Source organism: Leuresthes tenuis, unplaced genomic scaffold, assembly GCF_036924035.1.
Source record: "Leuresthes tenuis unplaced genomic scaffold, fLeuTen1.0.hap1 SCAF_78, whole genome shotgun sequence".
Taxonomy (NCBI): Eukaryota; Metazoa; Chordata; class Actinopteri; order Atheriniformes; family Atherinopsidae; genus Leuresthes; species Leuresthes tenuis.
In genome coordinates this window covers 123383-193079 of record NW_027325432.1, presented here as the reverse complement: position 1 = coordinate 193079, position 69697 = coordinate 123383, and the positions used below count along the sequence as shown (strand labels likewise).

At 42.7% G+C, this 69697-nt stretch overlaps 3 non-coding genes across 3 annotated transcripts; 1 reads left to right on the top strand and 2 right to left on the bottom strand.

Annotated features, from left to right (window-relative positions):
* Positions 1 to 17130: 17130 nt before the first annotated feature.
* Positions 17131 to 17321, top strand: LOC140286236 (U2 spliceosomal RNA). Its single transcript, XR_011911090.1, has one exon. It is a non-coding gene; the product is annotated as a U2 spliceosomal RNA (small nuclear RNA).
* Positions 17322 to 19955: 2634 nt separating this feature from the next.
* On the bottom strand, positions 19956 to 20139 carry LOC140286227 (U2 spliceosomal RNA). The gene has a single exon (XR_011911089.1). It is a non-coding gene; the product is annotated as a U2 spliceosomal RNA (small nuclear RNA).
* A 308-nt stretch (positions 20140 to 20447) lies between these two features.
* Positions 20448 to 20561, bottom strand: LOC140286239 (U5 spliceosomal RNA). Its single transcript, XR_011911091.1, has one exon. It is a non-coding gene; the product is annotated as a U5 spliceosomal RNA (small nuclear RNA).
* Between the last annotated feature and the right edge of the window lie 49136 nt (positions 20562 to 69697).

Here is a 69697-nt window from a genome sequence, read left to right as displayed (position 1 = left end):
TAGAGTAGTCAGAAAGTGCCGAGAATTTATTTATGAGTGTGATCGTGTGAGTGAGAGACGTCTCTGAGTTCTGAAGGAAAAATAATACATCATCAGCATAAAGACTTATTTTATGCTCAATATTTTGGGGTTGGATGCCTTTAATATTTCTATCTTGTCTGATAGCAGCTGCTAAAGGTTTGATGAAAATAGCAAAAAGTGAGGGAGAAAGTGAGCAACCCTGTCTTGTACCTCTCTGCAGACTGAAGCTTGGAGAAGTTTGATCATTTGTCCTGACACTTGCATTTGGGGAGCTATATAATATCCTTATCCAGTTGATGAAGTGTGACCCAAACCCAAATTTGTTTTATGCTGCGAATAAAAATTTCCAGTTCCCTCCATTAAATGCTTTTTCTGCATCTAGAGAGTCGATTGTGGTTTCCAAGTTGTTGATGGTAGAATAGTCTATGAGATTAACGATGCGGTTTGTGAACGAACTGTTGTGCCTACTGCTCTTCAGCCTTTCAAATGAAAGGTAGAATTTAAAACGTGACAAATGAACGAAGACCCAAGGAGTTGAGTCGTAAACTAATCAATACTGTTTCCTGTGCGAGGACCCGTCAGTCGAGGAGTTGAGTCATGAACGAATCAATACTGTTTCCTGTCCTGCTGACTGAGCTTATGAAGCTGCCGCCTGCCATGTGGTGAGGAAGGGTACTGCATGAAAATGAACGAATCACTCACTGAGACAACTCGTTACTCCCGAGTCATATAAAAAATTTGTTCATATCGAACGAATCGCTCACGAACGACACTTCACTATCTATTTGACGAGTTATGCATGAATTCGGATTTTGCAATAAAATTAATTCCTTCTCTCAAACCAAGTTCAAACTGCTTTGTCCTTCATATTAATCTATTTCTAATCTAGTTTCAACAATAAACAACCCCACATCATATTTGCTCTTCGCCCAAAGATCATTGGGCACTTCAGCCAACATGGGTATCGAAGACAAATCTTTTTCAGATTAAAAACATGCTTCAAAATGTGATTCTGTGGTAGGAATTAATTCCACAGTTCTTTGACAATGCATTGTACTCAAAAATGTTTTTTTGTATGCTGACAATCGTTCAGAAAACATCAAATTTGGATCAGCAGGTGAAACGGTCCAATCCGTTTCTTTCTGACATGTAGCAACAAACTCTCCCACACCTTGTCAATGCCAGTGTGTAGGTTTGGCCAAGGAAATGTGAGGGCGAGTACCACAAACATTAAAAAAATCGAATTGCTCTGGAGTGAGCGACACAGCCAATAAAGTAGGCGCACATATTTTTTCACTTCTTCTCATAGTCATTGTCAGGCCCCAAAGAAATGTGTGATGTTCAGTGCAAATCAGCAGGTTGCATGAAATCAGAAAGGGGTGAAACTAACGCTTTTGCTTCTTCCACTAGTTGTTGTGAAAAAGGAGAGCTGGGAAGTTTCCACTCATAAGCATATGTAAGTGCAGATGAATCAAACTGCACTGCTGTAAAAACTTTGTCAGGCTGTAACATAACGTTAACACCCTCTGGTGTAGAAGTTAAAATAATGCCTAATTTACACATGAGATCACAGCCCATCAGGTTAATGGGACACAACTCTGATAACAAAAATGAGTGTTTGAAGGAGAGCCCATCGGGAGTGACACACGCAATGGGCGATGTCATTTTCTCCTTCACAACCTGGCCTGATGCAGACATAGAGTAAACGTGGTTTCCACTTAACTTTGGAGGACAATCAACCTCCCCTGACGTCACTACTGATGAACATAAGTTCCTATATTCTGAGAGAAATATCTTTGCTCTAGGACGGAACTAGCATGCAAAACTTTACTACGTGAATCACAGTCGGCAAGCGTTTCTTCACTACACAGAGCAGGAAAAATGTGTGAGTGTGTTTGTGCTATCACCCATTAGTGGAGGCTCCGCTGCCGCGTGACGTCCAGAACCTGCCTCCCACCCTCAGTCAGCCTTTTGCCCAATTTCATCACTTTTCAGCTGTGGACACAGCCACAGTAAAAACAAATATTCGGATCATAGCTCTGGCGTGGCCCATTTCGACCTCCTCTCCCACACGTCCACGTCTTCAACTTCGGCCTCGTCCTCTGTTTACACCAACTGCGTAATACATGGTCATGGCTGCCAAATGCAGCTCCTTTTCACACTTGTCCCTTTTGGTTGTCTTACGCGTCTCAACTTGGTTATGAGCATGGCGAGCATATCGGCGAACCTCAGCCAAACGAGGACCCTCACACCATCCCACGTAAATGTTCTTTACTTCAGTGGCGACATCTGGCATGAGGCCTTTAATTATTGCATTGCATGCAATACTCTCCCATGGCCCTGATTCATTACCCAAATCCCTTGGTCTCTGATGACCGCTGTGCTTGCTGACTTCCTCAAGGATGCGGTGTACAAAATCATCAGTCCCTTCACCGGGTTTCTGTTTGCAGGTGTAAATGTGGGACATATTGATTTTGGTTGGAAATTGAGTGGTGATGGCTTGACACAGTCTTTGGATGGCTGCTTCATATTGAGCGTTATCATTATGTCCTCGTTCACTGTTGGTAGGTCGCAAATCCAGTTGTAGCATACTGGCCTCTATTTTGCAGAGGTCGTCAGTTTGAACTTTTTTGCCAATATGCGACGCAATTCAACCCCGGTCGGGCAGAATTGTGCGCAGAAATCTCGCAACTCGTCAGCAAAATGGGGTCCAGAAATCTCTGGATCTGGTAAGCATTGTTATGCTTCCATGATGTCAGTCTCAGTCCAGGGTCGATAAACCAGTAATGGTCCAGTGGGAACTGCAACTTTAACCATAGGCATGGTTTGAATCTGGTTTTGTTTTTTCTCACGTTTAGATCTCTGAAGTCCAGATTGTGGGTAAAGGATTTTTGTCACTTGCGTTAAAAGTTCTTGGGCAGGTACGCTGGAGAACCAAACGTCTTCCTTTTCCTCATCATCAGACCTATGTAACTGATGTTGTGAGAATGATGGAATTTCTTCCCGAGGGAGGATGGAAGAAGTCCCTTCTTCCCGAGAGCCAGAGGCTTGTGGCAGGGCTGGCTGTTGTTGTTGCAGGCGTCGTGGAGGGCAGGAGTCCAGGTCTGGATCCGGCACAGCGAGAGCGCTCAGGGTGGGGTAAAGAGGTGCAGAAGGAGAAAAAGTGTTATCAGTGGAATATGGTGGTGGTTTAAAAGAAGATTCAGTCTTAATCAGAGCTGAATTATGTTTTCGTCCACATACTAAATTATTATCATCATTCCGTCATGGCATTTGTTTAACATTTTCCTTTCTTTCTCTTAATACACTTTATTTTTTCCAACATTCTATACCTTTCTTACTTCTTATTTAAACTTAATTTTCTTTTTTTTGCTTCATCTCTTTCTCATATTTGCAAAACTTTTCTTCTAATTTTCTTATTTCTAACATACTAAAAGAACCTTCAGGTGGAAAACCTCTGGACCATATTTCTTTTTCATTTCAACATGCTTAGGTCCCCCGGTAGGGTCAAAAGTCTGAGACCTACTGTTTCCCATTCTCAGACTTGGAATGGGGAAATATATTCCTTCACTCAAAGGACGTCTCCAATGAGGACCTTTAATCTGTACTCACACTTCTTCGGAGTACTTCACACTTCTTCGGACTGCTTCAAAAGTTTCACTTACCCATGAAATCTCTGTCTCACTAATGACACAACCGGGAAACCCTCTTTTATTCAAATAAAAACTAAAAAGCAGTCCTATCGTCTCAGACTATCATATTTAAAAAATGATCCGAGCGCTGGTATTCAGGAAAAGGACCTGCCAGTCCTCTCTCTCAGAAAAGGCCTTGGAGGTATGAGGCTGGAACAGCTACTTCAGTCCAGGCTGGCCATGCACTGCGGTCCGGTCCAGAGACACCAGTCGAGGGATCCTGTTCGTGACGCCAAAATTGTGGACATTGAAGGGCATGTTGAAGGTGTGAATGTCCGACCATAGTTGGTAAAAAGCCGGTAAGAAAAGGTTAAAATACCCGACTCTACACAATCAATAGCGGGAGCGGAGTTGTTCGGCTAAAAGAAGGTGTGAAAGTCCGACCATGGTTTGTAAAAAGCGGGTAAGAAAAGGTTCGAATGCCAAAATATACACCATCAAAAGCGGAAGCCGAGGTGTTCGGCTGCAAGTAGGTGTGAATGTCAGATCATAATTTGCAAAAAGCTGATGAGAAAGGTGTGAATGACCAACAAAAGTTGCTGAAAAATGTGATTCTGTGGTAGGAATTAATTCCACAGTTCTTTGACAATGCATTGTACTCAAAAATGTTTTTTTGTATGCTGACAATCGTTCAGAAAACATCAAATTTGGATCAGCAGGTGAAACGGTCCAATCTGTTTCTTTCTGACATGTAGCAACAAACTCTCCCACACCTTGTCAATGCCAGTGTGTAGGTTTGGCCAAGGAAATGTGAGGGCGAGCACCACAAACATTAAAAAAATCGAATTGCTCTGGAGTGAGCGACACAGCCAATAAAGGAGGCGCACATATTTTTTCACTACTGTTTCCCATTCTCAGACTTGGAATGGGGAAATATATTCCTTCACTCAAAGGACGTCTCCAATGACGGTGTGAATGACCGACAATAATTGCTGAAAAATGTGTTAGAAAAGGTAAGAATGCCAGACCATTCATCATCAAAAGCGGGAGTAGAGGTGTTCCGCTGTAAGATGGTGCGAATGTCCGACCATAGTTGGTAAAAAGCGGGTAAAAAAAGGTTCGAATGCCCGAATATATACCATCAAAAGCGGAAGCGGAGGTGTTCGGCTGCAAGAAGGTGTGAACGTCCGACCAAAGTTTGTAAAAAGCAGGTAAGAAAAGGTGCGAATGCCCGAACATACACCATCAAAAGAGGGAGCGGAGGTGTTCCGCTGTAAGATGGTGCGAATGTCCGACCATAGTTGGTAAAAAGCGGGTAAGAAAAGGTTCGAATGCCCGAATATATACCATCAAAAGCGGAAGCGGAGGTGTTCGGCTGCAAGAAGGTGTGAATGTCCGACCAAAGTTTGTAAAAAGCAGTTAAGAAAAGGTTCGAATATCCAACCAAACAATCAAAAGTGGGAGCAGAGCTGTTCGACTGCAAGTAGGTGTGAATGTCCACCCATAATTCCTGAAAAATGGGTAAGAAAAGGTATGAATGCCCAACTATACATCATCAAAAGCAGAAGTGGATGTGTTCGGCCACAAGAAGGTTTGAATGTCCGACCATAGTTTGTAAAAGGCGGGTAAGAAAAGGTTCGAATGCCCGAACATACACAATCAAAAGAGGGAGCGGAGGTGTTTCGCTGTAAGAAGGTGTGAATGTCCGACCATAGTTGGTAAAAAGCGGGTAAGAAAAGGTTAAATTACCCGACTCTACACAATCAATAGCAGGAGCGGAGTTGTTCGGCTAAAAGAAGGTGTGAAAGTCCGACCATGGTTTGTAAAAAGCGGGTAAGAAAAGGTTCGAATGCCAAAATATACACCATCAAAAGCGGAAGCCGAGGTGTTCGGCTGCAAGTAGGTGTGAATGTCAGATCATAATTTGCAAAAAGCTGATGAGAAAGGTGTGAATGACCGACAATAATTGCTGAAAAATGTGTTAGAAAAGGTAAGAATGCCGGACAATTCATCATCAAAAGCGGGAGAAGAGGTGTTCGGCTGCAAGAAGCTGTGAATGTCCAGCCATAATTACCTAAAAACGGGTAAGAAAAGGTAGTATTGCCAGACCATAAATGATCAAAACAGGGAGCGGAGGTGTTCCGCCGAAAGAAGGTGTGAATGTCCGACCATAATTGGTAAAAAGCGGGTAAGAAAAGGTTAAAATACCCGACTGTACACAATCAATAGCGGGAGCGGAGTTGTTTGGCTACTAAAAGGTGTGAAAGTCCGACCATGGTTTGTAAAAAGCGGGTACGAAAAGGTGCGAATGTCCGACAATATATGATCAAAAGAGAGAGCGGAGGTTTTCGGATACAAGAAGGTTTGAATGTCCCACCATAGTTTGTAAAAAGCGGGTAAGAAAAGGTTCGAAAGCCCGACTATACACCATCAAAAGCGGGAGCAGAGGTGTTCCGCTGTAAGACGGTGTGAATGTCCGACCATAGTTGGTAAAAAGCGGGTAAGAAAAGGTTAAAATACCCGACTGTACAAAATCAATAGCGGGAGCGGAGTTGTTTGGCTACAAGAAGGTGTGAAAGTCACACCATGGTTTGTAAAAACCGGGAAGAAAAGGCTCGAAAGCCCGACTATACACAATCAAAAAGAAGGTTTGAATGTCCATCAATAATTGCTTTAAAACAAGAAAGTAAATTTTCGAATATCAAACCGTACATGATCATAAGCGGGAGAGGAGGTGTTCCGCTGTAAGACGGTGTGAATGTCCGACCATAGTTGGTAAAAAGCGGGTAAGAAAAGGTTAAAATACCCGACTGTACACAATCAATAGCGGGAGCGGAGTTGTTCGGCTACTAAAAGGTGTGAAAGTCCGACCCTGGTTTGTAAAAGCGGGTAAGAAAAGGTTCGAATGCCCGAACATACACCATCAAAAGAGGGAGCGGAGGTGTTCCGCTGTAAGACGGTGTGAATGTCCGATCATAGTTGGTAAAAAGCGGGTAAGAAAAGGTTAAAATACCCGACTGTACACAATCAAAAGAGGGAGCGGAGTTGTTCAGCTAAGAGAAGGTGTGAAAGTCCGACCATGGTTTGTAAAAAGCGGGTAAGAAAAGGTTCGTATGCCCGAATATACACTATCAAAACCGGAAGCGTAGGTGTTCGGCTGCAAGAAGGTGTGAACGTCCGACCAAAGTTTGTAAAAAAGCAGTTAAGAAAAGGTTCGAATATCTAACCAAACATAATCAAAAGCGGGAGCAGAGCTGTTTGACTGCAAGTAGGTGTGACTGTCAGAGAATAATTTGCAAAAAGCTGATGAGAAAGGGTGAGAAATCCCGACTATACACCATCAAATGCGGTAGCGGAGTTGTTCGACTGTGAGTAGGTGTGATTCTCCAACCATAATTGCTGAAAAATGTGTTAGAAAAGGTAAGAATGCCGGTCCATACATCATCAAAAGCGGGAGAGGTGGTGTTCGGCTGCAAGTAGGTGTGAATGTCCATTAATAATTGCTTTAAAACATGAAAGAAAATTTTCGAATATCAAACCTTACATGATCATTAGCGGGAGAGGAGGTGTTCAGCTGCAAGAAGATGTGAATATCCACCCATAATTACTGAAAAATGGGTAGGAAAAGATGCGAATGTCCAACCATAAATCATCAAAAGCAGGAGTGGAGTTGTTCAGCTACAAGAAGGTATGAAAGTCCAACCATGGTTTGTAAAAAGCGGGTAAGAGAAGGTTCGAATACTGAAAAATGTGTTAGAAAAGGTAAGAATGCCGGACCATATATCATCAAAAGCGGGAGAGGTTGTGTTCGGCTGCAAGAAGGTGTGAATGTCCAGCCATAATTACTCACAAACGGGTAAGAAAAGGTACTATTGCCAGACCATATATGATCAAAACAGGGAGCGGAGGTGGTTCAGCTGCAAGAAGGTTTGAATGTCCGACTAAAGTTTGTAAAAAGCGGGTAAGACAAGGTGTGAATGCCCGACAATGTATGATCAAAAGAGGTGCGGAGGTTTACAGCTGCAAGAAGGTCTGAATATCCACCCATAATTACTGAAAAATGGGTAAGAAAAGGTGCGAAAGCCCAACCGCACATGATCATAAGTGGATGAGAAGGTGTTCGACTGCAAGTAGGTGTGAATGTAAGATCATAATTTGTAAAAAGCGGGTAAGAAAAGGTAAGAATGCCCAACCATAAATTATCAAAAGTGGCAGCAGAGTTTCGGCTGGTATTTATCAATGTCTAGATAGATTTCAACAAAAAACAACGTTGTACTTTGCAGTAAAAGAAAGTGCAAATCAAAAGTTTTAGGAATCCGAGAATAAGCTTATTTTCATGAGTTCTGCACGATTTCGGATTTTATGTATAAAATGAATTTCTTCACGCAAACTAAGTTAACACTGCTTTGTCCTTCATATGTACCCATTTCTACATATATTTCAAGCATAAACTTCCTCATATTACCCTGAATGAGAAAGAGCCACACTTGTGATTAAGCCATACCTCCCTTTTGAGGAGTTCTGCATGATTTGGGATTTTATCTATAAAATTAATTCCTTCACTCAAACTATGTTAAAACGGCTTTTACCTTCATATTTATCAATGTCTCGATAGATTTAAACAAAAAAACCACGTTGTACTTTTCAATAAAAGAAAGAGCCAATCAAAAGTTTTAGGAATCCGAGAATAAGCTTATTTTCATGAGTTCTGCACGATTTCGGATTTTATGTATAAAATGAATTCATTCACTCAAACCAAGTTAAAACTGCTTTTTCCTTCATATTTATCAATGTCTAGATCGACTTCAACAAAGAACAACATTGTATTTTGCAGTAGAAGAAAGAGCAAAACTGAAGGATCAGGAATCCGAGAATAAGCTTCTTTTCATACGTTCTGCATGATTTGGGATTTTATGTATAAAATGAATTCCTTCACTCAAACTAAGTTAACACTGCTTTGTCCTTCATATGTACCCATTTCTACATATATTTCAAGCATAAACTTCCTCATACTACCCTGAATGAGAAAGAACCACACTTGTGATTAAGCCATACGCCCCTTTTGAGGAGTTCTGCATGATTTGGGATTTTATCTATAAAATCAATTCCTTCACTCAAACTATGTTAAAACGGCTTTTACCTTCATATTTATCAATGTCTCGATAGATTTAAACAAAAAAACAACGTTGTTTAAATATTTCTAGACATGGTAAATATGAAGGACAAATCAGTTTTAACATAGTTTGAGTGAAGTAATGCATTTTATAAGCAAAATCCCAAATCATGCAGAACTCACGAAATGCTTTTTCTCACTTTTCACTGCTTTTTACAAACTTTGGTCGGACGTTCACACCTTCTTGCATCCGAACACCTCCGCTTCCGCTTTTGATGATGTATATTCGGGCATTCGAACCTTTTTTTACCCGCTTTTTACAAACCATTGTCGGACTTTCACACCTTCTTGCAGCCGAACACCACCTCTCCCGCTTTTAATGATGTATGGTCCAGTATTCTTACCTTTTCTAACACATTTTTCAGCAATTATGGTCGGACATTCACACCTACTCACAGCTGGACACCTCCGCTCTCGCTTTTGATTATACAATGAAGGGACATCGCTCCTTGTCTTACCAGCTTTTTACAAACTTTAGTCGAACATTCACACCTTCTTGCAGCTGAACACCTCCGCTCCCGCTTTTGATGATGTATAGTCGGGCTTTCGAGCCTTTTCTTACCCGGTTTTTACAAATTATGGTTGGACATTCAGACCTTGCAGCCGAACACCTCCGCTCTCTCTTTTGATCATACATTGTTGGGCATTCGCACCTTGTCTTACCCGCTTTTTACAAACTATAGTCAGACATTCACACCTTGCAGCTGAACCTCCGCTCCCTGTTTTGATCATGTATGGTCTGGTAATACTACCTTTTCTTCCCCCGTTTGTGAGTAATTATGGCTGGACATTCACACCTACTTGCAGTCGAACAGCTCTGCTCCCGCTTTTGATTATGTTTGGTTGGATATTCGAACCTTTTCTTAACTGCTTTTTACAAACCATGGTCGGACTTTCACACCTTCTTGTAGCCGAACAACTCCGCTCCCGCTATTGATTGTGTACAGTCGGGTATTTTAACCTTTTCTTACCCGCTTTTTACCAACTATGGTCGGACATTCACACCGTCTTACAGCGGAACACCTCCGCTCCCGCTTTTTATGGTGTATAGTCGGGCATTCGAACCTTTTCTTACCCGCTATTTACAAACTATGGTAGGACATACAAACCTTCGTGTATCCGAAAACCTCCGCTCTCTCTTTTGATCATACATTGTCGGACATTCGCACCTTTTCTTACCCGCTTTTTACAAACCATGGTCGGACTGTCACACCTTCTTGTAGCCGAACACATCCGCTCCCGCTATTGATTGTGTACAGTCGGGTATTTTAACCTTTTCTTACCCGCTTTTTACCAAGTATGGTTGGACATTCACACTTTCGTACAGCGGAACACCTCCGCTCCCTCTTTTGATGGTGTATGTTCGGGCATTCAAACCTTTTCTTACCCGCTTTTTCCAAACTATGGTCGGCTATTCACAGCTTCCTCTCCACCATACTTGTATGGTGGGATATTCACACCCACTTGCATCCGAAAACCTCCGCCCCAAATTTTGTTGATATTTAGTCGGACATTCGCACCTTACCCGCTTCTGGCAAACTATGGCCTTCTTGCAGCCAAACAACTCTGATCTCGCTTTTGATGATGTAAGGTTGGGCATTCAGACCTTGCTTCACCTGCTTTTCACCAAATATAGTCGGACATTCACACCTTCTTGCAGCCGAACACTTCCGCTCCACCTTTTAGTGTTCTATCACACCTTTTTTTTCACCGCATTTTATACATTATGGTTGGAAATTTTCAACCACTTTCATCCGAAGACCTCTCCTCCCGCTTTTGTTAATATATTTGAACTTTACTTTGACATTCAAACCTTCTTGCAGCTGAACCACCTCCGCTCCCTGTTTTGATCATATATGGTCTGGCAATACTACCTTTTCTTACCCGTTTGTGAGTAATTATGGCTGGACATTCACACCTACTCACAGCCGAACAACTCCGCTCCCGCATTTGATGGTGTATAGTCGGGCATTCTCACCCTTTCTCATCAGCTTTTTGCAAATTATGATCTGACATTCACACCTACTTGCAGTCGAACAGCTCTGCTCCCGCTTTTGATTATGTTTGGTTGGATATTCGAACCTTTTCTTAACTTCTTTTTACATATTTTGGTTGGACGTTCACACCTTCTTGTTGCCGAACACTTCCACTCCTGCTTTTGATGATGTATGGTTGGGCATTCACACCTTTTTTTGCCCATTTTTCAGGAATTATGGGTGGACATTCACACCTTGCAGCTGAACACCTCCTATCCCACTTATGATCATGTGCGGTTTGATTTTCGAAAAGTTTCTTTCATGTTTTCTAGCAATTATTGATGGACATGTAGACCTTCTTGCAGCTGAACACCTCCGCTCCCGCTTTTGATCATACATTGTCAGGCATTCGCACCTTGTCTTACCCACTTTTTACAAACTTTAGTCGAACAGTCACACCTTTTTGCAGCCGAACACCACCTCTACCGCTTTTGATGATGTATGGTCCAGCATTCTTACCTTTTCTAACACATTCTTCAGCAATTATGGTCGGACATTCACACCTACTCAGAGCCGAACACCTCCGCTCCCGCATTTGATGGTCTATAGTCGGGCATTCTACAGCGGAAAAGACTCATTCTTATGTTTGGTTAGATATTCGAACCTTTTCTTAACTGCTTTTTACAAACTTTGGTCGGACGTTCACAATATCTTGCAGCCGAACACCTCCGCTTCCGCTTTTGATGGTGTATATTCGGGCATACGAACCTTTTCTTACCCGCTTTTTACAAACCAAGGTCGGACTTTCACACCTTCTCTTAGCTGAACAACTCCGCTCCCTCTTTTGATGGTGTACAGTCGGGTAATTTAACCTTTTCTTACCCGCTTTTTACCATCTATGGTCGGACATTCACACCGTCTTACAGCGGAACACCTCCGCTCCCTCTTTTGATGATGTATGGTTAGGCAATCGCACCTTTTCTTACCCATTTTTCAGTAATTATGGGTAGACATTCACACCTTCTTGCAGCTGAACACCTCCTCTCCTGCTTATGATCATGTGCAGTTTGATATTTGAAAATTTTCTTTCATGTTTTCTAGCAATTATTGATGGACATTCAGACCGTCTTGAAGTTGAACACCTCCGCTCCCACTTTTGATGGTGTATAGTCGGGCTTTCGAGCCTTTTCTTCCCCGGTTTTTACAAATTATGGTTGGACATTCAGACCTTCTTGCAGCCGAAAACCTCCACTCCCTCTTTTGATCATACATTGTCGGGCATTCGCACCTTTTCTTACCCGCTTTTTACAAACCATGGTCGGACTTTCACACCTTCTTGTAGCGGAACAACTCCGCTCCCGCTATTGATTGTGTACAGTCGGGTATTTTAACCTTTTCTTACCCGCTTTTTACCAACTATTGTTGGACATTCACACCGTCTTACAGCGGAACACCTCCGCTCCCTCTTTTGATGGTGTATGTTCGGGCACTCGAACCTTTTCTTACCCGCTTTTTACAAACTATGGTCAGACATTCAAACCTTCTTGTAGCCGAACACATCCACTCCTGCTTTTGATGATGGGTATTCAAACCTACTTGTTGCCCGCTTTTTATTAATTATGGGTGGACATACACACCTTGTCGCAGCCAAACACCTCCGCTCCCTGTTTTGATCATGTATGATTGGACATTCGCACCTTTTCTCACCCGCTTTTTACTATGGTCGGCCATTCACAGCTTCCTCTCCACCATACTTGTATGGTGGAATATTCACACCCACTTGCATCCGAAGACCTCCGCCCCCACTTTTGTTGATATTTAGCCGGTCATTCGCAGCTTACCCGCTTTTGGCAAACTATGGCCTTCTTGCAGCCAAACACCTCTGATCTCGTTTTTGATGATGTAAGGTTGGGCATTCAGACCTTGCTTCACCTGCTTTTCACCAAATATAGTCGAACAGTCACACCTTCTTGCAGCCGAACACTTCTGCTCCACCTTTTAGTGTTCTATGGGGTATTCACACCTTTTTTTTCATCGCATTTTATTGATTATGGTTGGAAATTCTCACCCACTCTTATCCGAAGACCTCTCCTCCTGCTTTTGTTAATATATAGTCGAGCATTCAAACCTTTTCTTACCCGCTTTTTACAAATTATGGTTGAACATTCACACCTACTTGCAGCCGAACACCTCCGCTCCCGCTTTTGATGGTGTATAGTCGGGCTTTCGAGCCTTTTCTTCCCCGGTTTTTACAAATTATGGTTGTACATTCAGACCTTGCAGCCGAAAACCTCCGCTCCCTCATTTGATCATACATTGTCAGGCATTCGCACCTTGTCTTACCCGCTTTTTATAAACTTTAGTCAGATATTCACACCTTGCAGCTGAACCACCTCCGCTCCCTGTTTTGATAATGTATGGTCTGGCAATACTACCTTTTCTTACCGGTTTGTGAGTAATTATGGCTGTATATTCACACCTACTTGCAGCCGAACACCACTTTTCCCGCTTTTGATGATGTATGGTCCGGCATTCTAGTCTTTTCTAACACATTTTTCAGCAATTATGGTTTGACATTCACACCTACTCACAGCCGAACACTTCCGCTCCCGCATTTGATGGTGTATAGCCGGGCATTCTCACCCTTTCTCATCAGCTTTTTGCAAATTATGATCTGACATTCACACCTACTTGCAGTCGAACAGCTCTGCTCCCGCTTTTGATTATGTTTGGTTGGATATTCGAAACTTTTCTTCACTGCTTTTTACAAACTTTGGTCGGACGTTCACACCTTCTTGTAGCCGAACACATCCACTCCTGCTTTTGATGATGGGTATTCAAACCTACTTGTTGCCCGCTTTTCATTAATTATGGGTGGACATACACACCTTGTCGCAGCCAAACACCTCCGCTCCCTGTTAGGATCATGTATGGTTGGGCATTCGTACCTTTTCTTACCCATTTTGCAGTAATTATGGGTGGACATTCACACCTTCTTGCATTTGAACACCTCCTCTCCCGCTTATGATCATGTGCGGTTTGATATTCGAAAATTCTCTTCCATGTTTTCTAGCAATTATTGATGGACATTCAGACCTTCTTGCAACTGAACACCTCCGCTCCAGCTGTTGATGGTGTATAGTCGGGCTTTCGAGCCTTTTCTTCCCAGATTTTTACAAAATATGGATGGACATTCAGACCTTGTTTCAGCCGAAAACCTCCTCTCCCTCTTTTGATCATACATTGTCGGGCATTCACACCTTTTCTTACCCGCTTTTTACAAACCATGGTCGGACTTTCACACCTTTTAGTAGCGGAACAACTCTGCTCCCGCTATTGATTGTGTACAATCGGGTATTTTAACCTTTTCTTACCTGCTTTTTGCCAACTATGGTCGGACATTCACACCTTCTTACAGCTGAACACCTCCGCTCCCTCCTTTGATGGTGTATGTTCGGGCATTCGAACCTTTTCTTACCCGCTTTTTACAAACTATGGTCAGACATTCACACCTTCTTGCAGCCGAACACTTCCGCTCTACCTTTTAGTGTTCTATGGGGTATTCACACCTTTTTTTTCACCGCATTTTATAGATTATGGTTGTAAATTCTCACCCACTCTTATCCGAAGACCTCTCCTCCTGCTTTGGTTAATATATAGTCGGGCATTCGAACCTTTTCTTACCCGCTTTTTACAAATTATGGTCGAACATTCACACCTACTTGCAGCCGAACACCTCCGCTCCCGCTTTTGATGGTGTATAGTCGGGCTTTCGAGCCTTTTCTTCCCCGGTTTTTACAAATTATGGTTGGACATTCAGACCTTGCAGCCGAAAACCTCCGCTCCCTCTTTTGATCATACATTGTCATGCATTCGCACCTACTTGCAGCCGAATAGTTCCGCTCCACCTTTTAGTGATGTATGGTTGGCATTTGCACCTTTTCTTACCCTTTCTTACCCTACTGATTGCTTAAGATGAAGTTGTTTTTTCTCAAACTACAACATTTTTTTAATTGTTGAAACTTGATTTGAAGTGGATAAATAAGGAGGACAAACAGTTTTAAGTCAGGCTGATAGAAGGAATTAATTTTATAGCAAAATCTGTATTTCGTCATATGTCGAGAGATGCTTATTGCTGAAGAAGTTCTTTCTCATTCTAGAAAGTACAACGTTGTTTATCGTTGAAACTTGATTAGACATGAATAAATATGAAGTACAAAGCAGTCTTAACTTGGTTAGAGTTAAGGAATTCGTTTTATAGGAGAATCCGAATTCGTGCATAACTCGTAAAATAGAGCTTATTTTCGGATTCCTGAAGAATGAGTCTGGTTCTTTCTCATAATACAAAGTTTGTTGTTTATTGTTGAAACTTCATCAGAAGTGAAGAAATAAATGAATGCCTATCAACAAATGTGGGATCTAAACTCTAGTGCTTCCTCTAAAATAATTTCCTTTCTCAATTCAGAAATGTGTGTGTGTAAGTCACAACACCCGTGACACCAAAACGGCTTTCTTTTCTCTCTTTTCTCTACACTCTGCACTGTGAGCACACACACCAAATCAGAAAGGCTTTTTTCTCTCTTTTCTACATTATGGACTGTGGGGACACAAAACCGCTCTCTCTTTTTTTTTTTGATTGTGTGCCAGGGCGTTGTCTCACGTATTAGATTATGCTTACGATACGAATGGGTTTATCAGTCACATCAGAATCCATACATACTGATCCTCCCCTAATAAAATGGTCGGATCTTATCAAACACACTTTGTTTCTTGTGACAATCAAGTCAGCGAAACAGCGTATACACGTCAAGACACTGAATCAAGTTTGCCACAAGAACTCATAAGTTTGGCAGTATTGCTCTGCCGTCAGCAATCATACACCCATTTTATTTTCGTGAGACATGTGCAGGCACCTGTTCATCTACTGTTCTATCACTATGAATTAGTTTATCTATTATCAATAAGGATACTTCTACAACTACTCTATCAAAGTATGTCCAGACTTCTTATGTTGTCAGTTGCTATATATGAATAAGTGGGTAGCTACTGACAAGCATTAAGCATGTCACACAGCCCAAACATATAACATTTCAGGACACACCACACAGTTAACAACCACAGTGAAGTGTCAAAGCCCAAACATGTAACATTCAACAGGACACTTACACAACACATTCAAATCAAACAGTCAGACAACATACAAGAACATATACCCCAGCCGGCATTGCTCCCTGCCTATTTTCCTACAGCTCACTATGTGTGCGCACACCTTTATTCACAAACTCTTCAACTTATACTCTTTTACCAAAGCTGCTACAGCTCGATTGGCCGAATACCGAATAATCCTAATTCGGTGAATTTGACATCTGCCTTACATGTAACAGATTAGCGGTTTAGCAGTTTTAATTTAGTTTGAGTGAAGGAATTCATTTTATAGCAAAATCCGAAATCGTGAAGAACTCATGAAAGTAAGCTTATTCTCGGATTCCTGAAACTTTAGATTTGCTATTTCTTTTCCTGCAAAGTACAACGTTGTTTTTTTTGTTTAAATCTTTCAAGACATGGTAAATATGAAGGACAAAGCAGTTTTAACATAGTTTGAGTGAAGGAATTCATTTTATTGATAAAATCCCAAGAGTCTGCTGAGAAAAGAGAGTGAATGCGAAGTAGACTTTAACACGGCTCTGGGAGCGAGCCGAGTGCGGGCTAACCGGGAGAATTGCTTGAAAGAAACGCGACACCGAATGAGCGGTCAGAACAAAGCCTCAATACGGTTTTCCCGTGGTGTTTTTGTTGCTGCCTTGTCTTTTGCACAGAGTAAAAGACAAGGCAGCCATCGAATAGGGCCCGATTGTTCCTACTTGGTCAGCCGAGGAGCAAGGGGGGGGGGCAAGCGTCTCAACCAAGCAAAGCTCACCATGGGGAAGGTGGCTATGACAACTAGCCTGCACTAATGCACGAGCAGCACTAATGAGTTGTTTCTATTTTTGGCAGGCTTTACCTTTGCGGGTGAAGCCCTTTCTGTCTGTGCAAAAGAAATCTTGTTACTGTGCAGAGTGACTTCTCTGAGTAGAGTCGCCTTACTTGTTGCGACTGTGCCGATGTTCGAAGCTGGAGTGCAAAGTTGTTGCTTGAATGGTGCTTGCTGGAGCGTGCGGGAGAGCAAAGTTATACCATTTAAAATGGCTGAAGAGTGCTCAGTGCAGCAGGTGGGCGGAGGTGCAAAGTGACACTCTGGCCACCTATGGCCATAAAAAGAACAGGGGTGTTAGCGGACAAGTGCGCATTGTGCCAGGAAGGGCCCTCGGACGTGAACCAGTGCATAGTTGTCGCTTCTCGGCCTTTTGGCTAAGATCAAGTGTAGTATCTGTTCTTATCAGTTTAATATCTGATATGTCCTCTATACGAGGACTAAATATTAAATGGATTTTTAGCAATAGGAGTTGAAAAATTAGCTTGCTCCGTTCACTCCAAGCATTGACCCCGTACTGCAGTGCCGCTGGGAACGGTGCGCTCTTCTCTACTCTTGTGAAAAAGCAAACAGCGGTGCAGGATGCAAGTTTCAGGGAGCCCAAGATGAAACTTTCTTTTAGTCTGCTGAGAAAAGAGAGTGAATGCGAAGTAGACTTTAACACGGCTCTGGGAGCGAGCCGAGTGCGGGCTAACCGGGAGAATTGCTTGAAAGAAAAGCCATACCAAATGAGCGGTCAGAACAAAGCCTCAATACAGTGTTCCCGTTGTGTTTTTGTTGCTGCCGCTGTTTGCTTTTTCACAAGAGCGCACCTGTTGAGGGGGGTTCTGGGGGGGCCTGGGTGATGGTGGGTCTCAGGCCTGGGCTGCTGCGACTGGTGTGACCGGGTGGTTTGTTTGTTTGTTTTTTGTTGTTGTTTGTTTGTTTTTTGTAGAGGTCCTCCGGAGTGGGGTTGGGTTGAGTGGGGTGGGGCGGGATGGGTACCTTCTGGGGGTACAGTAGCTCCCAGAATATGGTCGCTGCAGGCCCCGAGCCTGGTGGACATCAGGCCCTCCTGTCCTGTGTTGGCTCCCTGGTAGCGGGGATGCCTATTGCAGCCAGTCCCTGGCTGCCCCCAGTGTATATCCCCATACCCCTCTCCCTTCTGGCTCCTGTACACAGCACACTCTCACACATGAAGGGTATTGGGGGCGTGTGTGTTCGGTGGGGTGTAGTGGACTCTGCAGTAGTTGCACTCTGCAGTTCCCACCCCTGTTTTAATTACACCTTAGACATTACTACTTATCAAACACACTCACACACACACATTAGGTCTTGGGGGGTGGTTACACTGAGTGGCATCTGGTGGGCGGGGCTCTTTGGGTATGTAGGCTTCCCAGAGGGCCACGCTCCCAGTTCTACAAGTTTGGCTGCCCCTCAATTTTAATTGCTCACTATTAGAAAATATTGAAGAGCCAGAAGGGTGAGGGGAGGGGTCTTCTTCGCACACCCCTGCTTCCTGGTTGCTGCTCGGGGTGGGAGGGGCCAGGAGGATTAATTAATTGTTCTGCTGGTTTGGGGTCTGTGGTGGCTGGGGGGCTGCTGGCCCCCTGGTGTGCCCGCTGCACTACACCCCAGCGGAGTCGAGGGAGGGAGGACGTGTGGATGTATGGGACATGAAAGTGTGTGTGGTAATGATTGGGCCTGGATCTTGGACTTGCTGTCGCCTGGCCTGCCTGTGCTTCTCCCGATGGGGGGGGCGGCGTGGCCTCTCTCCGCTGCTCGCGACTTCACCCACCTGTGGGCACGTCTTGACTCCCAGGGCACTTGGCCAGGGGTGCTGGGGCAGGCGCTGACCCACTGTGTGGCTGTCTGGGGCGCTTGGCCCTCCTGGGTATTGGGTGGGGCCTCTGCCGGGGGGTTTGGGGGCGCTCGGGCTCCTGGGGCCCGGATCCAGTGCACGGCCCATGTCTGGGCGGCTGGGGCCTGGCGACGTCGGTGGGCTGTTGCCCCTGGCTCCCGGAGGGCCTCTGCCCTATGCTTATGGGGGCTCTTTCCGGGGGCTTCCTCTGCAGTCTTCTGGGTGGATGCGTGGTTGCCCCTGCGGTGGGCTTCCTGGGTTCTGTGCTCTGTGGGGGCTGCTGGTGGCCCGGGTCTTGTGGCCCTCTCTGCCTGCTTCTGATTGCTTGGGGGGGCTGTGGATTGTGGCCCTGTATGCTTATACACTCATAACTAAGCACGGTTATCATGTAGGTCCTGTGCCATGGGTGTTGCATGTTCTCACACACACACAACCACATTCATTAGTCCAGTAGCATGGTCGCTAAGCAGTTGATGTATTATCATGTCGTCTCAGGTCATCTATATCCACAGCTGTGTTGTATGCGATGTATGTTCTGTTTTTCTCTTCTTTCCTCTTCTTCTTTCCTTGTCCCCCGGTCCGGTTCAGTTCTATTACATGTCATATATTGTAAACAGAAATAAATAAATGGGCATCAAGGGGAGCTTTACATTTATAAAACTTCCCTTGGCAAAGCAAATCTGTTTGGCATCAAAGGTATTCAGACTACAATTCTGCTGCCATAATGCTGAACACGATAAGGGGAAAAAAAAGTAAAGAAGACAGTTCTGCCGAAAGCCAGGGACTAGACCTGTTCTAAGTTCTGTACTTTTTAAAAGGGAGCCAACACAGGACAGGAGGGCCTGATGTCCACCAGGCTCGGGGCCTGCAGCGACCATATTCTGGGAGCTACTGTACCCCCAGAAGGTACCCATCCCGCCCCACCCCACTAAACCCAACCCCACTCCGGAGGACCTCTACAAAAAACAAACAAACAACAACAAAAAACAAACAAACAAACCACCCGGTCACACCAGTCGCAGCAGCCCGGGCCTGAGACCCACCATCACCCAGGCCCCCCCAGGCCCCCCCTCAACAGGTGCGCTCTTGTGAAAAAGCAAACAGCGGCAGCAACAAAAACACAACGGGAACACCGTATTGAGGCTTTGTTCTGACCGCTCATTTGGTATGGCGTTTCTTTCAAGCAATTCTCCCGGTTAGCCCACACTCGGCTCGCTCCCAGAGCTGTGTTAAAGTCTACTTCGCATTCACTCTCTTTTCTCAGCAGACTAAAAGAAAGTTTCATCTTGGGCTCCCTGAAACTTCCATCCTGCACCGCTGTTTGCTTTTTCACAAGAGCAGAGAAGAGCGCACCGTTCCCAGCGGCACTGCAGTACTGGGTCGATGCTTGGAGTGAACGGAGCAAGCTTCTTTTTCAACTCCTATTCTTAAAAATCCATTTAATATGTAGTCCTCGTATAGAGGACATATTAAACTGATAAGAACAGATACTACACTTGATCTTAGCCAAAAGGCCGAGAAGCGATAACTGTCCACTGTTTCAGGTCCGAGGGCCCTTGCTGGCACAATGCGCACTTGTAGCAGTGTTCTTTTTATGGCCATAGGTGGCCAGAGTGTCACGTTGCACCTCCGCCCACCCGCTGCACTGAGCACTCTTCAGCCCTTTTAAATGGTATAACTTTGCACTCCCGCATGCTCCAGCAAGCACCATTCAAGCAACAACTTTGCACTCCAGCTTCGAACATCGGCACAATCGCAACAAGTAAGGCGACTCTACTCAGAGAAGTCACTCTGCACAGTAACAAGATTTCTTTTGCACAGACAGAAAGGGCTTCACCCGCAAAGGTAAAGCCTGCCAAAAATAGAAACAACTCATTAGTGCTGCTCTCCACGAAAGTCTTTAGTAAAAGGCGAAAGACTTGTATGTTATGAAGAGAAACCAGAGTACGATTATCCGTCACTGCGGGAGCAGGGCATCAGGCTAGTTGCCATAGCCACCTTCCCCATGGTGAGCGTTGCTTGGTTGAAACGCTTGCCCCTGTGCAATCGACAAGGCAGCAACAAAAACACCACGGGAACACCGTATTGAGGCTTTGTTCTGACCGCTCATTTGGTGTCGCGTTTCTTTCAAGCAATTCTCCCGGTTAGCCCACACTCGGCTCGCTCCCAGAGCCGTGTTAAAGTCTACTTCGCATTCACTCTCTTTTCTCAGCAGACTCTTGGGATTTTATCTATAAAATGAATTCCTTCACTCAAACTATGTTAAAACTGCTTTGTCCTTCATATTTACCATGTCTAGAAAGATTTAAACAAAAAAAAAACAACGTTGTACTTTGCAGTAAAAGAAAGAGCAAATCTAAAGTTTCAGGAATCCGAGAATAAGCTTACTTTCATGAGTTCTTCACGATTTCGGATTTTGCTATAAAATGAATTCCTTCACTCAAACTAAATTAAAACTGCTAAACCGCTAATCTGTTACATGTAAGGCAGATGTCAAATTCACCGAAATAGGATCTAAGGGTATTCGGCCAATCGAGCTGTAGCAGCTTTGGTAAAAGAGTATAAGTTGAAGAGTTTGTGAATAAAGGTGTGCGCACACATAGTGAGCTGTAGGAAAATAGGCAGGGAGCAATGCCGGCTGGGGTATATGTTCTTGTATGTTGTCTGACTGTTTGATTTGAATGTGTTGTGTAAGTGTCCTGTTGAATGTTACATGTTTGGGCTTTGACTGTGTGGTTGTTAACTGTGTGGTGTGTCCTGAAATGTTATATGTTTGGGCTGTGTGACATGCTTAATGCTTGTCAGTAGCTACCCACTTATTCATATATAGCAACTGACAACATAAGAAGTCTGGACATACTTTGATAGTAGTTGTAGAAGTATCCTTATTGATAATAGATAAACTAATTCATAGTGATAGAACAGTAGATGAACAGGTGCCTGCACATGTCTCACGAAAATAAAATGGGTGTATGATTGCTGACGGCAGAGCAATACTGCCAAACTTATGAGTTCTTGTGGCAAACTTGATTCAGTGTCTTGACGTGTATACGCTGTTTCGCTGACTTAATTGTCACAAGAAACAAAGTGTGTTTGATAAGATCCGACCATTTTATTACGGGAGGATCAGTATGTATGGATTCTGATGTGACTGATAAACCCATTCGTATCGTAAGCATAATCTAATACGTGAGACAACGCCCTGGCACACAATCAAAAAAAAAAAGAGAGAGCGGTTTTGTGTCCCCACAGTCCATAATGTAGAAAAGAGAGAAAAAAGCCTTTCTGATTTGGTGTGTGTGCTCACAGTGCAGAGTGTAGAGAAAAGAGAGAAAAGAAAGCCGTTTTGGTGTCACGGGTGTTGTGACTTACACACACACATTTCTGAATTGAGAAAGGAAATTATTTTAGAGGAAGCACTAGAGTTTAGATCCCACATTTGTTGATAGGCATTCATTTATTTCTTCACTTCTGATGAAGTTTCAACAATAAACAACAAACTTTGTATTATGAGAAAGAACCAGACTCATTCTTCAGGAATCCGAAAATAAGCTCTATTTTACGAGTTATGCACGAATTCGGATTCTCCTATAAAACGAATTCCTTAACTCTAACCAAGTTAAGACTGCTTTGTCCTTCATATTTATTCATGTCTAATCAAGTTTCAACGATAAACAACGTTGTACTTTGTACTTCTTCAGCAATAAGCATCTCTCGACATATGACGAAATACAGATTTTGCTATAAAATTAATTCCTTCTATCAGCCTGACTTAAAACTGTTTGTCCTCCTTATTTATCCACTTCAAATCAAGTTTCAACAATTAAAAAAATGTTGTAGTTTGAGAAAAAACAACTTAATCTTAAGCAATCAGTAGGGTAAGAAAGGGTAAGAAAAGGTGCAAATGCCAACCATACATCACTAAAAGGTGGAGCGGAAGTATTCGGCTGCAAGTAGGTGCGAATGCCTGACAATGTATGATCAAAAGAGGGAGCGGAGGTTTTCGGCTGCAAGGTCTGAATGTCCAACGATAATTTGTAAAAACCGGGGAAGAAAAGGCTCGAAAGCCCGACTATACACCATCAAAAGCGGGAGCGGAGGTGTTCCGCTGCAAGTAGGTGTGAATGTTCGACCATAATTTGTAAAAAGCGGGTAAGAAAAGGTTCGAATGCCCGACTATATATTAACCAAAGCAGGAGGAGAGGTCTTCGGATAAGAGTGGGTGAGAATTTACAACCATAATCTATAAAATGCGGTGAAAAAAAAGGTGTGAATACCCCATAGAACACTAAAAGGTAGAGCGGAAGTGTTCGGCTGCAAGAAGGTGTGAATGTCTGACCATAGTTTGTAAAAAGCGGGAAAGAAAAGGTTCGAATGCCCGAACATACACCATCAAAGGAGGGAGCGGAGGTGTTCCGCTGTAAGAAGGTGTGAATGTCCGACCATAGTTGGCAAAAAGCAGGTAAGAAAAGGTTAAAATACCCAATTGTACACAATCAATAGCGGGAGCAGAGTTGTTCCGCTACTAAAAGGTGTGAAAGTCCGACCATGGTTTGTAAAAAGCGGGTAAGAAAAGGTGCGAATGCCCGACAATGTATGATCAAAAGAGGGAGCGGAGTTTTTCGGCTGAAACAAGGTCTGAATGTCCATCCATATTTTGTAAAAATCTGGGAAGAAAAGGCTCGAAAGCCCGACTATACACCATCAACAGCTGGAGCGGAGGTGTTCAGCTGCAAGAAGGTCTGAATGTCCATCAATAATTGCTAGAAAACATGGAAGAGAATTTTCGAATATCAAACCGCACATGATCATAAGCGGGAGAGGAGGTGTTCAAATGCAAGAAGGTGTGAATGTCCACCCATAATTACTGCAAAATGGGTAAGAAAAGGTACGAATGCCCAACCATACATGATCCTAACAGGGAGCGGAGGTGCTTGGCTGCGACAAGGTGTGTATGTCCACCCATAATTAATGAAAAGCGGGCAACAAGTAGGTTTGAATACCCATCATCAAAAGCAGGAGTGGATGTGTTCGGCTACAAGAAGGTTTGAATGTCTGACCATAGTTTGTAAAAAGCGGGTAAGAAAAGGTTCGAATGCCCGAACATACACCATCAAAGGAGGGAGCGGAGGTGTTCCGCTGTAAGAAGGTGTGAATGTCCAACCATAATTGGCAAAAAGCAGGTAAGAAAAGGTTAAAATACCCTATTGTACACAATCAATAGCGGGAGCAGAGTTGTTCCGCTACTAAAAGGTGTGAAAGTCCGACCATGAATTGTAAAAAGCAGGTAAGAAAAGGTGCGAATGCCCGACAATGTATGATCAAAAGAGGGAGCGGAGGTTTTCGGCTGAAAGAAGGTCTGAATGTCCATCCATAATTTGTAAAAATCGGGGAAGAAAAGGCTCGAAAGCCCGACTATACACCATCAACAGCTGGAGCGGAGGTGTTCAGCTGCAAGAAGGTCTGAATGTCCATCAATAATTGCTAGAAAACAGGGAAGAGAATTTTCGAATATCAAACCGCACATGATCATAAGCGGGAGAGGAGGTGTTAAAATGCAAAAAGGTGTGAATGTCCACCCATAATTACTGCAAAATGGGTAAGAAAAGGTACGAATGCCCAACCATACATCATCAAAAGCAGGAGTGGATGTGTTCGGCTACAAGAAGGTTTTAATGTCCGACCATAGTTTGTAAAAAGCGGGTAAGAAAAGGTTCGAGTGCCCGAATATACACCATCAAAAGAGGGAGCGGAGGTGTTCCGCTGTAAGACGGTGTGAATGTCCAACAATAGTTGGTAAAAAGCGGGTAAGAAAAGGTTCGTATGCCCGAATATACACCATCAAAAGCGGAAGCGGAGGTGTTCGGCTGCAAGATATTGTGAACGTCCGACCAAAGTTTGTAAAAAGCAGTTAAGAAAAGGTTCGAATATCTAACCAAACATAAGAATGAGTCTTTTCCGCTTTAGAATGCCCGACTATAGACCATCAAATGCGGGAGCGGAGGTGTTCGGCTCTGAGTAGGTGTGAATGTCCGACCATAATTGCTGAAGAATGTGTTAGAAAAGGTAAGAATGCTGGACCATACATCATCAAAAGCGGTAGACGTGGTGTTCGGCTTCAAAAAGGTGTGACTGTTCGACTAAAGTTTGTAAAAAGTGGGTAAGACAAGGTTGCTAATGCCTGACAATGTATGATCAAAAGCGGGAGCGGAGGTGTTCAGCTGCAAGAAGGTCTACATGTCCATCAATAATTGCTAGAAAACATGAAAATCATGAACATCGAAAATCATACCGCACATGATCATAAGTGGGATAGGAGGTGTTCAGCTGCAAGGTGTGAATGTCCACCCATAATTCCTGAAAAATGGGCAAAAAAAAGGTGTGAATGCCCAACCATACATCATCAAAAGCAGGAGTGGAAGTGTTCAGCTACAAGAAGGTGTGAACGTCCAACCAAAATATGTAAAAAGAAGTTAAGAAAAGGTTCGAATATCCAACCAAACATAATCAAAAGCGGGAGCAGAGCTGTTCGACTGCAAGTAGGTATGAATGTCAGAACATAATTTGCAAAAAGCTGATGAGAAAGGGTGAGAATGCCCGACTATACATCATCAAATGCGGGAGCGGAGTTGTTCGGCTGTGAGTAGGTGTGAATCTCCGACCATAATTGCTGAAAAATGTGTTAGAAAAGGTAAAAATGCCGGTCCAAACATCATCAAAAGCGAGAGAGGTTGTGTTCGGCTGCAAGTAGGTGTGAATGTCCAGCCATAATTACTCACAAACGGGTAAGAAAAGGTAGTATTGCCAGACCATATATGATCAAAACAGGGAGCGGAGGTGGTTCAGCTGCAAGAAGGTTTGAATGTCAAACTAAAGTTAAAATATATTAACAAAAGCGGGAGGAGAGGTCTTCGGATGAAAGTGGTTGAAAATTTCCAACCATAATGTATAAAATGCGGTGAAAAAAAAGGTGTGATAGAACACTAAAAGGTGGAGCGGAAGTGTTCGGCTGCAAGAAGGTGTGAATGTCCGACTATATTTGGTGAAAAGCAGGTGAAGCAAGGTCTGAATGCCCAACCTTACATCATCAAAAGCGAGATCAGAGTTGTTTGGCTGCAAGAAGGCCATAGTTTGCCAAAAGCGGGTAAGGTGCGAATGTCCGACCAAATATCAACAAAATTTGGGGCGGAGGTTTTCGGATGCAAGTGGGTGTGAATATCCCACCATACAAGTATGGTGGAGAGGAAGCTGTGAATAGCCGACCATAGTTTGGAAAAAGCGGGTAAGAAAAGGTGCGAATGTCCGACAATGTATGATCAAAAGAGAGAGCGGAGGTTTTCGGATACACGAAGGTTTGAATGTCCTACCATAGTTTGTAAATAGCGGGTAAGAAAAGGTTTGAATGCCCGACTATACACCATCAAAAGAGGGAGCGGAGGTGTTCCGCTGTACGAAGATGTGAATGTCCGACCATACTTGGTAAAAAGCGGGTAAGAAAAGGTTAAAATACCCGACTGTACACAATCAATAGCGGGAGCGGAGTTGTTCGGCTACAAGAAGGTGTGAAAGTCCGACCATGGTTTGTAAAAAGCAGTTAAGAAAAGGTTCGAATATCCAACCAAACATAATCAAAAGCGGGAGCAGAGCTGTTCGACTGCAAGTAGGTGTGAATGTCCAGCCATAATTACTCACAAACGGGGGAAGAAAAGGTAGTATTGCCAGACCATACATGATCAAAACAGGGAGCGGAGGTTCAGCTGCAAGGTGTGAATGTCTGACTATAGTTTGTAAAAAGCGGGTAAGACAAGGTGCGAATGCCCAACAATGTATGATCAAAAGAGAGAGCGGAGGTGTTCGGCTGCAAGGTCTGAATGTCCAACCATAATTTGTAAAAACCGGGTAAGAAAAGGCTCGAAAGCCCGACTATACATCATCAAAAGCGGGAGCGGAGGTCTTCAGCTGCAAGAAGGTGTGAATGTTCGACTAAAATTTGTAAAAAGCTGGTAAGACAAGGAGCGATGTCCTGACATTGTATGATCAAAAGCGGGAGCGGAGGTGTCCAGCTGTGAGTAGGTGTGAATGTCCGACCATAATTGCTGAAAAATGTGTTAGAAAAGGTAAGAATACTGGACCATACATCATCAAAATTGGGAGAGGTGGTGTTCGGCTGCAAGAAGGTGTGAAAGTCTGACAATGGTTTGTAAAAAGCGGGTAAAAAAAGGTTCAAATGCCCGAATATACATCATCAAAAGCGGAAGCGGAGGTGTTCGGATGCAAGAAGGTGTGAACGTCCGACCAAAGTTTGTAAAAAGCAGTGAAAAGCGAGAAAAAGCATTTCGTGAGTTCTGCATGATTTGGGATTTTGCTTATAAAATGCATTACTTCACTCAAACTATGTTAAAACTGATTTGTCCTTCATATTTACCATGTCTAGAAATATTTAAACAAAGCACAGACAGAAAGGGCTTCATTCGCAAAGGTAAAGCCTGCCAAAAATAGAAACAACTCATTAGTGCTGCTCAACGTTGTACTTTGCAGTAAAAGAAAGAGCAAATCTAAAGTTTCAGGAATCCGAGAATAAGCTTGCTTTCATGAGTTCTGCACGATTTCGAATTTTGCTATAAAATGAATTGCTTTGCTCAAACCAAGTTAAAACTGCTTTGTCCTTCCATATTCATCAATGTCTAGATCGACTTCAACAAAGAAAAACATTGGACTTTGCAGTAGAAGAAGTTGAAATCCATCTACACATTGATAATTATGAAGGACAAAGCAGTTCCCACTTGCCCATAAGAAAATAAGCTTATTCTCGGATTCCTGATCCTTCAGTGTTGCTCTTTCTTCTACTGCAAAATACAATGTTGTTCTTTGTTGAAGTCGATCTAGACATTGATAAATATGAAGGAAAAAGCAGTTTTAACTTGGTTTGAGTGAATGAATTCATTTTATACATAAAATCCGAAATCGTGCAGAACTCATGAAAATAAGCTTATTCTCGGATTCCTAAAACTTTTGATTGGCTCTTTCTTTTACTGCAAAGTACAACGTTGTTTTTTTGTTTAAATCTATCGAGACATTGATAAATATGAAGGTAAAAGCCGTTTTAACATAGTTTGAGTGAAGGAATTGATTTTATAGATAAAATCCCAAATCATGCAGAACTCCTCAAAAGGGGCGTATGGCTTAATCACAAGTGTGGTTCTTTCTCATTCAGGGTAGTATGAGGAAGTTTATGCTTGAAATATATGTAGAAATGGGTACATATGAAGGACAAAGCAGTGTTAACTTAGTTTGAGTGAAGGAATTCATTTTATACATAAAATCCCAAATCATGCAGAACGTATGAAAAGAAGCTTATTCTCGGATTCCTGATCCTTCAGTTTTGCTCTTTCTTCTACTGCAAAATACAATGTTGTTCTTTGTTGAAGTCGATCTAGACATTGATAAATATGAAGGAAAAAGCAGTTTTAACTTGGTTTGAGTGAATGAATTCATTTTATACATAAAATCCGAAATCGTGCAGAACTCATGAAAATAAGCTTATTCTCGGATTCCTAAAACTTTTGATTTGCTCTTTCTTTTATTGCAAAGTACAACGTTGTTTTTTTGTTTAAATCTATCGAGACATTGATAAATATGAAGGTAAAAGCCGTTTTAACATAGTTTGAGTGAAGGAATTAATTTTATAGATAAAATCCCAAATCATGCAGAACTCCTCAAAAGGGAGGTATGGCTTAATCACAAGTGTGGCTCTTTCTCATTCAGGGTAATATGAGGAAGTTTATGCTTGAAATATATGTAGAAATGGGTACATATGAAGGACAAAGCAATGTTAACTTAGTTTGCGTGAAGAAATTCATTTTATACATAAAATCCGAAATCGTGCAGAACTCATGAAAATAAGCTTATTCTCGGATTCCTAAAACTTTTGACTTGCACTTTCTTTTACTGCAAAGTACAACGTTGTTTTTTGTTGAAATCTATCTAGACATTGATAAATACCAGCCGAAACTCTGCTGCCGCTTATGATAATTTATGGTTGGGCATTCTTACCTTTTCTTACCCGCTTTTTACAAATTATGATCTTACATTCACACCTACTTGCAGTCGAACACCTTCTCATCCACTTATGATCATGTGCGGTTGGGCTTTCGCACCTTTTCTTACCCATTTTTCAGTAATTATGGGTGGACATTCAGACCTTCTTGCAGCCGAAAACCTCCGCTCCTCTTTTGATCATACATTGTCGGGCATTCACACCTTGTCTTACCCGCTTTTTACAAACTTTAGTCGGACTTTCAAACCTTCTTGCAGCTGAACCACCTCCGCTCCCTGTTTTGATCATATATGGTCTGGCAATAGTACCTTTTCTTACCCGTTTGTGAGTAATTATGGCTGGACATTCACACCTTCTTGCAGCCGAACACAACCTCTCCCGCTTTTGATGATATATGGTCCGGCATTCTTACCTTTTCTAACACATTTTTCAGCAATTATGGTCGGACATTCACACCTACTCACAGACGAACACCTCCGCTCCCACATTTGATAGTGTATAGTCGGGCATTCTCACCCTTTCTCATCAGCTTTTTGCAAATTATGATCTGACATTCACACCTACTTGCAGTCGAAAAGCTCTGCTCCCGCTTTTGATTATGTTTGGTTGGATATTCGAACCTTTTCTTAACTGCTTTTTACATATTTTGGTTGGACGTTCACACCTTCTTGTAGCCGAACACTTCCACTCCTGCTTTTGATGATGTATGGTTGGGCATTCACACCTTTTTTTTGCCCATTTTTCAGGAATTATGGGTGGACATTCACACCTTGCAGCTGAACACCTCCTATCCCACTTATGATCATGTGCGGTTTGATTTTCGAAAAGTTTCTTTCATGTTTTCTAGCAATTATTGATGGACATTTAGACCTTCTTGCAGCTGAACACCACCTCTCCCGATTTTGATTATGTATGGACCGGCATTTTTACCTTTTCTAACACATTTTTCAGCAATTATGGTTGGAGATTCACACCTACTCACAGCCGAACAACTCCGCTCCCGCATTTGATGGTGTATAGTCGGGCATTCTCACCCTTTCTCATCAGCTTTTTGCAAATTATGATCTGACATTCACACCTACTTGCAGTTGAACAGCTCTGCTCCCGCTTTTGATTATGTATGGTTGGATATTCGAACCTTTTCTTAACTGCTTTTTACAAACTTTGGTTGGACGTTCACACCTTCTTGTAGCCGAACACATGTACTCCTGCTTTTGATGATGTATGGTTGGGCATTCGCACCTTTTTTTTTACCCATTTTTCAGGTATTATGGGTGGACATTCACACCTTTTTGCAGCTGAACACCTCCTCTCCCACTTATGATCATGTGTGGTTTGATTTTCGAAAATTTTCTTTCATGTTTTCTAGCAATTATTGATGGACATTTAGACCTTCTTGCAGCTGAACACCACCTCTCCCGATTTTGATTATGTATGGACCGGCATTTTTACCTTTTCTAACACATTTTTCAGCAATTATGGTTGGAGATTCACACCTACTAACAGCCGAACAACTCCGCTACCGCATTTGATGGTGTATAGTCAGGCATTCTCACCCTTTCTCATCAGCTTTTTGCAAATTATGATCTGACATTCACACCTACTTGCAGTCGAACAGCTCTGCTCCCGCTTTTGATTATGTTTAGTTAGATATTCGAACCTTTTCTTAACTGCTTTTTACAAACTTTGGTCGGACGTTCACAATATCTTGCAGCCGAACACCTCCGCTTCCGCTTTTGATGGTGTATATTCGGGCATACGAACCTTTTCTTACCCGCTTTTTACAAACCAAGGTCGGACTTTCACACCTTCTCTTAGCTGAACAACTCCGCTCCCTCTTTTGATTGTGTACAGTCGTGTAATTTAACCTTTTCTTACCCGCTTTTTACCATCTATGTTCGGACATTCACACCGTCTTACAGCGGAACACCTCCGCTCCCTCTTTTGATGATGTATGGTTAGGCATTCGCACCTTTTCTTACCCATTTTTCAGTAATTATGGGTAGACATTCACACCTTCTTGCAGCTGAACACCTCCTCTCCCGCTTATGATCATGTGCAGTTTGATATTCGAAAATTTTCTTTCATGTTTTCTAGCAATTATTGATGGACATTCAGACCGTCTTGCAGCTGAACACCTCCGCTCCCACTTTTGATGGTGTATAGTCGGGCTTTCGAGCCTTTTCTTCCCCGGTTTTTACAAATTATGGTTGGACATTCAGACCTTCTTGCAGCCGAAAACCTCCACTCCCTCTTTTGATCATACATTGTCGGGCATTCGCACCTTTTCTTACCCGCTTTTTACAAACCATGGTCGGACTTTCACACCGTTTAGTAGCCGAACAACTCCGCTCCCGCTATTGATTGTGTACAGTCGGGTATTTTAACCTTTTCTTACCCGCTTTTTACCAACTATGGTTGGAAATTCACACCTTCTTACAGCAGAACACCTCCGCTCCCTGTTTTGATTATGTATGGTTTGACATTCGCACCTTCTCTCACCCGCCTTTTACTATGGTCGGCCATTCACAGCTTCCTCTCCACCATACTTGTATGGTGGGATATTCACACCCACCTGCATCCGAAGACCTCCGCCCCCACTTTTGTTGATATTTAGTCGGTCATTCGCACCTTACCCGCTTTTGGCAAACTATGGCCTTCTTGCAGCCCAACACCTCTGATCTCGCTTTTGATGATGTAAGGTTGGGCATTCAGACCTTGCTTCACCTGCTTTTCACCAAATATAGTCGGACATTCACACCCACTTGCATCCGAAGACCTCCGCCCCAAATTTTGTTGATATTTAGTCGGACATTCGCACCTTACCCGCTTTTGGCAAACTATGGCCTTCTTGCAGCCAAACACCTCTGATCTCGCTTTTGATGATGTAAGGTTGGGCATTCAGACCTTGCTTCACCTGCTTTTCACCAAATATAGTCGGACATTCACACCTTCTTGCAGCCGAACACTTCCGCTCCACCTTTTAGTGTTCTATCACACCTTTTTTTCACCGCATTTTATACATTATGGTTGGAAATTTTCAACCACTCTCATCCGAAGACCTCTCCTCCCGCTTTTGTTAATATATTTGAACTTTAGTCGGACATTCAAACCTTCTTGCAGCTGAACCACCTCCGCTCCCTGTTTTGATCATATATGGTCTGGCAATACTACCTTTTCTTACCCGTTTGTGAGTAATTATGGCTGGACATTCACACCTACTTGCAGCCGAACACAACCTCTCTCGCTTTTGATAATGTATGGACCGGCATTCTTACCTTTTCTAACACATTTTTCAGCAATTATGGTCGGAGATTCACACCTACTCACAGCCGAACAACTCCGCTCCCGCATTTGATGGTGTATAGTCGGGCATTCTCACCCTTTCTCATCAGCTTTTTGCAAATTATGATCTGACATTCACACCTACTTGCAGTCGAACAGCTCTGCTCCCGCTTTTGATTATGTATGGTTGGATATTCGAACCTTTTCTTAACTGCTTTTTACAAACTTTGGTTGGACGTTCACACCTTCTTGTAGCCGAACACATGCACTCCTGCTTTTGATGATGTATGGTTGGGCATTCGCACCTTTTTTTTACCCATTTTTCAGGTATTATGGGTGGACATTCACACCTTCATGCAGCTGAACACCTCCTCTCCCACTTATGATCTTGTGTGGTTTGATTTTCGAAAATTTTCTTTCATGTTTTCTAGCAATTATTGATGGACATTTAGACCTTCTTGCAGCTGAACACCACCTCTCCCGATTTTGATTATGTATGGACCGGCATTTTTACCTTTTCTAACACATTTTTCAGCAATTATGGTTGGAGATTCACACCTACTAACAGCCGAACAACTCCGCTACCGCATTTGATGGTGTATAGTCGGGCATTCTCACCCTTTCTCATCAGCTTTTTGCAAATTATGATCTGACATTCACACCTACTTGCAGTCGAACAGCTCTGCTCCCGCTTTTGATTATGTATGGTTGGATATTCGAACCTTTTCTTAACTGCTTTTTACAAACTTTGGTCGGACGTTCACACCTTCTTGTAGCCGCACACATGCACTCCTGCTTTTGATGATGTATGGTTGGGCATTCGCACCTTTTTTTTACCCATTTGTCAGGTATTATGGGTGGACATTCACACCTTCTTGCAGCTGAACACCTCCTCTCCCACTTATGATCATGTGTGGTTTGATTTTCGAAAATTTTCTTTCATGTTTTCTAGCAATTATTGATGGACATTTAGACCTTCTTGCAGCTGAACACCACCTCTCCCGATTTTGATTATGTATGGACCGGCATTTTTACCTTTTCTAACACATTTTTCAGCAATTATGGTTGGAGATTCACACCTACTCACAGCCGAACAACTCCGCTACCGCATTTGATGGTGTATAGTCGGGCATTCTCACCCTTTCTCATCAGCTTTTTGCAAATTATGATCTGACATTCACACCTACTTCCAGTCGAACAGCTCTGCTCCCGCTTTTGATTATGTTTAGTTAGATATTCGAACCTTTTCTTAACTGCTTTTTACAAACTTTGGTCGGACGTTCACAATATCTTGCAGCCGAACACCTCCGCTTCCGCTTTTGATGGTGTATATTCGGGCATACGAACCTTTTCTTACCCGCTTTTTACAAACCAAGGTCGGACTTTCACACCTTCTCTTAGCTGAACAACTCCGCTCCCTCTTTTGATTGTGTACAGTCGTGTAATTTAACCTTTTCTTACCCGCTTTTTACCATCTATGTTCGGACATTCACACCGTCTTACAGCGGAACACCTCCGCTCCCTCTTTTGATGATGTATGGTTAGGCATTCGCACCTTTTCTTACCCATTTTTCAGTAATTATGGGTAGACATTCACACCTTCTTGCAGCTGAACACCTCCTCTCCCGCTTATGATCATGTGCAGTTTGATATTCGAAAATTTTCTTTCATGTTTTCTAGCAATTATTGATGGACATTCAGACCATCTTGCAGCTGAACACCTCCGCTCCCACTTTTGATGGTGTATAGTCGGGCTTTCGAGCCTTTTCTTCCCCGGTTTTTACAAATTATAGTTGGACATTCAGACCTTCTTGCAGCCGAAAACCTCCACTCCCTCTTTTGATCATACATTGTCGGGCATTCGCACCTTTTCTTACCCGCTTTTACAAACCATGGTCGGAATTTCACACCTTTTAGTAGCCGAACAACTCCGCTCCCGCTATTGATTGTGTACAGTCGGGTATTTTAACCTTTTCTTACCCGCTTTTTACCAACTATGGTTGGACATTCACACCTTCTTACAGCAGAACACCTCCGCTCCCTGTTTTGATTATGTATGGTTTGACTTTCGCACCTTCTCTCACCCGCCTTTTACTATGGTCGGCCATTCACAGCTTCCTCTCCACCATACTTGTATGGTGGGATATTCACACCCACCTGCATCCGAAGACCTCCGCCCCCACTTTTGTTGATATTTAGTCGGTCATTCACACCTTACCCGCTTTTGGCAAACTATGGCCTTCTTGCAGCCCAACACCTCTGATCTCGCTTTTGATGATGTAAGGTTGGGCATTCAGACCTTGCTTCACCTGCTTTTCACCAAATATAGTCGGACATTCACACCCACTTGCATCCGAAGACCTCCGCCCCAAATTTTGTTATTATTTAGTCGGACATTCGCACCTTACCCGCTTTTGGCAAACTATGGCCTTCTTGCAGCCAAACACCTCTGATCTCGCTTTTGATGATGTAAGGTTGGGCATTCAGACCTTGCTTCACCTGCTTTTCACCAAATATAGTCGGACATTCACACCTTCTTGCAGCCGAACACTTCCGCTTTTAGTGTTCTATGAGGCATTCACATATTTTCTTTCACCGTATTTTATAGATTATGGTTGGAAATTCTCACCCACTCTCATCCGAAGACCTCTCCTCCCGCTTTTGTTAATATATAGTCGGGCCGACCAAAGTTTGTAAAAAGCAGTGAAGAAAAGTTTCGAATATCCAACCAAACATAATCAAAAGCGGGAGCAGAGCTGTTCGACTGCAAGTAGGTGTGAATGTCAGATCATGATTTGCAAAAAGCTGATGAGAAAGGGTGAGAATGCCCGGCTATACACCATCAAATGCGGGAGCGGAAGTGTTCGGCTGTGAGTAGGTGTGAATGTCAAACCATAATTGCTGAAAAATGTGTTAGAAAAGACTAGAATGCAGGACCATACATCATCAAAAGCGGGAAAAGTGGTGTTCGGCTGCAAGTAGGTGTGAATATACAGCCATAATTACTCACAAACCGGTAAGAAAAGGTAGTATTGCCAGACCATACATTATCAAAACAGGGAGCGGAGGTGGTTCAGCTGCAAGGTGTGAATATCTGACTAAAGTTTATAAAAAGCGGGTAAGACAAGGTGCGAATGCCTGACAATGTATGATCAAATGAGGGAGCGGAGGTTTTCGGCTGCAAGGTCTGAATGTACAACCATAATTTGTAAAAACCGGGGAAGAAAAGGCTCGAAAGCCCGACTATACACCATCAAAAGCGGGAGCGGAGGTGTTCGGCTGCAAGTAGGTGTGAATGTTCAACCATAATTTGTAAAAAGCGGGTAAGAAAAGGTTTGAATGCTCGACTATATATTAACAAAAGCAGGAGGAGAGGTCTTCGGATAAGAGTGGGTGAGAATTTCCAACCATAATCAATAAAATGCGATGAAAAAAAAGGTGTGAATACCCCATAGAACACTAAAAGGTGGAGCAGAAGTGTTCGGCTGCAAGAAGGTGTGACTGTTCGACTATATTTGGTGAAAAGCAGGTGAAGCAAGGTCTGAATGCCCAACCTTACATCATCAAAAACGAGATCAGAGGTGTTTGGCTGCAAGAAGGCCATAGTTTGCCAAAAGCGGGTAAGCTGCGAATGACCGGCTAAATATCAACAAAAGTGGGGGCGGAGGTCTTCGGATGCAAGTGGGTGTGAATATTCCACCATACAAGTATGGTGGAGAGGAAGCTGTGAATGGCCGACCATAGTAAAAAGCGGGTGAGAAAAGGTGCGAATGTCCAATCATACATGATCAAAACAGGGAGCGGAGGTGTTTGGCTGCGACAAGGTGTGTATGTCCACCCATAATTAATAAAAAGCGGGCAACAAGTAGGTTTGAATACCCATCATCAAAAGCAGGAGTGGATGTGTTCGGCTACAAGAAGGTTTGAATGTCTGACCATAGTTTGTAAAAAGCGGGTAAGAAAAGGTTCGAGTGCCCGAACATACACCATCAAAAGAGGGAGCGGAGGTGTTCCGCTGTAAGACGGTGTGAATGTCCAACAATAGTTGGTAAAAAGCGGGTAAGAAAAGGTTAAAATACCCGACTGTACACAATCAATAGCGGGAGCGGAGTTGTTCCGCTACAAGAAGGTGTGAAAGTCCGACCATGGTTTGTAAAAAGCGGGTAAGAAAAGGTGCGAATGCCCGACAATGTATGATCAAAAGAGGGAGTGGAGGTTTTCGGCTGCAAGAAGGTCTGAATGTCCAACCATAATTTGTAAAAACCGGGGAAGAAAAGGCTCGAAAGCCCGACTATACACCATCAAAAGTGGGAGCGGAGGTGTTCAACTTCAAGACGGTCTGAATGTCCATCAATAATTGCTAGAAAACATGAAAGAAAATTTTCAAATATCAAACTGCACATGATCATAAGCAGGAGAGGAGGTGTTCAGCTGCAAGAAGGTGTGAATGTCTACCCATAATTACTGAAAAATGGGTAAGAAAAGGTGCGATTGCCTAACCATACATCATCAAAAGAGGGAGCGGAGGTGTTCCGCTGTAAGACGGTGTGAATGTCCGACCATAGATGGTAAAAAGCGGGTAAGAAAAGGTTAAATTACCCGACTGTACACCATCAAAAGAGGGAGCGGAGTTGTTCAGCTAAGAGAAGGTGTGAAAGTCCGACCTTGGTTTGTAAAAAGCGGGTAAGAAAAGGTTCGTATGCCCGAATATACACCATCAAAAGCGGAAGCGGAGGTGTTCGGCTGCAAGATATTGTGAACGTCCGACCAAAGTTTGTAAAAAGCAGTTAAGAAAAGGTTCGAATATCTAACCAAACATAAGAATGAGTCTTTTCCGCTGTAGAATGCCCGACTATAGACCATCAAATGCGGGAGCGGAGGTGTTCGGCTCTGAGTAGGTGTGAATGTCCGACCATAATTGCTGAAGAATGTGTTAGAAAAGGTAAGAATGCTGGACCATACATCATCAAAAGCGGTAGAGGTGGTGTTCGGCTGCAAAAAGGTGTGACTGTTCGACTAAAGTTTGTAAAAAGTGGGTAAGACAAGGTGCGAATGCCTGACAATGTATGATCAAAAGCGGGAGCGGAGGTGTTCAGCTGCAAGAAGGTCTACATGTCCATCAATAATTGCTAGAAAACATGAAAGAAACTTTTCGAAAATCAAACCGCACATGATCATAAGTGGGATAGGAGGTGTTCAGCTGCAAGGTGTGAATGTCCACCCATAATTCCTGAAAAATGGGCAAAAAAAGGTGTGAATGCCCAACCATACATCATCAAAAGCAGGAGTGGAAGTGTTCGGCAACAAGAAGGTGTGAACGTCCAACCAAAATATGTAAAAAGAAGTTAAGAAAAGGTTCGAATATCCAACCAAACATAATCAAAAGCGGGAGCAGAGCTGTTCGACTGCAAGTAGGTGTGAATGTCAGATCATAATTTGCAAAAAGCTGATGAGAAAGGGTGAGAATGCCCGACTATACACCATCAAATGCGGGAGCGGAGTTGTTCGGCTGTGAGTAGGTGTGAATGTCCAGCCATAATTACTCACAAACGGGTAAGAAAAGGTAGTATTGCCAGACCATATATGATCAAAACAGGGAGCGGAGGTGGTTCAGCTGCAAGAAGGTTTGAATGTCAAAGTAAAGTTCAAATATATTAACAAAAGCGGGAGGAGAGGTCTTCGGATGAAAGTGGTTGAAAATTTCCAACCATAATGTATAAAATGCGGTGAAAAAAAAGGTGTGATAGAACACTAAAAGGTGGAGCGGAAGTGTTCGGCTGCAAGAAGGTGTGAATGTCCGACTATATTTGGTGAAAAGCAGGTGAAGCAAGGTCTGAATGCCCAACCTTACATCATCAAAAGCGAGATCAGAGTTGTTTGGCTGCAAGAAGGCCATAGTTTGCCAGAAGCGGGTAAGGTGCGAATGTCCGACTAAATATCAACAAAATTTGGGGCGGAGGTTTTCGGATGCAAGTGGGTGTGAATATCCCACCATACAAGTATGGTGGAGAGGAAGCTGTGAATAGCCGACCATAGTTTGGAAAAAGCGGGTAAGAAAAGGTTTGAATGCCCGAACATACACCATCAAAAGAGGGAGCGGAGGTGTTCCGCTGTACGAAAGTGTGAATGTCCAACCATACTTGGTAAAAAGCGGGTAAGAAAAGGTTAAAATACCCGACTGTACACAATCAATAGCGGGAGCGGATGTGTTCGGCTACAAGAAGGTGTGACAGTCCGACCATGGTTTGTAAAAAGCGGGTAAGAAAAGGTGCGAATGTCCGACAATGTATGATCAAAAGAGAGAGCGGAGGTTTTCGGATACACGAAGGTTTGTATGTCCTACCATAGTTTGTAAATAGCGGGTAAGAAAAGGTTCGAATGCCCGACTATACACCATAAAAAGCGGGAGCGGAGGTGTTCCGCTGTAAGACGGTGTGAATGTCCGACCATAGTTGGTAAAAAGCGGGTAAGAAAAGGTTAAAATACCCGACTGTACACAATCAATAGCGGGAGCGGAGTTGTTCGGCTACAAGAAGGTGTGAAAGTCCGACCATGGTTTGTAAAAAGCAGTTAAGAAAAGGTTCGAATATCCAACCAAACATAATCAAAAGCGGGAGCAGAGCTGTTCGACTGCAAGTAGGTGTGAATGTCCAGCCATAATTACTCACAAACGGGGGAAGAAAAGGTAGTATTACCAGACCATACATGATCAAAACAGGGAGCGGAGGTTCAGCTGCAAGGTGTGAATGTCTGACTATAGTTTGTAAAAAGCGGGTAAGACAAGGTGCGAATGCCCAACAATGTATGATCAAAAGAGAGAGCGGAGGTGTTCGGCTGCAAGGTCTGAATGTCCAACCATAATTTGTAAAAACCGGGTAAGAAAAGGCTCGAAAGCCCGACTATACATCATCAAAAGCGGGAGCGGAGGTGTTCAGCTGCAAGAAGGTGTGAATGTTCGACTAAAGTTTGTAAAAAGCTGGTAAGACAAGGAGCGATGTCCCTTCATTGTATAATCAAAAGCGAGAGCGGAGGTGTCCAGCTGTGAGTAGGTGTGAATGTCCGACCATAATTGCTGAAAAATGTGTTAGAAAAGGTAAGAATACTGGACCATACATCATTAAAAGCGGGAGAGGTGGTGTTCGGCTGCAAGAAGGTGTGAAAGTCCGACAATGGTTTGTAAAAAGCGGGTAAAAAAAGGTTCGAATGCCCGAATATACATCATCAAAAGCGGAAGCGGAGGTGTTCGGATGCAAGAAGGTGTGAACGTCCGACCAAAGTTTGTAAAAAGCAGTGAAAAGTGAGAAAAAGCATTTCGTGAGTTCTGCATGATTTGGGATTTTGCTTATAAAATGCATTACTTCACTCAAACTATGTTAAAACTGATTTGTCCTTCATATTTACCATGTCTAGAAATATTTAAACAACGTTGTTTTTTTGTTTAAATCTATCGAGACATTGATAAATATGAAGGTAAAAGCCGTTTTAACATAGTTTGAGTGAAGGAATTGATTTTATAGATAAAATCCCAAATCATGCAGAACTCCTCAAAAGGGGCGTATGGCTTAATCACAAGTGTGGTTCTTTCTCATTCAGGGTAGTATGAGGAAGTTTATGCTTGAAATATATGTAGAAATGGGTACATATGAAGGACAAAGCAGTGTTAACTTAGTTTGAGTGAAGGAATTCATTTTATACATAAAATCCCAAATCATGCAGAACGTATGAAAAGAAGCTTATTCTCGGATTCCTGATCCTTCAGTTTTGCTCTTTCTTCTACTGCAAAATACAATGTTGTTCTTTGTTGAAGTCGATCTAGACATTGATAAATATGAAGGGAAAAGCAGTTTTAACTTGGTTTGAGTGAATGAATTCATTTTATACATAAAATCCGAAATCGTGCAGAACTCATGAAAATAAGCTTATTCTCGGATTCCTAAAACTTTTGATTGGCTCTTTCTTTTATTGAAAAGTACAACGTGGTTTTTTTGTTTAAATCTATCGAGACATTGATAAATATGAAGGTAAAAGCCGTTTTAACATAGTTTGAGTGAAGGAATTAATTTTATAGATAAAATCCCAAATCATGCAGAACTCCTCAAAAGGGAGGTATGGCTTAATCACAAGTGTGGCTCTTTCTCATTCAGGGTAATATGAGGAAGTTTATGCTTGAAATATATGTAGAAATGGGTACATATGAAGGACAAAGCAGTGTTAACTTAGTTTGCGTGAAGAAATTCATTTTATACATAAAATCCGAAATCGTGCAGAACTCATGAAAATAAGCTTATTCTCGGATTCCTAAAACTTTTGATTTGCACTTTCTTTTACTGCAAAGTACAACGTTGTTTTTTGTTGAAATCTATCTAGACATTGATAAATACCAGCCGAAACTCTGCTGCCACTTTTGATAATTTATGGTTGGGCATTCTTACCTTTTCTTACCCGCTTTTTACAAATTATGATCTTACATTCACACCTACTTGCAGTCGAACACCTTCTCATCCACTTATGATCATGTGCGGTTGGGCTTTCGCACCTTTTCTTACCCATTTTTCAGTAATTATGGGTGGATATTCAGACCTTCTTGCAGCTGTAAACCTCCGCACCTCTTTTGATCATACATTGTCGGGCATTCACACCTTGTCTTACCCGCTTTTTACAAACTTTAGTCGGACATTCAAACCTTCTTGCAGCTGAACCACCTCCGCTCCCTGTTTTGATCATATATGGTCTGGCAATAGTACCTTTTCTTACCCGTTTGTGAGTAATTATGGCTGGACATTCACACCTTCTTGCAGCCGAACACAACCTCTCCCGCTTTTGATGATATATGGTCCGGCATTCTTACCTTTTCTAACACATTTTTCAGTATTCGAACCTTCTCTTACCCGCTTTTTACAAACCATGGTTGGACTTTCATACCTTCTTGTAGCTGAACAACTCCACTCCTGCTTTTGATGATTTATGGTTGGACATTCGCATCTTTTCCTACCCATTTTTCAGTAATTATGGGTGGATATTCACATCTTCTTGCAGCTGAACACCTCCTCTCCCGCTAATGATCATGTAAGGTTTGATATTCGAAAATTTTCTTTCATGTTTTAAAGCAATTATTAATGGACATTCACACCTACTTGCAGCCGAACACCACCTCTCCCGCTTTTGATGATGTATGGACCGGCATTCTTACCTTTTCTAACACATTTTTCAGCAATTATGGTTGGAGAATCACACCTACTAACAGTCGAACAACTCCGCTACCGCATTTGATGGTGTATAGTCGGGATTTCTCACCCTTTCTCATCAGCTTTTTGCAAATTATTCTCTGACAGTCACACCTACTTGCAGTCAAACAGCTCTGCTCCCGCTTTTGATTATGTTTGGTTAGATATTCGAACCTTTTCTTAACTGCTTTTTTACAAACTTTGGTCGGACGTTCACACCTTCTTGCAGCCGAACACCTACGCTTCCGGTTTTGATAGTGTATATTCGGGCATACGAACCTTTTCTTACCCGCTTTTTACAAACCATGGTCGGACTTTCACACCTTCTCTTAGCTGAACAACTCCGCTCCCTCTTTTGATTGTGTACAGTCGGGTATTTTAACCTTTTCTTACCCGCTTTTTACCAACTATGATCGGACATTCACACCGTCTTACAGCGGAACACCTCCGCTCCCTCTTTTGATGGTGTATGTTCGGGCATTCGAACCTTTTCTTACCCGCTTTTACAAACCAGGGTCGGACTTTCACACCTTTTAGTAGCCGAACAACTCCGCTCCCGCTATTGATTGTGTACAGTCGGGTATTTTAACCTTTTCTTACCCGCTTTTTACCAACTATGGTCGGACATTCACACCGTCTTACAGCGGAACACCTCCTCTCCCGCTTATGATCATGTACGGTTTGATATTCGAAAATTTACTTTCTTGTTTTAAAGCAATTATTGATGGACATTCAAACCTTCTTTTTGATTGTGTATAGTCGGGCTTTCGAGCCTTTTCTTCCCGGTTTTTACAAACCATGGTGTGACTTTCACACCTTCTTGTAGCCAAACAACTCCGCTCCCGCTATTGATTTTGTACAGTCGGGTATTTTAACCTTTTCTTACCCGCTTTTTACCAACTATGGTCGGACATTCACACCGTCTTACAGCGGAACACCTCTGCTCCCGCTTTTGATGGTGTATAGTCGGGCTTTCGAACCTTTTCTTACCCGCTTTTTACAAACTATGGTGGGACATTCAAACCTTCTTGTATCCGAAAACCTCCGCTCTCTCTTTTGATCATATATTGTCGGACATTCGCACCTTTTCGTACCCGCTTTTTACAAACCATGGTCGGACTTTCACACCTTTTAGTAGCCAAACAACTCCGCTCCCGCTATTGATTGTGTACAGTCGGGTATTTTAACCTTTTCTTACCCGCTTTTTACCAATTATGGTCGGACATTCACACCTTCTTTCGGCGGAACACCTCCGCTCCCTGTTTTGATCATTTATGGTCTGGCAATACTACCTTTTCTTACCCGTTTTTAGGTAATTATGGCTGGAAATTCACAGCTTCTTGCAGCCGAACACCTCTTCTCCCGCTTTTGATGATGAATTGTCCGGCATTCTTACCTTTTCTAACACATTTTTCAGCAATTATTGTCGGTCATTCACACCTTTCTCATCAGCTTTTTGCAAATTATGATCTGACATTCACACCTACTTGCAGCCGAACACCTCGGCTTCCGCTTTTGATGGTGTATATTTTGGCATTCGAACCTTTTCTTACCCGCTTTTTACAAACCATGGTCGGACTTTCACACCTTCTTTTAGCCGAACAACTCCGCTCCTGCTATTGATTGTGTAGAGTCGGGTAATTTAACCTTTTCTTACCCGCTTTTTACCAACTATGGTCGGACATTCACACCTTCTTACAGCGAAACACCTCCGCTCCCTCTTTTGATTGTGTATGTTCGGGCATTCGAACCTTTTCTTACCCGCCTTTTACAAACTATGGTCGGACATTCAAACCTTCTTGTGGCCGAACACATCCACTTCTGCTTTTGATGATGTATAGTTGGGCATTCATACCTTTTCTTACCCATTTTTCAGTAATTATTGGTGGACATTCAGACCTTCTTGCAGCTGAATACCTCCGCTCCCGCTTTTGATGGTGTATAGTCGGGCTTTGGAGGCTTTTCTTCAACGGTGTTTACAAATTATGGTTGGAAATTCAGACCTTGCAGCCTAAAATCTCCGCTCCCTCTTTTGATCATACATTGTGGGGCATTCGCACCTTGTCTTACCCGCGTTTTACAAACCATGGTCGGACTTTCACACCTTCTTGTAGCCGAACAACTCCGCTCCCGCTATTGATTGTGTACAGTCGGGTTTTTTAACCTTTTCTTACCCACTTTTTACCAACTACGGTCGGACATTCACACCTTCTTATGGCGGAACACCTCCGCTGCCTCTTTTGATGGTGTATGTTCGGGCATTTCAACCTTTTCTTACCCGCTTTTTACAAACTATGGTCGGACATTCACACCTACTTGCAGCCGAACACCTCGGCTTCCGCTTTTGATGGTGTATATTTTGGCAATCGAACCTTTTCTTACCCGCTTTTTACAAACCATGGTCGGACTTTCACACCTTCTTTTAGCCGAATAACTCCGCTCCCGCTATTGATTGTGTAGAGTCGGGTATTTTAACCTTTTCTTACCCGCTTTTTACCAACTATGGTCGGACATTCACACCTTCTTACAGCGGAACACCTCCGCTCCCTCTTTTGATGGTGTATGTTCTGGCATTCGAACCTTTTCTTACCGACTTTTTACAAACTATGCTCGGACATTCACACCTTCTTGCAGCGAAACACCTCCGCTCCCTCTTTTGATTGTGTATGTTCGGGCATTCAAACCTTTTCTTACCCGCCTTTTACAAACTATGGTCGGACATTCAAACCTTCTTGTGGCCGAACACATCCACTTCTGCTTTTTATGATGTATAGTTGGGCATTCACACCTTTTCTTACCCATTTTTCAGTAATTATTGGTGGACATTCAGACCTTCTTGCAGCTGAACACCTCTGCTCCCGCTTTTGATGGTGTATAGTCGGGCTTTCGAGGCTTTTCTTCAACGGTGTTTACAAATTATTGTTGGAAATTCAGACCTTGCAGCCGAACACCTCCGCTCCCTCTTTTGATCATACATTGTCGGGCATTCGCACCTTGTCTTACCCGCGTTTTACAAACCATGGTCGGACTTTCACACCTTCTTGTAGCCGAACAACTCCGCTCCCGCTATTGATTGTGTACAGTCGGGTATTTTAACCTTTTCTTACCCGCTTTTTACCAATTATGGTCGGACATTCACACCGTCTTACAGCGGAACACCTCCGCTCCCTCTTTTGATGGTGTATGTTCGGGCATTCGAACTTTTTCTTACCCACTTTTTACAAACTATGGTCGGACATTCAAACCTTCTTGTAGCAGAACACATCCACTTCTTCTTTTGATGATGTATGGTTGGGCATTCGCACCTTTTCTTACCCATTTTTCAGGAATTATGGGTGGACATTCACACCTACTTGCAGTCGAACAGCTCTGCTCCCACTTTTGATTGTTTGGTTGGATATTCGAACCTTTTCTTAACTGCTTTTTACAAACTTTGGTCGGACATTCACACCTTCTTGCAGCCGAACACCTCCGCTTCCGCTTTTGATGGTATATATTCGGGCATTCGAACCTTTTCTTACCCGCTTTTTACCAACTATGGTCGGACATTCGCACCATCTTACAGCGGAACACCTCCGCTCCCTCTTTTGATGGTGTATGTTCGGGCATTCGCACCTTTTCTTACCTGCTTTTTACAAACTTTGGTCGGACGTTCACACCTTCTTGCAGCCGAACACCTCCGCTTCCGCTTTTGATGGTATATATTGGGGCATTCGAACCTTTTTTTACCCGCTTTTTACCAACTATGGTCGGACATTCGCACCATCTTACAGCGGAACACCTCTACTCCCGCTTTTGATGATGAATGGTCTGGCATTCTTACCTTTTCTAACACATTTTTCAGCAATTATTGTCGGTCATTCACACCGTCATTGGAGACGTCCTTTGAGTGAAGGAATATATTTCCCCATTCCAAGTCTGAGAATGGGAAACAGTAGTGAAAAAATATGTGCGCCTACTTTATTGGCTGTGTCGCTCACTCCAGAGCAATTCGATTTTTTTAATGTTTGTGGTGCTCGCCCTCACATTTCCTTGGCCAAACCTACACACTGGCATGGACAAGGTGTGGGAGAGTTTGTTGCTACATGTCAGAAAGAAACAGATTGGACCGTTTCACCTGCTGATCCAAATTTGATGTTTTCTGAACGATTGTCAGCATACAAAAAAACATTTTTGAGTACAATGCATTGTCAAAGAACTGTGGAATTAATTCCTACCACAGAATCACATTTTTCAGCAACTTTTGTTGGTCATTCACACCTTTCTCATCAGCTTTTTGCAAATTATGATCTGACATTCACACCTACTTGCAGCCGAACACCTCGGCTTCCGCTTTTGATGGTGTATATTTTGGCATTCGAACCTTTTCTTACCCGCTTTTTACAAACCATGGTCGGACTTTCACACCTTCTTTTAGCCGAACAACTCCGCTCCCGCTATTGATTGTGTAGAGTCGGGTATTTTAACCTTTTCTTACCCGCTTTTTACCAACTATGGTCGGACATTCACACCTTCAACATGCCCTTCAATGTCCACAATTTTGGCGTCACGAACAGGATCCCTCGACTGGTGTCTCTGGACCGGACCGCAGTGCATGGCCAGCCTGGACTGAAGTAGCTGTTCCAGCCTCATACCTCCAAGGCCTTTTCTGAGAGAGAGGACTGGCAGGTCCTTTTCCTGAATACCAGCGCTGGGATCATTTTTTAAATATGATAGTCTGAGACGATAGGACTGCTTTTTAGTTTTTATTTGAATAAAAGAGGGTTTCCCGGTTGTGTCATTAGTGAGACAGAGATTTCATGGGTAAGTGAAACTTTTGAAGCAGTCCGAAGAAGTGTGAAGTACTCCGAAGAAGTGTGAGTACAGATTAAAGGTCCTCATTGGAGACGTCCTTTGAGTGAAGGAATATATTTCCCCATTCCAAGTCTGAGAATGGGAAACAGTAGGTCTCAGACTTTTGACCCTACCGGGGGACCTAAGCATGTTGAAATGAAAAAGAAATATGGTCCAGAGGTTTTCCACCTGAAGGTTCTTTTAGTATGTTAGAAATAAGAAAATTAGAAGAAAAGTTTTGCAAATATGAGAAAGAGATGAAGCAAAAAAAAGAAAATTAAGTTTAAATAAGAAGTAAGAAAGGTATAGAATGTTGGAAAAAATAAAGTGTATTAAGAGAAAGAAAGGAAAATGTTAAACAAATGCCATGACGGAATGATGATAATAATTTAGTATGTGGACGAAAACATAATTCAGCTCTGATTAAGACTGAATCTTCTTTTAAACCACCACCATATTCCACTGATAACACTTTTTCTCCTTCTGCACCTCTTTACCCCACCCTGAGCGCTCTCGCTGTGCCGGATCCAGACCTGGACTCCTGCCCTCCACGACGCCTGCAACAACAACAGCCAGCCCTGCCACAAGCCTCTGGCTCTCGGGAAGAAGGGACTTCTTCCATCCTCCCTCGGGAAGAAATTCCATCATTCTCACAACATCAGTTACATAGGTCTGATGATGAGGAAAAGGAAGACGTTTGGTTCTCCAGCGTACCTGCCCAAGAACTTTTAACGCAAGTGACAAAAATCCTTTACCCACAATCTGGACTTCAGAGATCTAAACGTGAGAAAAAACAAAACCAGATTCAAACCATGCCTATGGTTAAAGTTGCAGTTCCCACTGGACCATTACTGGTTTATCGACCCTGGACTGAGACTGACATCATGGAAGCATAACAATGCTTACCAGATCCAGAGATTTCTGGACCCCATTTTGCTGACGAGTTGCGAGATTTCTGCGCACAATCTGCCCGACTGGGGTTGAATTGCGTCGCACATTGGCAAAAAAGTTCAAACCGACCGACCTCTGCAAAATAGAGGCCAGTATGCTACAACTGGATTTGCGACCTACCAACAGTGAACGAGGACATAATGATAACGCTCAATATGAAGCAGCCATCCAAAGACTGTGTCAAGCCATCACCACTCAATTTCCAACCAAAATCAATATGTCCCACATTTACACCTGCAAACAGAAACCCGGTGAAGGGACTGATGATTTTGTACACCGCATCCTTGAGGAAGTCAGCAAGCACAGCGGTCATCAGAGACCAAGGGATTTGGGTAATGAATCAGGACCATGGGAGAGTATTGCATGCAATGCAATAATTAAAGGCCTCATGCCAGATGTCGCCACTGAAGTAAAGAACATTTACGTGGGATGGTGTGAGGGTCCTCGTTTGGCTGACGTTCGCCGATATGTTTGCCATGCTCATAACCAAGTTGAGACGCGTAAGACAACCAAAAGGGACAAGTGTGAAAAGGAGCTGCATTTGGCAGCCATGACCATGTATTACGCAGTTGGTGTAAACAGAGGACGAGGCCGAAGTTGAAGACGTGGACGTGTGGGAGAGGAGGTCGAAATGGGCCACGCCAGAGCTATGATCCGAATATTTGTTTTTACTGTGGCCAGACTGGACACTGGAAGAAGGACTGTCCACAGCTGAAAAGTGATGAAATTGGGCAAAAGGCTGACTGAGGGTGGGAGGCAGGTTCTGGACGTCACGCGGCAGCGGAGCCTCCACTGATGGGTGATAGCACAAACACACTCACACATTTTTCCTGCTCTGTGTAGTGAAGAAACGCTTGCCGACTGTGATTCACGTAGTAAAGTTTTGCATGCTATTTCCGTCCTAGAGCAAAGATATTTCTTTCAGAATATAGGAACTTATGTTCATCAGTAGTGACGTCAGGGGAGTTTGATTGTCCTCAAAAGTTAAGTGGAAACCACGTTTACTGTATGTCTGCCTCAGGCCAGGTTGTGAAGGAGAAAATGACAATGCCCATTGCGTGTTGTCACTCCCGATGAGCTCTCCTTCAAACACTCATTTTTGTTATCAGAGTTGTGTCCCATTAACCTGATGGGCTGTGATCTCATGTGTAAATTAGGCATTATTTTAACTTCTACACCAGAGGGTGTTAAGGTTATGTTACAGCCTGACAAAGTTTTCACAGCAGTGCAGTTTGATTCATCGGCACTTACATATGCTTATGAGTGGAAACTTCCCAGCTCTCCTTTTTCACAACAACTAGTGGAAGAAGCAAAAGCGTTAGTTTCACCCCTTTCTGATTTCATGCAACCTACTGATTTGCACTGCACATCACACATTTCTTCGGGGCCTGACAATGACTATGAGAAGAAGTGAAAAAATATGTGCGCCTACTTTATTGGCTGTGTCGCTCACTCCAGAGCACTTCGATTTTTTTAATGTTTGTGGTACTCGCCCTCACATTTCCTTGGCCAAACGTACACACTGGCAGTGACAAGGTGTGGGAGAGTTTGTTGCTACATGTCAGAAAGAAATGGAGTGGACCGTTTCACCTGCTGATCCAAATTTGATGTTTTCTGAACGATTGTCAGCATACAAAAAAACATTTTTGAGTACAATGCATTGTCAAAGAACTGTGGACTTAATTCCTACCACAGAATCACATTTTGAAGCATGTTTTTTATCTGAAACAGATTTGTCTTCGATACCCATGTTGGCTGAAGTGCCCAATGATCTTTGGGCTAAGAGCAAATATGATGTGGGGTTGATAAAAGGCTGTGAACCAGTAATTGTCACCCCTAAATCAGACTTTTGTCCATGTAAAAAACAATACCCTTTTAAGCCTGAAGCAATTAAAGGGATTAAACCTGTTTTTCAATCTTTTCAGAAAACAGGCGTTATTGTTCCTTTTGAAAATTCACCTGTGGTTACTCCATTGTTTCCTGTTAAAAAGATTAAAGATGCTGGCCAGCCAGATGAATGGCGTTTTGTACAGGACCTCCAAGCGGTGAATGCTGCAGTTCAGCCACATGCTCCTACTGTGCCCAACCCACACACTATTTTGTCTCAAATTACATCAGATGCACAGTTTTTCTCCGTGGTTGACTTGTCGCCAGTGCACCCTGATAGCCCATTTTGGTTTGCTTTTTAGTTTGAAGGGAGATCTTGGACTTTTACCCGGTTATGCCAGGGGTACTGTGAAAGTCCCACTATTTACAATGCTGCCCTCAAAGCTAGTCTGGATTAACTTCAATCAACCACAGGCTCTGCTCTTTTGCAGTATGTGGATGACATCCTTTTATGTGGTCCATCTAAACAACAGTGTGAAAAAGACAGTGAATCTGTTGAAACATCTTCCTTCTTATGGCCATAAAGCCAGCCTTTCTAAGTTACAGTTTGTACAGGACGAAGTCACCTTTTTGGGTCATGTGATTTCTAAGGATGGGCGCTCACTTTCTCCTAAACGTGTTGCTGCAGTTCAGATCATTCCTAAACCGGTTACTAAAAAACAGCTTATGTCATTCTTAGGTATAACATCTTACTGCAGGAACTTTATTCCTAACTACTCTTTTCTCGAAGCTCTCTTAGGTGCTCTTATCCATGGTAAAGGCAGCTGCAGTTCTGACATGCAGCTCTCTTTGCAGGCAGAAGACTCCCTCACAGATCTCCATGCTTTGTAAACCTTTGCCTCTGCAGATGAAATTTGGTCCTCTGGACGCATTTGGTCCTCTGTGGGTGCAACTTATATGGATGGTGTTTGGATGGGACCTGATGGTAAACCCTGTCTACCTAAACATTTTTTTCCTCATTTTTCAAAATTGACACATGGGTTGGACCATGTGTCAAAAGGGGGGATGCTGAATGCACTCACTGCTCAGTGGTTCACAAAAGGGTTCAGTTCATATGCGCAAAAATACTGTCAGTCATGTATGGTTTGTGCCACACATAATGTAGGAAAGGCATTACACACATCGCAAGTTCCACACCCTCCATCAGAGAAACCTTTTGAACATTTGATGATGGATTTTGTTGAACTCACACCAGCTGAAGGAAAGAAATATGCACTAGTAATAGTGGACGTGTTTAGTAAATGGGTTGAAGTTTTCACTGCAAAACATGCAAACAGTAATGCAGTGACTAAAGCACTGCTAAACAGAAATCATTCCTAGATGGGGCATTCCAGAGAAGATCAGCAGTGATAATGGCACACATTTTGTAAACACTGCATTGACTGAGGTTGGTAAATTCCTGGGAATAACCTTGCGCACACATTGTGCTTATCATCCACAGAGTGGAGGTGCTGTGGAAAGAGAAAATGGTACATTAAAGTCCAAGTTAGCCAAATGTTGTGAAGAAACAGGTCTGCCATGGACAAAAACATTACCTATTGTGCTTACCTACATGAGAATGAGAATCAGAGCTCAAGTGAATCTCAGCCCATTTGAAATTTTATTTGGCAGACCTCCTAACCTGGGATTGGGACCTGTAACCAGACCCCTCCCTTCCACAACTGTTTGTGATGATGCTATGTTGTCTTACTGTCGAAACCTTTCCACTGTTCTATCTCAAGTTTCACAGACAGTAAAAGCAGCCCTTCCAGCCACAGAAAACACACCACTCCAACCAGATGACAGGTGGTGAAGGAACTTCGCAGGAAACATTGGAAGTCCAAACGTTGGCAAGGCCCGTTCCAGGTGCTACTGGTCACTCATACAGCTGTTAAAGTTGCAGAGAGAGCAACCTGGATTCATGCCAGTCACTGTAAGAAGGTACCAGAACCAGTAGATGACTTCCACCCTGACATACATCAGCCTAACCAACACGCCCGGAAGGACAAAGATAAGAGTCAGCAGTAAAAGCTGTACTCCACCGGTGTGTTAAGTGCTAGTAACCTCTGACACCGAAGATTGAAACATCCTTACTGAGACCAGCGATGAAGATGATCATACACATGCTGTGAACCATGGAAGAAACTGTTTGTTGTTTGTATTTTCTTATTATATATATAATCCAAAATGGACATTTTATTTTATTTTATGAGCTCATATCACAACATGAGATAGGCAGCAATAAATTCCTAGAATATCAACAACTTAAGTCTATAATAAAAAAGAAATATATCCTCCACCAACCAGACTTACAACTCCCGATTAGGGTAGTAGAATTTCTAAGCATCTGCACCCCAAAACTACTATCAAAAATATATAAATTATTGTCTAAGATAGATGACACAATGTCTCTACCGTCCTCAAAATGGGAGGCAGATTTATCCATCAGTTCTAGTCATAGCTTCTGGCCACATATATGTTTGAACACCTTCAGAATGACTCGAAATCCTAATTTACAGCTCATACAATACAAAATTCTTCATAGAACACACTATACAGGACAAAGGATGTTCAGGATGGGTTTAACACACTCAAACATCTGCTCACATTGCACAGATAACACACCTGATGATTATGCACACGCTTTGTGGTTTTGTGCGCCTGTCCAGAAGTTCTGGCTTGAAGTCTGTGCGGACCTATCAACATGACTAAAGTGTACCATTCCTGCATGCCCCACACTGTGCATACTGGGTGACTTAGACAACATCAATGTGGAATTTAGCTTAGCACACATGATCCTCACAGTGTTATGTATAGCAAAGAAAACTATTCTCATGAACTGGAAAGCGAAGAACAATCTGTGTATTAACCAGTTTAGAAATTTTCTTTTAGATTATATTAGCATGGAAACAATGTCTGCTTCCTCAAAACATCAATTGGCTGAATTTAATTCTCTCTGGTCCCTTCTGATTAGCTTGATCACATAGTGGTGGTGGTGGGTTGCTGTCCCGTCGCTCTGGGCGGTTGGGTGTGTGCTGGGGGGGGCTGTGTGGCTTCGGGCGTCTGGTGGTCTCTCGGGTCGTGGGGAAATACGGCAGCCCTGTATTATTGCTTCCTGTGAAATCAAGATACAATGTGCACATGCTGGTTACAAATAAGAAAATACAAACAACAAACAGTTTCTTCCATGGTTCACAGCATGTGTATGATCATCTTCATCGCTGGTCTCAGTAAGGATGTTTCAATCTTCGGTGTCAGAGGTTACTAGCACTTAACACACCGGTGGAGTACAGCTTTTACTGCTGACTCTTATCTTTGTCCTTCCGGGCGTGTTGGTTAGGCTGATGTATGTCAGGGTGGAAGTCATCTACTGGTTCTGGTACCTTCTTACAGTGACTGGCATGAATCCAGGTTGCTCTCTCTGCAACTTTAACAGCTGTGTGAGTGACCAGTAGCACCTGGAACGGGCCTTGCCAACGTTTGTGCTTCCAATGTGAAGTTCTTTCACCACCTGTCATCTGGTTGGAGTGGTGTGTTTTCTGTGGCTGGAAGGGCTGCTTTTACTGCCTGTGAAACTTGAGATAGAACAGTGGAAATGTTTCGACAGTAAGAAAACATAGCATCATCACAAACAGTTGTGGAAGGGAGGGGTCTGGTTACAGGTCCCAATCCCAGGTTAGGAGGTCTGCCAAATAAAATTTCAAATGGGCTGAGATTCACTTGAGCTCTGATTCTCATTCTCATGTAGGTAAGCACAATAGGTAATGCTTTTGTCCATGGCAGACCTGTTTCTTCACAACATTTGGCTAACTTGGACTTTAATGTACCATTTTCTCTTTCCACAGCACCTCCACTCTGTGGATGATAAGCACAATGTGTGCGCAAGCTTATTCCCAGGAATTTACCAACCTCAGTCAATGCAGTGTTTACAAAATGTGTGCCATTATCACTGCTGATCTTCTCTGGAATGCCCCATCTAGGAATGATTTCTGTTTAGCAGTGCTTTAGTCACTGCATTACTGTTTGCATGTTTTGCAGGGAAAACTTCAACCCATTTACTAAACACGTCCACTATTACTAGTGCATATTTCTTTCCTTCAGCTGGTGTGAGTTCAACAAAATCCATCATCAAATGTTCAAAAGGTTTCTCTGGTGGAGGGTGTGCAACTTGCGATGTGTGTAATGCCTTTCCTACATTATGTGTGGCACAAACCATACATGACTGACAGTATTTTTGCGCATATGAACTGAACCCTTTTGTGAACCACTGAGCAGTGAGTGCATTCAGCATCCCTCCTTTTGACACATGGTTCAACCCATGTGTCAATTTTGAAAAATGAGGAAAAAAATGTTTAGGTAGACAGGGTTTACCCTCAGGTCCCATCCAAACACCATCCGTATGAGTTGCACCCACAGAGGACCAAATGCGTCCAGAGGACCAAATTTCATCTGCAGAGGCAAAAGTTTGCAAAGCATGGAGATCTGTGAGGGAGTCTTCTGCCTGCAAAGAGAGGGAAGCGAAAACAGGAAAAAAATTAGCTGCCTGCTTAGCTGCAGCATCAGCTCTGGCATTGCCACAAGCAACAGGATCGTCTGAGTTAGTGTGAGCTGCACACTTACAGACCGAGATTGCTGTAGGCAAAAGGATCGCATCAAGAAGATCAGAAACCTGCTTGGAGTTCAGAATAGTTTTACCATCTGATTTAAGGAAATGCCTGTGTTTCCACAGCGCACCAAAGTCATGAACAACACCAAAAGCATATCTGGAATCTGTGTAAATAGTGACAGACTTACCAGCTGCCAACTTACAAGCTTCAGTAAGTGCAATAAGCTCAGTAGTTTGAGCGGAGAAATGTTTAGGAAGAGAACCAGACAACAAAGTGTCATGTGAAGAACATACTGCAAACCAAACACAGTTAGTACCTGTGGCTGGATCACGCAAAGCTGATCCATCTACAAAAAGAATCATGTCAGAGTTTGGAAGAGGAGTCTCTAAAAGATCAGGTCGGGGTGTACAAACTTGTTCCAAAACAGCTTCACAGTCATGAGGCTCCCCATCCTCAGGAGTCGGAAGCAAAGTAGCAGGATTCAGAACAGTACAACGTTTAACAGTGACATTTGGCATATCACGGAGCACAGAGGTGTATCTGAGCCAACAAGCAGTTGAAAGATGTGAAGTTTTCTGCTCGAGAAGAATAATGGCAACAGTATGAGGAACCAAAACAGTCAAATTAGCGTAGCCCACAATATCTTGGGAGGCCAGGACAGCTTTCTCTGCAGCTGCAACAGCACGAAGACAACCAGGCAGGCCTGCAGCCACAGAGTCCAGTTTTGCTGAGAAATGAGCCACTGGCCTTTGCCTGCCCCATGTTCCTGCATAAGAACAGATGTCATACAACCATGCTTCTCATCAACTGCCTGTATGAAAGGTTTATGAGGATCTGGAATGCCAAGTGTTGGTGCAGTTTGAAGAGCCAGCTTAAGCTGACTAAAGGCTGATTCAGCCTCAGGAGTCCATGGAACACGATCAGCTGACTGGAGCTGCATGTCAGAACTGCAGCTGCCTTTACCATGGATAAGAGCACCTAAGAGAGCTTCGAGAAAAGAGTAGTTAGGAATAAAGTTCCTGCAGTAAGATGTTATACCTAAGAATGACATAAGCTGTTTTTTAGTAACCGGTTTAGGAATGATCTGAACTGCAGCAACACGTTTAGGAGAAAGTGAGCGCCCATCCTTAGAAATCACATGACCCAAAAAGGTGACTTCGTCCTGTACAAACTGTAACTTAGAAAGGCTGGCTTTATGGCCATAAGAAGGAAGATGTTTCAACAGATTCACTGTCTTTTTCACACTGTTGTTTAGATGGACCACATAAAAGGATGTCATCCACATACTGCAAAAGAGCAGAGCCTGTGGTTGATTGAAGTTAATCCAGACTAGCTTTGAGGGCAGCATTGTAAATAGTGGGACTTTCACAGTACCCCTGGCATAACCGGGTAAAAGTCCAAGATCTCCCTTCAAACTAAAAAGCAAACCAAAATGGGCTATCAGGGTGCACTGGCGACAAGTCAACCACTGAGAAAAACTGTGCATCTGATGTAATTTGAGACAAAATAGTGTGTGGGTTGGGCACAGTAGGAGCATGTGGCTGAACTGCAGCATTCACCGCTTGGAGGTCCTGTACAAAACGCCATTCATCTGGCTGGCCAGCATCTTTAATCTTTTTAACAGGAAACAATGGAGTAAGCACAGGTGAATTTTCAAAAGGAACAATAACGCCTGTTTTCTGAAAAGATTGAAAAACAGGTTTAATCCCTTTAATTGCTTCAGGCTTAAAAGGGTACTGTTTTTTACATGGACAAAAGTCTGATTTAGGGGTGACAATTACTGGTTCACAGCCTTTTATCAACCCCACATCATATTTGCTCTTAGCCCAAAGATCATTGGGCACTTCAGCCAACATGGGTATCGAAGACAAATCTGTTTCAGATAAAAAACATGCTTCAAAATGTGATTCTGTGGTAGGAATTAAGTCCACAGTTCTTTGACAATGCATTGTACTCAAAAATGTTTTTTTGTATGCTGACAATCGTTCAGAAAACATCAAATTTGGATCAGCAGGTGAAACAGTCCACTCCATTTATTTCTGACATGTAGCAACAAACTCTCCCACACCTTGTCACTGCCAGTGTGTACGTTTGGCCAAGGAAATGTGAGGGCGAGTACCACAAACATTAAAAAAATCGAAGTGCTCTGGAGTGAGCGACACAGCCAATAAAGTAGGCGCACATATTTTTTCACTTCTTCTCATAGTCATTGTCAGGCCCCAAAGAAATGTGTGATGTGCAGTGCAAATCAGTAGGTTGCATGAAATCAGAAAGGGGTGAAACTAACACTTTTGCTTCTTCCACTAGTTGTTGTGAAAAAGGAGAGCTGGGAAGTTTCCACTCATAAGCATATGTAAGTGCCGATGAATCAAACTGCACTGCTGTGAAAACTTTGTCAGGCTGTAACATAACCTTAACACCCTCTGGTGTAGAAGTTAAAATAATGCCTAATTTACACATGAGATCACAGCCCATCAGGTTAATGGGACACAACTCTGATAACAAAAATGAGTGTTTGAAGGAGAGCTCATCGGGAGTGACAACACGCAATGGGCATTGTCATTTTCTCCTTCACAACCTGGCCTGAGGCAGACATAGAGTAAACGTGGTTTCCACTTAACTTTGGAGGACAATAAAACTCCCCTGACGTCACTACTGATGAACATAAGTTCCCATAATCTGAGAGAAATATCTTTGCTCTAGGACGGAAATAGCATGCAAAACTTTACTACGTGAATCACAGTCGGCAAGCGTTTCTTCACTACACAGAGCAGGAAAAATGTGTGAGTGTGTTTGTGCTATCACCCATTAGTGGAGGCTCCGCTGCCGCGTGACGTCCAGAACCTGCCTCCCACCCTCAGTCAGCCTTTTGCCCAATTTCATCACTTTTCAGCTGTGGACAGTCCTTCTTTCAGTGTCCAGTCTGGCCACAGTAAAAACAAATATTCGGATCATAGCTCTGATCCCACACATCCACGTCTTCGACTTCGGCCTCGTCCTCTGTTTACACCAACTGCGTAATACATGGTCATGGCTGCCAAATGCAGCTCCTTTTCACACTTGTCCCTTTTGGTTGTCTTACGCGTCTCAACTTGGTTATGAGCATGGCGAGCATATCGGCGAACGTCAGCCAAACGAGGACCCTCACACCATCCCACGTAAATGTTCTTTACTTCAGTGGCGACATCTGGCATGAGGCCTTTAATTATTGCATTGCATGCAATACTCTCCCATGGTCCTGATTCATTACCCAAATCCCTTGGTCTCTGATGACCGCTGTGCTTGCTGACTTCCTCAAGGATGCGGTGTACAAAATCATCAGTCCCTTCACCGGGTTTCTGTTTGCAGGTGTAAATGTGGGACATATTGATTTTGGTTGGAAATTGAGTGGTGATGGCTTGACACAGTCTTTGGTTGGCTGCTTCATATTGAGCGTTATCATTATGTCCTCGTTCACTGTTGGTAGGTCGCAAATCCAGTTGTAGCATACTGGCCTCTATTTTGCAGAGGTCGGACGGTTTGAACTTTTTTGCCAATATGCGACGCAATTCAACCCCAGTCGGGCAGAATTGTGCGCAGAAATCTCGCAACTCGTCAGCAAAATGGGGTCCAGAAATCTCTGGATCTGGTAAGCATTGTTATGCTTCCATGATGTCAGTCTCAGTCCAGGGTCGATAAACCAGTAATGGTCCAGTGGGAACTGCAACTTTAACCATAGGCATGGTTTGAATCTGGTTTTGTTTTTTCTCACGTTTAGATCTCTGAAGTCCAGATTGTGGGTAAAGGATTTTTGTCACTTGCGTTAAAAGTTCTTGGGCAGGTACGCTGGAGAACCAAACGTCTTCCTTTTCCTCATCATCAGACCTATGTAGCTGATGTTGTGAGAATGATGGAATTTCTTCCCGAGGGAGGATGGAAGAAGTCCCTTCTTCCCGAGAGCCAGAGGCTTGTGGCAGGGCTGGCTGTTGTTGTTGCAGGCGTTGTGGAGGGCAGGAGTCCAGGTCTGGATCCGGCACAGCTAATACTAAATTATTATCATCATTCCGTCATGGCATTTGTTTAACATTTTCCTTTCTTTCTCTTAATACACTTTATTTTTTCCAAAATTCTATACCTTTCTTACTTCTTATTTAAACTTAATTTTCTTTTTTTTTGCTTCATCTCTTTCTCATATTTGCAAAACTTTTCTTCTAATTTTCTTATTTCTAACATACTAAAAGAACCTTCTGGTGGAAAACCTCTGGACCATATGTCTTTTTCATTTCATCATGCTTAGGTCCCCCGGTAGGGTCAAAAGTCTGAGACCTACTGTTTCCCATTCTCAGACTTGGAATGGGGAAATATATTCCTTCACTCAAAGGACGTCTCCAATGAGGACCTTAATCTGTACTCACACTTCTTCGGAGTACTTCACACTTCTTCGGACTGCTTCAAAAGTTTCACTTACCCATGAAATCTCTGTCTCACTAATGACACAACCGGGAAACCCTCTTTTATTCAAATAAAAACTAAAAAGCAGTCCTATCGTCTCAGACTATCTGTTTTATGAATTTAAGGGGCTAAAAAGTTTTGTTCTCGTTTTTCTATGATTAACCGAATGTATGTGAGAGTCCAAACAGACAGAAGGGTTACGGCCGAGCGCTGGACCTTCCTACCCGGCTGGGGTATATGTTCTTGTATGTTGTCTGACTGTTTGATTTGAATGTGTTGTGTAAGTGTCCTGTTGAATGTTACATGTTTGGGCTTTGACACGCTTCACTGTGGTTGTTAACTGTGTGGTGTGTCCTGAAATGTTATATGTTTGGGCTGTGTGACATGCTTAATGCTTTTCAGTAGCAACCCACTTATTCATATATAGCAACTGACAACATAAGAAGTCCGGACATACTTTGATAGTAGTTGTAGAAGTATCCTTATTGATAATAGATAAACTAATTCATAGTGATAGAACAGTAGATGAACAGGTGCCTGCACATGTCTCATGAAAATAAAATGGGTGTATGATTGCTGACGGCAGAGCAATACTGCCAAACTTATGAGTTCTTGTGGCAAACTTGATTCAGTGTCTTGACGTGTATACGCTGTTTCGCTGACTTGTCACAAGAAACAAAGTGTGTTTGATAAGATCCGACCATTTTATTACGGGAGGATCAGTATGTATGGATTCTGATGTGACTGATAAACCCATTCGTATCTTAAGCATAATCTAATACGTGAGACAACGCCCTGGCACACAATCAAAAAAAAAAAGAGAGAGAGCGGTTTTGTGTCCCCACAGTCCATAATGTAGAAAAGAGAGAAAAAAGCCTTTCTGATTTGGTGTGTGTGCTCACAGTGCAGAGTGTAGAGAAAAGAGAGGAAAGAAAGCCGTTTTGGTGTCACGGGTGCTGTGACTTACACACACACATTTCTGAATTGAGAAAGGAAATTATTTTAGAGAAAGCACTAGAGTTTAGATCCCACATTTGTTGATAGGCATTCATTTAATTTTTCTTTTAATCAGTTTTAAAGTGAATACTAACTGAGAAATGAAAAAGGTGAAGAGTTTAGAAGCTTGGTTCAAGAGCAAAACTTGGTTTATGATCAGCTGAGTCTCTAAACAGAACAGCAAAGGGCTTCATCGAACATTTAAAAAAGATTCAGATTGTTAGAATATCCAGAATTTATAGGAATGGTGGTGATTACTCTTAATTTCTAGAATGGAAATAACTGCACCATGTCTGTTTTATGAATTTAAGGGGCTAAAAAGTTTTGTTCTCGTTTTTCTATGATTAACCGAATGTATGTGAGAGTCCAAACAGACAGAAGGGTTACGGCCGAGCGCTGGACCTTCCAAAAAAGATGAGACAGGCTGGACCTGTGCCATACTAGTTAAGACCTGCCTGTGGATAACAGGTTCTTTAAACTCTCACACACACAAACTCACACACGTTCGCACACATACACCCATACACACACACATTCTTGAACTTGCTGCAAGATTAAACATTTGCATTAACTGACTCCAGCAACTCTGAGTCTCATTGAGAGACTTTTCTCAACAATTGGGTCCTCAAACCAGATCTCAACGTTTTTTCCGCTTTCCAGGGTCGGAGCTGAAACCATGCACGGGGGAGTCCAGTACTCCTAATGAAAGACCCCCTGCTGAATTGCGGTAATTAGGGGCCAGTGTCCACTGAAAGGGGGAAAAAGGGACGAGATCGTACTTTTGAATCAATGGCCAGAAGCCATTGGCAGTGCAGGCATCAACAATAATGGTGTTATTTCACCCATTAACACTTAAGGTACCTCATGCAGTGGCTGTGATATGGTTACTTAACAAAATATCTTTACCAGACATCTCTCCTACATAACAGTTCTTCTTTCACAGCCACACCTTGTTGTCGAGAGATGTGCTACACTTAATCCATCCACACTGCTACCTACCCCACAGATGGAAAGCCTCATGATTGCATGTCAGAAATAACCATCAGTGTTTTACCCAGGCCAGACTTAACTGATATACGTTATGAAAATGCAGAAATAACTATATTTATTCAACAGGTCAAGCAAAAAACCCTGATGGCACAAATGCTACAGGATTTGCAGTAGTAACAGAAACTGAAGTTTTCTTAAAACAACCACTACCAAAAAATTACTCTGTTCAAGCAGTCGAATTGGTAGCTTTAACTGAAGCTTGTAAATTAAATAACAAAAAGGTTGTTAACGTTTACACTGACAGTCAGTATGCCTTCTCAACTGTACATGTGTTAACACAGCATTGGAAAAACAGGTATGTTGACATCCACAGCTAAATGTATAAACTACAAATATTTTAGCATTATTAGATGTTATTCAATTGCCATCTACAATAGACTCGTATGAATGACCGGAAGGAAAACCATACTGCCAAAGAATTTGTTTAAATATGCTGCAGTATTGAGCCACGGACCATGTCATGTCTCAACAGGAGGGATGGAAGCAATAATGAACAAGGTTTTTACAGCATATGGTTTTACTAATTATTGAATTTTTTTTTTTAGAATAAATAAATGAATAAAGTTTTGTCTAGCAGGTCAAATATGTGCAAAATACATTCCACAGGGCAATCTAAGACCAAAACGAAGATAATTCCCTAAGCCAGTGTATCTTTTTCAACATATTTGTTTGTATTTCATTATTTCATTATTGTGTAGATTTCATTGAACTAAATTAATGTTAAGGGAAACGATTCTGCTCAGTGACAACAGAGGTTTTTACCAAATGGTCTGAAATATTTCCATGTGCACAAGCAGATGCACTCTCAGTAGCAAAATCACGCGTAAAATAACTCATTTCTAGATTTGAAATTCCTGAAAAGATCTTCAGTGATAATTTGACACACTTTGTAAACTATGTCATCTCACTGATGGCAAAGAACTTAAAATAGATCTTAGAAACCACTGTGATATAGAAGGTTTCGCTAACACATTGGAATTGTTTTACTATTTACATATGCATGTGCAGTGAAGAATTGCTTGCTGCTGATAAATGCAAAGAAGAACAGCTTACACATAGATGCTCACATATAGGCTGCTGAATGCAATGAAGACCTGCTTATCCAGTAAAGTTCAATGTCAATGTGTAATATTCAATTAGGATTTGCAAAACAGTGAAGTTAAACAATGAATGGGTCCATAGTCGGTATGAGAAGACTACAGGAATATTTACCTGGGTGTACGTTCAAACAGAGATGAGAAAATTGCGATAAATTATTGTTTGTTTGTTTGTTAGTATGTATATGAATGTTATGTGTATAAACTGTGTTGAGTTGTAGTTACTCAGTAGTGTCTCAGTGAAACAACCGACGGGGGAAGCCTTGCGGTGACAACAAAAGCAGTGTTTTACTGATCAGTCAAGTTGCTCCAGTGTACTCCATACAAACTGGTTGGCTACTGAAGGGATAGAAAATGGGGAATACTTGTTTTAAAGCAAACAAGGAATTAGATGGGAAAAATACATGTTTTAACGGGACCCAGACAATATTAAATACTCAGACAGATGGGAGAAGAAGTGTAGTTTTGTAGGAAATCACAAAATTATTACATAAAATTAGTGAAATCAATTGAAGAATGCCTTTTTGAAGAGCTGTTTACCACAGATGAGCAGCTTTGCGACCAAGCACATTGTAGATCGCTTTACTGCCAAAATGATCTAGTTTAATGGATTGGTTTAGACATGCATAACAGCATTTTAAGAACAAAGAGAGAAACAAAAAGGGACAACGCTTCATGGTGGAAGGTGATGTATAAATAACTGTGTATATGATGAAGGAGAGACCATTTGAGCAGCACAGCCATTTCGCAGCACAGGGACAGCAGTCCAAGTTAAAGGATCTCCCACGTGGTATCACCTGTCACACTGTGTCAAGGCATCAAAAGAAGAAAAAATCACCAAACTCAAGGACAAAGAGACGAAGACTCCGGTGAACGAAGAGAGAGGACTTACAAACCAGAAATACAAAAGGATGCTCGATATCAAGATCCAGAAGAAGAGGCTAACAATGCCACGAACACTTACGATGCTGGGAATGATGCCAGCAATGAACAGAGAAGAAGATTCAGTGTCATCAATCTGCAACACGTGCCTCTAATGAGGGGGTGAATATAGAATCCTCAACGATTACAACGTCTCTGGGAACTGTGACAACAACAAGGTTTAAACCATTTTGATATATATTGTAACCTATTGGCTAAGGAATAGTGCTGAAAATTAGGTAAATCTAATCCACCACTGTCCTTGGTCTTCTGTAGGGTTTTTAAACTAATACGTGGTGGTTTGTTTTTCCACAGAAATTTGGAGATGCATGAATCTAGTGACTTAAACCAAGTAGCAAATGGTTTTATGGGGATCATTGAGAACAAATAGTTAACTTTTGGTAGTATCATCATTTTAATGGTTGTAACTCTCCCCATAAGTGATATAGGTAAGGACTTCCAACGAGAGAGATCGTCCTCTACTCTCTTTAATAATTGCACATAATTTAGCTTTGTTAGCTCTGAGAGCCTGGAGGAAATGTTTATGCCTAAATATCTAATATTTCCTGACTGTAAAGTGATCGCAGGTATATTCTGGACCCTACAGTTAATGGGCAGAACTGTGGTCTTAGACCATTTGATAGAGTAGTCAGAAAGTGCCGAGAATTTATTTATGAGTGTGATCGTGTGAGTGAGAGACGTCTCTGAGTTCTGAAGGAAAAATAATACATCATCAGCATAAAGACTTATTTTATGCTCAATATTTTGGGGTTGGATGCCTTTAATATTTCTATCTTGTCTGATAGCAGCTGCTAAAGGTTTGATGAAAATAGCAAAAAGTGAGGGAGAAAGTGAGCAACCCTGTCTTGTACCTCTCTGCAGACTGAAGCTTGGAGAAGTTTGATCATTTGTCCTGACACTTGCATTTGGGGAGCTATATAATATCCTTATCCAGTTGATGAAGTGTGACCCAAACCCAAATTTGTTTTATGCTGCGAATAAAAATTTCCAGTTCCCTCCATTAAATGCTTTTTCTGCATCTAGAGAGTCGATTGTGGTTTCCAAGTTGTTGATGGTAGAATAGTCTATGAGATTAACGATGCGGTTTGTGAACGAACTGTTGTGCCTACTGCTCTTCAGCCTTTCAAATGAAAGGTAGAATTTAAAACGTGACAAATGAACGAAGACCCAAGGAGTTGAGTCGTAAACTAATCAATACTGTTTCCTGTGCGAGGACCCGTCAGTCGAGGAGTTGAGTCATGAACGAATCAATACTGTTTCCTGTCCTGCTGACTGAGCTTATGAAGCTGCCGCCTGCCATGTGGTGAGGAAGGGTACTGCATGAAAATGAACGAATCACTCACTGAGACAACTCGTTACTCCCGAGTCATATAAAAAATTTGTTCATATCGAACGAATCGCTCACGAACGACACTTCACTATCTATTTGACGAGTTATGCATGAATTCGGATTTTGCAATAAAATTAATTCCTTCTCTCAAACCAAGTTCAAACTGCTTTGTCCTTCATATTAATCTATTTCTAATCTAGTTTCAACAATAAACAACCCCACATCATATTTGCTCTTCGCCCAAAGATCATTGGGCACTTCAGCCAACATGGGTATCGAAGACAAATCTTTTTCAGATTAAAAACATGCTTCAAAATGTGATTCTGTGGTAGGAATTAATTCCACAGTTCTTTGACAATGCATTGTACTCAAAAATGTTTTTTTGTATGCTGACAATCGTTCAGAAAACATCAAATTTGGATCAGCAGGTGAAACGGTCCAATCCGTTTCTTTCTGACATGTAGCAACAAACTCTCCCACACCTTGTCAATGCCAGTGTGTAGGTTTGGCCAAGGAAATGTGAGGGCGAGTACCACAAACATTAAAAAAATCGAATTGCTCTGGAGTGAGCGACACAGCCAATAAAGTAGGCGCACATATTTTTTCACTTCTTCTCATAGTCATTGTCAGGCCCCAAAGAAATGTGTGATGTTCAGTGCAAATCAGCAGGTTGCATGAAATCAGAAAGGGGTGAAACTAACGCTTTTGCTTCTTCCACTAGTTGTTGTGAAAAAGGAGAGCTGGGAAGTTTCCACTCATAAGCATATGTAAGTGCAGATGAATCAAACTGCACTGCTGTAAAAACTTTGTCAGGCTGTAACATAACGTTAACACCCTCTGGTGTAGAAGTTAAAATAATGCCTAATTTACACATGAGATCACAGCCCATCAGGTTAATGGGACACAACTCTGATAACAAAAATGAGTGTTTGAAGGAGAGCCCATCGGGAGTGACACACGCAATGGGCGATGTCATTTTCTCCTTCACAACCTGGCCTGATGCAGACATAGAGTAAACGTGGTTTCCACTTAACTTTGGAGGACAATCAACCTCCCCTGACGTCACTACTGATGAACATAAGTTCCTATATTCTGAGAGAAATATCTTTGCTCTAGGACGGAACTAGCATGCAAAACTTTACTACGTGAATCACAGTCGGCAAGCGTTTCTTCACTACACAGAGCAGGAAAAATGTGTGAGTGTGTTTGTGCTATCACCCATTAGTGGAGGCTCCGCTGCCGCGTGACGTCCAGAACCTGCCTCCCACCCTCAGTCAGCCTTTTGCCCAATTTCATCACTTTTCAGCTGTGGACACAGCCACAGTAAAAACAAATATTCGGATCATAGCTCTGGCGTGGCCCATTTCGACCTCCTCTCCCACACGTCCACGTCTTCAACTTCGGCCTCGTCCTCTGTTTACACCAACTGCGTAATACATGGTCATGGCTGCCAAATGCAGCTCCTTTTCACACTTGTCCCTTTTGGTTGTCTTACGCGTCTCAACTTGGTTATGAGCATGGCGAGCATATCGGCGAACCTCAGCCAAACGAGGACCCTCACACCATCCCACGTAAATGTTCTTTACTTCAGTGGCGACATCTGGCATGAGGCCTTTAATTATTGCATTGCATGCAATACTCTCCCATGGCCCTGATTCATTACCCAAATCCCTTGGTCTCTGATGACCGCTGTGCTTGCTGACTTCCTCAAGGATGCGGTGTACAAAATCATCAGTCCCTTCACCGGGTTTCTGTTTGCAGGTGTAAATGTGGGACATATTGATTTTGGTTGGAAATTGAGTGGTGATGGCTTGACACAGTCTTTGGATGGCTGCTTCATATTGAGCGTTATCATTATGTCCTCGTTCACTGTTGGTAGGTCGCAAATCCAGTTGTAGCATACTGGCCTCTATTTTGCAGAGGTCGTCAGTTTGAACTTTTTTGCCAATATGCGACGCAATTCAACCCCGGTCGGGCAGAATTGTGCGCAGAAATCTCGCAACTCGTCAGCAAAATGGGGTCCAGAAATCTCTGGATCTGGTAAGCATTGTTATGCTTCCATGATGTCAGTCTCAGTCCAGGGTCGATAAACCAGTAATGGTCCAGTGGGAACTGCAACTTTAACCATAGGCATGGTTTGAATCTGGTTTTGTTTTTTCTCACGTTTAGATCTCTGAAGTCCAGATTGTGGGTAAAGGATTTTTGTCACTTGCGTTAAAAGTTCTTGGGCAGGTACGCTGGAGAACCAAACGTCTTCCTTTTCCTCATCATCAGACCTATGTAACTGATGTTGTGAGAATGATGGAATTTCTTCCCGAGGGAGGATGGAAGAAGTCCCTTCTTCCCGAGAGCCAGAGGCTTGTGGCAGGGCTGGCTGTTGTTGTTGCAGGCGTCGTGGAGGGCAGGAGTCCAGGTCTGGATCCGGCACAGCGAGAGCGCTCAGGGTGGGGTAAAGAGGTGCAGAAGGAGAAAAAGTGTTATCAGTGGAATATGGTGGTGGTTTAAAAGAAGATTCAGTCTTAATCAGAGCTGAATTATGTTTTCGTCCACATACTAAATTATTATCATCATTCCGTCATGGCATTTGTTTAACATTTTCCTTTCTTTCTCTTAATACACTTTATTTTTTCCAACATTCTATACCTTTCTTACTTCTTATTTAAACTTAATTTTCTTTTTTTTGCTTCATCTCTTTCTCATATTTGCAAAACTTTTCTTCTAATTTTCTTATTTCTAACATACTAAAAGAACCTTCAGGTGGAAAACCTCTGGACCATATTTCTTTTTCATTTCAACATGCTTAGGTCCCCCGGTAGGGTCAAAAGTCTGAGACCTACTGTTTCCCATTCTCAGACTTGGAATGGGGAAATATATTCCTTCACTCAAAGGACGTCTCCAATGAGGACCTTTAATCTGTACTCACACTTCTTCGGAGTACTTCACACTTCTTCGGACTGCTTCAAAAGTTTCACTTACCCATGAAATCTCTGTCTCACTAATGACACAACCGGGAAACCCTCTTTTATTCAAATAAAAACTAAAAAGCAGTCCTATCGTCTCAGACTATCATATTTAAAAAATGATCCCAGCGCTGGTATTCAGGAAAAGGACCTGCCAGTCCTCTCTCTCAGAAAAGGCCTTGGAGGTATGAGGCTGGAACAGCTACTTCAGTCCAGGCTGGCCATGCACTGCGGTCCGGTCCAGAGACACCAGTCGAGGGATCCTGTTCGTGACGCCAAAATTGTGGACATTGAAGGGCATGTTGAAGGTGTGAATGTCCGACCATAGTTGGTAAAAAGCGGGTAAGAAAAGGTTAAAATACCCGACTCTACACAATCAATAGCGGGAGCGGAGTTGTTCGGCTAAAAGAAGGTGTGAAAGTCCGACCATGGTTTGTAAAAAGCGGGTAAGAAAAGGTTCGAATGCCAAAATATACACCATCAAAAGCGGAAGCCGAGGTGTTCGGCTGCAAGTAGGTGTGAATGTCAGATCATAATTTGCAAAAAGCTGATGAGAAAGGTGTGAATGACCAACAAAAGTTGCTGAAAAATGTGATTCTGTGGTAGGAATTAATTCCACAGTTCTTTGACAATGCATTGTACTCAAAAATGTTTTTTTGTATGCTGACAATCGTTCAGAAAACATCAAATTTGGATCAGCAGGTGAAACGGTCCAATCTGTTTCTTTCTGACATGTAGCAACAAACTCTCCCACACCTTGTCAATGCCAGTGTGTAGGTTTGGCCAAGGAAATGTGAGGGCGAGCACCACAAACATTAAAAAAATCGAATTGCTCTGGAGTGAGCGACACAGCCAATAAAGTAGGCGCACATATTTTTTCACTACTGTTTCCCATTCTCAGACTTGGAATGGGGAAATATATTCCTTCACTCAAAGGACGTCTCCAATGACGGTGTGAATGACCGACAATAATTGCTGAAAAATGTGTTAGAAAAGGTAAGAATGCCAGACCATTCATCATCAAAAGCGGGAGTAGAGGTGTTCCGCTGTAAGATGGTGCGAATGTCCGACCATAGTTGGTAAAAAGCGGGTAAAAAAAGGTTCGAATGCCCGAATATATACCATCAAAAGCGGAAGCGGAGGTGTTCGGCTGCAAGAAGGTGTGAACGTCCGACCAAAGTTTGTAAAAAGCAGGTAAGAAAAGGTGCGAATGCCCGAACATACACCATCAAAAGAGGGAGCGGAGGTGTTCCGCTGTAAGATGGTGCGAATGTCCGACCATAGTTGGTAAAAAGCGGGTAAGAAAAGGTTCGAATGCCCGAATATATACCATCAAAAGCGGAAGCGGAGGTGTTCGGCTGCAAGAAGGTGTGAATGTCCGACCAAAGTTTGTAAAAAGCAGTTAAGAAAAGGTTCGAATATCCAACCAAACAATCAAAAGTGGGAGCAGAGCTGTTCGACTGCAAGTAGGTGTGAATGTCCACCCATAATTCCTGAAAAATGGGTAAGAAAAGGTATGAATGCCCAACTATACATCATCAAAAGCAGAAGTGGATGTGTTCGGCCACAAGAAGGTTTGAATGTCCGACCATAGTTTGTAAAAGGCGGGTAAGAAAAGGTTCGAATGCCCGAACATACACAATCAAAAGAGGGAGCGGAGGTGTTTCGCTGTAAGAAGGTGTGAATGTCCGACCATAGTTGGTAAAAAGCGGGTAAGAAAAGGTTAAATTACCCGACTCTACACAATCAATAGCAGGAGCGGAGTTGTTCGGCTAAAAGAAGGTGTGAAAGTCCGACCATGGTTTGTAAAAAGCGGGTAAGAAAAGGTTCGAATGCCAAAATATACACCATCAAAAGCGGAAGCCGAGGTGTTCGGCTGCAAGTAGGTGTGAATGTCAGATCATAATTTGCAAAAAGCTGATGAGAAAGGTGTGAATGACCGACAATAATTGCTGAAAAATGTGTTAGAAAAGGTAAGAATGCCGGACAATTCATCATCAAAAGCGGGAGAAGAGGTGTTCGGCTGCAAGAAGCTGTGAATGTCCAGCCATAATTACCTAAAAACGGGTAAGAAAAGGTAGTATTGCCAGACCATAAATGATCAAAACAGGGAGCGGAGGTGTTCCGCCGAAAGAAGGTGTGAATGTCCGACCATAATTGGTAAAAAGCGGGTAAGAAAAGGTTAAAATACCCGACTGTACACAATCAATAGCGGGAGCGGAGTTGTTTGGCTACTAAAAGGTGTGAAAGTCCGACCATGGTTTGTAAAAAGCGGGTACGAAAAGGTGCGAATGTCCGACAATATATGATCAAAAGAGAGAGCGGAGGTTTTCGGATACAAGAAGGTTTGAATGTCCCACCATAGTTTGTAAAAAGCGGGTAAGAAAAGGTTCGAAAGCCCGACTATACACCATCAAAAGCGGGAGCAGAGGTGTTCCGCTGTAAGACGGTGTGAATGTCCGACCATAGTTGGTAAAAAGCGGGTAAGAAAAGGTTAAAATACCCGACTGTACAAAATCAATAGCGGGAGCGGAGTTGTTTGGCTACAAGAAGGTGTGAAAGTCACACCATGGTTTGTAAAAACCGGGAAGAAAAGGCTCGAAAGCCCGACTATACACAATCAAAAAGAAGGTTTGAATGTCCATCAATAATTGCTTTAAAACAAGAAAGTAAATTTTCGAATATCAAACCGTACATGATCATAAGCGGGAGAGGAGGTGTTCCGCTGTAAGACGGTGTGAATGTCCGACCATAGTTGGTAAAAAGCGGGTAAGAAAAGGTTAAAATACCCGACTGTACACAATCAATAGCGGGAGCGGAGTTGTTCGGCTACTAAAAGGTGTGAAAGTCCGACCCTGGTTTGTAAAAGCGGGTAAGAAAAGGTTCGAATGCCCGAACATACACCATCAAAAGAGGGAGCGGAGGTGTTCCGCTGTAAGACGGTGTGAATGTCCGATCATAGTTGGTAAAAAGCGGGTAAGAAAAGGTTAAAATACCCGACTGTACACAATCAAAAGAGGGAGCGGAGTTGTTCAGCTAAGAGAAGGTGTGAAAGTCCGACCATGGTTTGTAAAAAGCGGGTAAGAAAAGGTTCGTATGCCCGAATATACACTATCAAAACCGGAAGCGTAGGTGTTCGGCTGCAAGAAGGTGTGAACGTCCGACCAAAGTTTGTAAAAAAGCAGTTAAGAAAAGGTTCGAATATCTAACCAAACATAATCAAAAGCGGGAGCAGAGCTGTTTGACTGCAAGTAGGTGTGACTGTCAGAGAATAATTTGCAAAAAGCTGATGAGAAAGGGTGAGAAATCCCGACTATACACCATCAAATGCGGTAGCGGAGTTGTTCGACTGTGAGTAGGTGTGATTCTCCAACCATAATTGCTGAAAAATGTGTTAGAAAAGGTAAGAATGCCGGTCCATACATCATCAAAAGCGGGAGAGGTGGTGTTCGGCT